The 72,089-nt window shown below is 41.3% G+C and overlaps 1 protein-coding gene across 1 annotated transcript; it reads left to right on the top strand.

Annotated features, from left to right (window-relative positions):
* Nucleotides 1-14,410: 14,410 nt before the first annotated feature.
* Nucleotides 14,411-62,678, top strand: sox13 (SRY-box transcription factor 13). Its single transcript, XM_085353732.1, has 14 exons — nucleotides 14,411-14,680; nucleotides 44,141-44,357; nucleotides 44,493-44,595; nucleotides 46,295-46,381; nucleotides 48,561-48,733; nucleotides 49,127-49,195; nucleotides 49,326-49,440; nucleotides 51,832-51,908; nucleotides 52,473-52,638; nucleotides 53,143-53,261; nucleotides 55,826-55,931; nucleotides 57,550-57,720; nucleotides 59,862-60,078; nucleotides 62,351-62,678. Exons 2-14 carry the CDS (start codon nucleotides 44,142-44,144, stop codon nucleotides 62,634-62,636), a joined length of 1,905 nt encoding a protein of 634 aa, XP_085209858.1. The 5' UTR covers nucleotides 14,411-14,680; nucleotide 44,141; the 3' UTR covers nucleotides 62,637-62,678.
* Nucleotides 62,679-72,089: the final 9,411 nt, after the last annotated feature.

Here is a 72,089-nt window from a genome sequence, read left to right as displayed (position 1 = left end):
TTTTTATTGATTTTTCATCTTTTTGGAGCATCCAAATAGAAAAGCTTTTAACCCTTTGAGATGACAAGATGGGAAAAACTGAACATCACACATACATGAGACAGATGACTATTAAAATCAAACAGAAAGTAACACACAATGAGACCCAGACTACGACACGGGCTGAAGATAGACTGACAGACATGACTGACATGGGAACCAGAACTGGAAATGTATTAACTAGAAAAGACAGGGAACCCTTTCAGAACACAGACCTGGAGACGCAAGTGGGAAGACACTGATGACAGGACATGAAGAGGAGACTGGGAGCGACTGGGCATGAAAGGGAACTAATATAGAAAAACAAAAATGAAATGGTAATGGCCTGTACTTGTATAGCGCTTTACTCAGTCCCTAAGGACCCCAAAACACTTTACACTGCATTCAGTCATTCACCCATTCACACACAGGTGATGGCAGCTACATTGTAGCCACAGCCACCCTGGGGCGCACTGACAGAGGCGAGGCTGCCGGACACTGGCGCTACCGGGCCCTCTGACCACCACCAGTAGGCAACGAGTGAAGTGTCTTGCCCAAGGACAAGACACTTCAACGATTAAGACTGTCGGAGCCGGGGCTCGAACCGGCAACCTTCCGATTACAAGACAAACTGCCAACTCTTGAGCCACGATCGCCCTCAATGAAAGATGAAATGAAGAAAAAGAAATACAAATAACAAAAAAAGGACCAGGAAATACAGAAAACTAATGCATAACTAGAACATAAATTATCTCAAATTTCCAAAGAACAAGTCCAGAACAGAAACTCAAAATACTCGGTACCCAGGACCACGACACTAAAAACAATCGTTTCCATCTCCAGAAGACTGGACCCAGTAACAGAGGTTTTGTCTTCAGTGAGCACACGGGTCTATGTAAACATCAGTGTGCTTGCAAAATTTCTGATGAGTGCACAGAGACATCTGTTGAAACTACAGTACAATGCACCAACTACACATGTGCCCCAGGCAGCAGATATTAAAGAAGTATAAACAGAATGACTGCTCACCAATCCCAGTAGTCCCCTAACTCTAACCCTACTCACTAACATAGTGCACACTTCTTAGACCAGCTGCATCACAAACTAAGCAGTAATGTAATTTTTGTTGGTAATTCCATTAAAATGCTCCAAAAATTAACCAACAGTATACACAGTGAGACTTGCTAGCACAGCCAGGACTGTTAGCTTCTTTGTCAAACAGGCACACTGTATATCTGATTATCATAAAAGCAAACAACTGCTTTTACCAAACATGAGGACTGCACATTTAAATATCTTTAAAAATGTTCTGCCTCAACTAAAAAATCTGAATGTGTCTGTGTTTGGAACGTTTCGTGAGAGATCCGCGCAGACCTGCATGTACTATGTTCCTAATCAGAGTTACAAAGTTCAGTGCGACATTTTAACAAAGCTTACATTCACATCTCTGCATCTCACAGTTTCACTTCATTTGCTTCAGTTTTAGACCATCACTGTGCAACTTTTGCTGTGTGAAATCTACCATGAGTGCTGGCATGTGTGTTAGATATTGTTTTGCATTGACTTCATGATTTACACCTACGTGGCACCAACCATCAGTGCCAGTACAGGATGGACTGGATTGTGTGGAGTCATATAAGGGGATGGAGCCAAATGAGCTGTCAAAAGTGCCTCATCTTGTAATATAATCAAAAGGAGCTTTGATGGCTGTTGACCCTGAAACTGATGACATAACTTGGCACAGATACAGATTAAGTTGTGCGTCTTCTCAGTTGCACTGCAGCATGTTACAGTTAAGTGCTGCACTTTATCTCTCAGCAGCATGGAGGTGTGGTGATTAGCACTGTTGCCTCACAGTAAGAAGGACCTGAGTTTGATTCCACCAGGACTGGCGACCTGCCCAGGGTCTATCCTGCCTCTCACCCTATGGTAGCTGGGATATTCTCCCTGACGAGGGTAAGCAGAGGATGGATGGACTTTATCTGTCAGTAGTGTCTCATATTCAAAATAGCCATTCATTTTACTTGAATCCTTGAATCTCTCCCTTCCTAATTATGTCCCTCCATTTATTTTTTTAACACATCAGTTTCACCTTCCTCTGTCTCTTCCTCACTCTGTTGTTGGGATTGCTGTCCCTCCTTCCTCCCTTCTCCACATCTGGTGCTAGCATTAGCAGCCTCCTGTGACTGTGAGGGTTTGTTACTAGTTGTTGCTGGTACTACAGTTGATGGTGCAGCAGCAGCATCACTGACAGCTAATATGTTGGTTATTTTGACACATTTTATTGCATCTATGTCAAGTTTCTTTTTTTCTGTCTCTTGAGCTCCACCTTTTTGCCACTTCATCCAAACTAAACTCTTTTCAGCAAGCTGCGGGAACGCAGAGCAGAGGTGGGCCTGGTTGTGTTAAGAGATTTAATTGGGAAATACAGTGTCGACAATGAGAATAAATGAAAGGGCTGCTGTCAGGGCTTGTAGGGTTGGTGCACGGCTGCCCTTCAACCCACCTAAAAGTGCGTTGGCCCACCAGGGAAAGAGGTTTGTTTGTTTTTTACAGTGGGTCCACATCTAAAAAGAAAAAAAATCTTCTGAGAATTAACAAAACTTTAAATGTTATATTTATATTACAGGATACTATCGGCAAAGAGCTACTAGAATGTCTTCTGTAATTTTACACATTTATCATGTAGTGACGCTGGTCCAACCCATTTAAGACAAAGTATGTGATCCATAGTATAAACTGTCTTAATGTCTAATTGACGTCCCTAATCTAGATGTTCACAGTGTTCACAATTTGACTACATTAGCCAAAAACCTGGCTTCTCCTGGAAAGCACAACATAAAGTTTATGTTAAAATATGCAAATATGGGATGAGGCCCTAATATCATGTGAAACCATGCAAACTTAGAAGTTACATGGATGGATGACATTCCCAAAAAGATTATGAGACTAAATGAAAATCAAATACAAAAGCTTTATGTGTCGATTGCTCTAGGTGAGACATTTCCTTTAGCACTGGAATAACTGAGCTTTCCTTTCTAACATTTCTTATTAAAAATTAAATAACTTTAAAGTGGGGAAAATAATTACTTGATCCCTTGCTGGATTTGTAAGTTTGCTCACTTTCAAAGAAATGAACAGTCTCTAATTCTTATGGTAGTTTCATTTTAATAGCGAGCGACAGCATCTAAACTCAAAATCCAGAAAGAATGCATTACATGAAAGTTATAAATTAATTTGCATGTCACTGAATCAAATTAATATTTGATCCTGTACAACCAAAGCAGATTTCTCCCACAGATTGGCTGTGTGCCCATGTGACCTACAGATTACAATCAATCGATCGATTACAAACACTCCTGATCTGAACTCTATATAAAGCACAGAATTACTTACTCCCATTCAGCCTCTCCACCACCATGAGTAAGAACACAGAGCTGTCAAAGGACATCAGGGTTTGTAGATTGCAGACCTACACAGTGGGCTACAGCAGAAGGTGACAACTCACCAAGAACGCTATCTATAGCACACTATGCTACGAGGGCAATCCAAAAAATAAGGTCTCCTATGTGTTTAGAAATACAAACACCCATTTATTTTCTATAATATTTTAAAGGTTGAAGAATTATTTCTTTTCTACATAATGCATTTTTGTAGATGCTGTTTTCGAATGCCCATGTCTTACCAGCTTGCCCCCATGTCCTTCAGGAAGCGTTGAGCAATCAACCTGTTGCTGTTTGTTTATCCTGAACTTCAGCACAACCGGCTGTAAACTCTCTACACCACTCGCGAGCGTTTTTGACATCTACGCACGACTGTCCATGCACTGTCAATTGGCGATGAATGAAAACCGGTTTTAAACGTTTTGCGTTCAAAAATCGAATAATTGCGTGAACTTTGCTCTTGTCGATAGTGTTCAACGGGAGCTCCATTTTCATAGGGCTGCCAAGCCAAGATTGAGCATATCAGTGAAGCTGTGCAGGCTTGTTTGGGAGTGGAGGAAACACCAATCACAACAGTGTGGCCAACAGCCGTACAAACAGTTTCTCTACGTCCCCACAGATTTGGAGACCTTACTTTTCGGATTGATCTCGTATAATGAATTGAAATCTTTAATTGCCAATGCTCAAGAAGGAACATGTACACGTCAGTTTTAAGTTAGCCGTCTAAATGTTTTGCAAAAGTCTTGGGAGAAAGTGCAGTGGTCAGATGAACCCCCAAAGTTCATCACTTTGGCATCAACTCAAACCACTGTGTTTTGGAGGAATGGCCCCCCAAAAACATCCCCGTGGAGGTGTAAAAATTATGCTTTGGAGCTGTTTTTCTGGATACAGAATGACTTTACCACATTGAGGGGCCAGTGGACCAGGTCATGTACTGTACTACGTCATGTTTTCCATTGGGATCAAATACTTATTTCTCTCCATGGCATGCAAATCAATGTATAACTTTTAATGTATTTTTAATGTAGTATATTTTTTCTGGATTTTTTTTTGCTAATATTCTGTCTCTTTCTATTAAATTACTACCATAAAACTAGAGACTCTTCATTTCATTGTGAGAGAGCAAACTAACAAATTCAGCAGGGAATCAAATAATTATTTTCCCATCTGTAAATAATTTCTAATTAATTTCTGGTCTGTGTAACCTCATTATCTTATTAGAAACTCAAACTTACTACTCAAAAACTAGTGGTCTGAGAAATGACTGCTTCCAATACTAATACTTCCTACTTTCTTTACGGTGTCACAGAGTGTCTGTATTAGCTACCAAGACTGTCAGTGCACATCTGTTGGAAGAACATCTGAACAGGAGACACTCAGCATGAACAAAACACACTGTCAAGTCATGAACCAAAGTTGACTGCTGCTTTGATATACTTTTACAGCGTGTCGCTCACACACTGCACTGTGTGGACAGAGTTATAATGGAGCACAGTGGGGTGTTTTTGACAGCGCAGCCAGAACTATTAATCAAAATGCCTGAATTAGCCATGATTGCGATCCTATGAATCAGTTTGGAACATCCTTACTTTCCTTTAATGTCAGGGTGCAGATAAGTGTATATCATTACAGGGTGTCTTTGTTAAATCTGCTGACTCACTGAGATTCATTGAGAGTGCACCTGCACATACAAATACAGTATCATTATCCCAGCTATTGGCCTTATCCACAGTATGGATGTATTTTAATAACTGAAGAGAAAATAAGTAACCAGGGTATTAAAACTTAACTCATTAATCACAAGTTCACATAATGAGTGGTAACCAGCAGATTAATGAAATGTTGGTAAGCTTCAACCCCAGGTCCCTATTCAGGGTCTACCTGTAGTCTTCTCTAAGCATTCCCATAAAGCAACTGCCATGGCTTAAAGATAGTTTAAACTTTTAGGTTTTACAATAATTTTTCAATAATTCCCTCAGTTTGCTCAAATTTTAGACCGATCTCAAAACTCCTATTTCTTTCAAAGTTATTGGAGAAAATAGTTTTTACACAATCTATTACATTTTTGGATACTGATGTTATTGTGGTGGTTTTTCATTCAGGTTTTAAACATTTACATTCCACTGAAACTGCACCCCTACAGGTTGTTAATGACATTGTTACAGCTAATGATTCTGGAAGCTCTGCGGATCTTGTGTTTTTAGATCTCACTGCAGTGTTTGATACTGTGGACTACAGTATTCTTATCTCTTGTTTGGAAAACTGGGTTGGCATTAAAGGTGCAGCACTGGATTGGCTTCATTCCTGTTTGAGTGACAGAAAGTTCAGTGTTAATATTGACATTTTTTTGTCCAACTCAGCCCCCTTTCTCATGGGGTTCCTCAGGGCTCAGTCCTTGGTCCTCTTCTTTTTTTCATTGTACTCAATTCTTAGAAAACATGAGATATCCTTCCACTGCTACGCAGACGATTGCCAAATTTACCTGCCTTTAGCACCTAATAATCCAGGCTCCATCCATCCCTTATTATTTATGGTTGACTTGGGTCATACATCAAACAGCATGTCACAAATCTGGGAGTCATTATGGACTCTGATTTTAAATTTAATAAACAAATCAGTTTTGTGTTGCAAAAAAGCTTTTTCCAGTTCCAAATAGCAAAGTTTAAGCCTGTTTTGTCAAGGCATGACTAGGAGAAAATAATACATGCCTTTATCTCAACTCGGCTTGCACTTTATGCTAGAGTCAGCCAAGCATCCCTCTCACGTCTTCAGCTTGTTCAAAATGTTGCTGCCCATCTCTTAACTGGTACACACAGGCACGAACATATCCTGTCCTCTCTTCATTGGCTTCCTATTTATCACAGAATTACTTTCAAAGTCCTAACATTGGCTTATAATGCATTAAATGGTCTTGCTCCTCCATACCTTTCTGATGTACTTCAGCCTTATATTCCCTCGTGGGCCCTTAGATCAGCCGACTGGCTGCTTTTGGTTGTCCCAAAAACTAGGCTGAAACTTTGAGGAGAACAAGCTTTTTCAGTTGTGATATATAAATGTGATTTGGACAATAATAATACAATAATAGATAGTTTGCGATAAAAGTCTGATAATGATATAAAAATAGTACCAGTAGTTTGCACAGAAAACGAGTTGCTGTCCAGTGTGTATATAAAAGGTAGAGCAACTGTCACATCTACTGCTGGCATTTTGACATTTTCAACATTTCACATCAGCATATTGGCTACTGGGATGTTGTATTTTTAGAGCTGAGTGAAACACAGTGACACATATGTGCTCAATCACTAATACTAAGGCTGTGTCTGCATGTAAACAGGTATTTTGGTAGGCTTAGCTTTTTCTATGCTTTTGGGCCTTTTGTCCACATGTAAACAGCATTTTGGATCACTGAAAATGGATGCATTTTGAAAAATTTCTTCCAAGGTCAAGATTTAAAAAAAAATGTTTCTGCACAAATATGTGAATGGAAAAAAAATGAAATTTTTCCAGAAACCTATTAATACAATCTCCATATGAATAAAACCAAAGAAGCAAAAAAGCATGAAAAAACATACTGGAGCGAAAACAGAAACAAAGCTCAGAAACACATCTATATACATCTATAAGAGGCTGATTACACAACGAGACACAGGTGGCAACAGGGTGGAGAGGCGGAGACAGTTAGGCACAGGGGAAAATGATGAAGTTGAGGCAGAAAAATCTCAAGGAGGTTAGAGAAATAATCAAGGAACTGACCTCACAGCCCATTGTTCATTCAGTGGGCTGGTTTCAGTTATTGTGTAAATGTACTGTTTATAAGCTGAGACTGAAGAAGTTCAATTCAATTTTATTTATATAGCGCCAAATCACAACAAAAGTCGCCTCAAGGCGCTTCATAGATACAGAGAAAAACCCAACAATCATATGACCCCTTTGAGCAAGCACTTTGGCGACAGTTGTAACCTTCACTAAAGCGGTTTCTGTGCTGTGATGAGCTCTGAAACCTGACTGAAACTCTTCAAATAAACCATTCCTCTGCAGATGATCTGTTAGCTGTTTGACAACTACTCTTTCAAGGATTTTTGATATGAAAGGAAGGTTGGAGATTGGCCTATAATTAGCTAAGACTGCTGGGTCTAGAGTAAAGGTTTAACTACAGCTAGCTTGAAGGCCTGTGGTACATAGCCGATTATTAGAGATAGGTTGATCATATTTAAGATCGAAGAATTAATTAATGGCAGGACTTCTTTGAGCAGTTTTGTAGGAATGGGGTCTAAAAGACACGTTGATGGTTTGGAGGAAGTAATTATTGAAGTTAACTCAGAAAGATCAATTGGAGAAAAAGAGTCTAACTTAACATCAAGAGTAGCTCTAGATAATATTACATCTGTGGGATGATTATTGGTAATTTTTTCTCTAATGATTAAAATTTTATTTGTGAAGAAGTTCATGAAGTCATTACTAGTTAATGTTAAAGGGATGGTTGGCTCAAAAGAGCTCTGACTGTTTGTCAGCCTGGCTACAGTGCTGAAGAGAAACCTGGGGTTGTTCTTATTTTCTTCAATCAGTGATGAATAGTAAGATGTTCTGGCTTTGCGGAGGCCTTTCTTATAAAGCAACAAACTATTTCTCCAGGCTAAATGAGGATCCTCTAAATTTGTGACACGCCATTTCCTCTCCAGCTTACGAGTCATCTGCTTTAGGGTACGTGTTTGAGAATTATACCACGGAGTCAGGTACTTCTGATTAGAGACCTTAGTTTTCACAGGAGCTACAGTATCCAGAGTCGTACGTAGTGAGGAGGTGAAATTAGGCAGAAGTCACTTGGATGAGTGAGGAAACATTTTTCCCACTGAAAACACTACGTCCAGATGAACAGAATCTAGTGGTTTGCGATACTGCTTATTTTGGTATCGATCCGATACCAAGTAAATACCGGCAAATATCAACGATACCGATACTTTTCAACAAATAAAGTGCATGCCTCATTGATTTGCTAAGTCTCAATTAATTTTCATGACCTTAAGTGTTTTGTATGTTTCCTTTTTTATTATTAAATAGTTAAAACTAGGATATAATTAGGACAAAGTTTATAATTAAATAGAACTTGCTTTATCTTTTTTTTCTTAAATCTTAAATAAAAAGTGCAGCAAACCAATAAGCAAATTAGATCAAGCAAGTACTGTTGAGAAACTAAAATACAAAAATTACAGATAAAAAGTTCTCAACAACAAAAACAACAACTGGAAAAAATATAAATAATATGTAAACAACTTAACAACCCCAAAAGCATCTAAGTCACGTCACGTGACGGCGCAACATCTAAACACAAAAGGAGGGGGAGCAAAGTGTGTCTGCTCTGCGCTGACACCGGAGCGGCGTGTCCGGCGACCTGGATGGGAGAGTAGAAGAAGACAGCAAGTTAAAAGCAAGACAAAAGAAAACAAATCATCAAAGTAAATCAAGGAAGAACCAAAACAATTGTGCTGCCATTCGTTGCTGATGCTGAATGGCAGCACAAACCAGTAGCAGCTTCTTGTGTCAGCATTCCCGTGAGTCAAAGCAGACACATCCCCAACTTTAAACCATTAAAAAACCACTTCAGAGTTTTAATTTTTTTGCTATTTTGCATTTTAACATGTGACTGACCTTTGAGATAACCTCAAGGAACTGCAGCCTTCCTGCTTCATATCCAGTCATCATACCCCTGCCCAAACCAGAGCGTTTACAGTAATGAGAATTCATAAGGTGGACAAACTCCTGCTGTAAGCTACATGAGAGACAAGGCAGACCACACCAGTTGCTCAAAGTACATGTACAAAAATAGTTTAAGAGTTAGATGAGGCAAAATGCAAAAGTTTTATATTTGACAAGCTCCCAGCAGCCATCACAAATACACAATTTTTAAGCATGACTTGCAATATTTGTTTTTAAGTCCAACTAAAGGAAAATGTGGAAATTTGCCCTTGGAACGGCGATGGATCTTCATCCTGGAATACTGATCTAATCACTGTGCACATTTATCTGCTCCAGCCAGTTTGTTTACCCGTGCGAGTCTGATTTTTCGGAAACTCGGCAGATAAATGGTGGCAAAGGTGGATTACCCCACGGGCTGTTATGACGACGGTCACAAATCATTTCAGTTTGATGGTTGGCTGGAACCACATCCCCAAACAAGGAACAAAATCAAATTGATGATGAGACACTTCGGATGGAACCGGAGACAGAGAGGCGTCTCAGGAACGTACCTCAGGAAACTGGTAGTCCGCTACTCACTGCAACCAACTGAAGACGGAAATTTTCCTACACAGTATGGAAGCTGTTGTGTTAGACGTGGACCCACATATGTTCATGGAATAGAGTAGCTGCAGATTTGGATCTAAAACATAGATGCTTGGCTTTAATAAACACTGCTGCCCGAAAAATCACATGGAAGAAGAGACTTAGCTTAGGTTGTCATACACAAATAAAGAGCTGTTAACTCTATAGCCTGAGCAGAAAGCTATCCAGAACATACACGCTTAACAATCCAACTATCCGCTGTATTATCCAGGTATTCTAGAGAGTATACAACAATCAAAATTGGCTTTCATGATTACTTATTTGATAAAGCCCATTTGCCATTTGAAAATCCATAATGACTGCCAACTCTCAAAAAGACTACACTTAAAAGTCATATCATACTTCATTTGCAGTCTTTGCTGTTGCAGAAATCTCCCATAGATTTCCATTCAGGATTCTTTGAGTGTGGTTTCGCCTCAATTCACGATGTCTCTGAAAGCTTTACTACATAAAGTGAGGTGTCGCGACACTGTTGAGGATCGTTGAATGATATTAGCCTACATTGATGCTGACAGGTCAGCTGAACTTTAGGAAAAATGATTAGTAAGTGCTTCAATTTCAAGTAGCCAGATGACACAGATAAAGGATGCACGTGTCCACTTATATAGCAGGACATATAATATCTGTACATAATACACAAAAAACTAAAGAGAAACGCTGGACAATGGTTAAAAAGCGGAAGAATAAAGTGCAGGGAAAGTGAAAAGGCTACAGGAGAGAAGGGGAGATGGAGAGAGAAAAAAGAGAAGTGTAGAAAAGGGTTTTGTAATCTGGGTATAGTGGTGTTGTGCCGTCTCCATGGTGACAGGCACAAAGGCCCGTGGTTGGCCATTGATGGCTAATTGTATTCTTCACAGCTCTTTTGTTAATTGTTGTCTGCCCAGCTCCCACTTCCTGCTGGGCCACGGCACAAAGCCACGAACAGGAGGGATTAGAAATGGCACATCAGCTTCCCCAATGCACAGCCAACCTCTCTCTACCTCATTCTCTCCCTCTCTTTCATTCTCTCGCTTTCTTTCTGTTTCTCTCTCCCTCTTTCTGTCCCCACAGAGCCGCACCTCCTTTTATCTGCTCCTCACTGTGTGCACTCCCATGACCTCAGAGAGTCCTTCTTTCCTTCTTTACCTTTCATTCTTTCTTCATATGAGGTCTTCACTTCTTTACTCGCACTTATGTGATGTTGGCTTGATTCTTGCTTCTTTACCTACAACACTGTCACAGTTAGCCACACAGATACAATAAGATAACATTACTGTAGAGCATAACCACATTCATGTCTTTCAGTCATGGCAGGCTTGGCTGTTCACCATCACATGGGAAATACGGACTGATGACAACTTTTCACAATTAAAGGACAGTACAAAAAAAGCACTGCTCAAACACAAGATTTGCATATGATGGTTGAAAGATAAGTTAATTTATATAATCTTCATCAGAGGCAGAGGAAGAAGAATGTTCTTGGAGCCAGCCACAGTGTGTCCAATATAAACTGTGATCATTTAAAACTCATTGGATTCTTAAATGCATTCTCTGGGAGATGCAAATTGCTACCTGGATTGTTTTCAGCGGCAAAGTGTTTCTCAGTGAAAGGAACCGGAGCGTTTTTGAACTAGCCTGAAGTTACAGTGAAATGGTGCGAGACTAAGATGCTGTTGTGTGTGTTACGTCCAAAAATGTTTGAATTTATGTGAGGCAAAGGCCAGTGCCCCTGCTACACGTTAATAAAGTCTGGTAGACTGGTAGGTGACACAGTAGAGAATCTCCACCTATCCAAAAACGTGTGTTGTAACTAATCATAAATGGTAAATGGCCTGCATTTGTATAGCGCTTTACTCAGTCCCTAAGGACCCCAAAGCGCTTTACACTACATTCAGTCATTCACCCATTCACACACACATTCACACACTGGCAATGGCAAGCTACATTGTAGCCACAGCTGCCCTGGGGCGCACTGACAGAGGCATAACTATAAAAAAAGCATAATGTAATTTTAACTTATATATCAGTAAATACTTAACTACTACACGAGTGCTTCCAGTTCATTGGAGGGAGGCGGTGCTAGCATATATCACAGGACTTTTAGGCTTTTATCTTTTATTTCAATGTGTGTTTTTCTGCCCTGCATTTCGTTGCCCTGTACCTGTGCATGTGCAATGACAATAAAGTTGAATTCTATTCTATTCTATTCTATTCTACAAATACTGATTTGTCCTCACTCCGAAGTCATCACATACTGATGCTTGGACAGTAAGCGTCACACTGTAACCCACTGCGCACCTACTTAATGCCACCTTTCAATGTGCAGACATTGAGGGGTTCGACATGTTTCTGTCTGAAATAAACAGCATCTGCTGGTGCTGGCATGGACATGGACGTGTAACCTTTGTAACATTGTAACACTGTTAGTTTAATCTTATTCTGCTATCTTATTGCTACCTTTATATACTGCTGTTTTAAACTGCTAGTTTACTGGTAGTTTATACTGCTAGCTTACTGTTAGCATTATATACTCCTACCTTAATCTGAAAGAATGTATTTATTAAAACTACTACCAACAAACAAAATAAACACACAAACCTCAGAGCTGAAAACTAAGACTTTCAAGCAAACGTTGAGGAGTAAATACTGTGCCCGCTGATAAAGAATTATCCCTGCTTGATGCAGCTAACACTGCTAGCAAGAGACAAGGTAATTGCTGTTAGCTTGCAGCAATGTTTACAAGAAATCTGCTAAATTTTAAATCCAGCATTTTACCTGGATATTTGTAATGTAGTTGTGCTCCTGCTGTGTAAAACAAACCAGCCGTGTATGGTAACAGCTGAACACAGCTAACACTTCTGTTCTTCACTTTTAAACTTCCATCACTATGATTTATTCTTGTTTTTTCTGCCCTCAGTCATTGGGTTATTCTTTATGTTGTCACTGCCGAGCGTGATTTTGTTGCAAAACCCTTACTTACCCTAAAGTTGTTTTTTTTTTTTTTTTAAAAAGTGATCTGGATAGGAGTCAAACTCCTGTTTTTTTTTCTTCATCACGCATAAAAAGAGACGCTGAAGGTGTACAGTTTCATTCAACACATGGCAAGTAGTGTTCAGTTCAGTTCAGTTCATTTTTATTTCAAACATTTCAAACATGTGCCTTCACAATCATTACAAAGTATTATTCCATTATTTGTTTGAAAAGGAGTAGGCAGAAGTATTTACTTATTTGTCCCTACCCCCTCAAGTTTTACCTCTCATTCATTTAATTGTTTGTTTGTTTTTTAGTCTTAAAAGTGTGACTGACTAAGAGACAGTGTCTAGTGAGCTAAGAGGTAGAAAGTGTTGCAAATAGTGGATACATACAGCACCCACCAAAAGTATTTGCACTTTACTGTTAGCATACTTTTAGAGGATATTCTAAGGAGCTTAGAAAGAAAAGTGTCTGGACTTCTTTAAGTTGCTTGAAGACGTTAAACCTCTCATCCGAGAAGCTTCTTCAGTTCTAAGAGTCAAATGAGTCCCAGATTTACAGGATATTGTACATGGAGTGGGGAAAAGCCCTGAAAAAAAAATATAGGAATAGTTTTACACCACACTTGTTAAGCATGACAGACTTCTTTGATCAAAAGGTGGAAATTTTAAAAATGACAAGCGGTCAAATCGAACTGAATATCGACAGTATTGATACCAATACTAAAATATTGATATAAGTATCAGATCAATGGTGGCAAAGTATCAATACTTTAAATTCAGTAGCAGACCTCTGAATTCTGTTAAATATTTTTTTATTCATGTATTTATTAAAAAAAAAAACACACCTCAAACAAACACTCAGAAACAAACACTTTTGTGTCGTGTTTTTTGTTTTGACTGTCAGATCTATTTTATTCATTGCTTGTCTGACACATTTAAAAAAAATCACAGTGTTTAAAACGTGTGATATCGGCATTTAGTGGCATTTTTGTGGCATTTATTTGGTATTGGCTCAATACCAAATTTTGCAGTATGGCACAGCGCTGAATAAAGAAAGCCTCTGTCAACAAAGATCACTCTTTGAATCAACCCAGGCTCACTCATGATCACCCCTCCCCCTTCTAATAATCTTTACTCAGTCCCGAAGACGTTTGAAAGCGCAACTTTACACGCTCTGTAATCTCATGACATTTTAAAGAGCGACCAACTAATCACTGATAACAGATTAGCTTGTAATGAAAATGACTACTAACTGCATTCTCTCTCTTTATTTATTTATTTATTTTATATGTACTTGTAAAGTTAAACGACCCTGCCGGTATCTTTGCTATTAAGTCTTGCTTATTGGATTGGTTATGGATCTAAGAGGGAGAGAAGAGGCCGTCAGTTGGTGAGGTCTCTCCAATCAATAGTCATTAACAGTGTAGTCAATGTGCGTTTCAATAGACACGGGAGCCAGTAACAGATTATCGACTCTCTCTCCCTTGATACACTCGTGTGTGTGTGTGTGTGTAAGTGTTCTCACAGCCGCCACCTGGAAATTAGTCCCTCTCCCTTTAAGTGGGAGGTGAGCTGCAGGGCGCTGGGGACGGTGAGAGTTGGAAACCCAGACAAGCAAACAGAAAGTCACCGGGAGTGAGTGAGTGAGTGAGTGAGTGTGCGCGCTCCCCGTCTCCAAAAACATTTACGCATCGCAGCAGTGTTCCGCCTGCCTCTCACTCCTCACCGTCATCTTACCACAAACAGCAGCCGGCTCTCTCCACTCCGAAGGACCGGGAGGACAAGTTCGTGCGGAGAAGCGTCTGTCCCAAACCACCGTGCTTTGCATGCGGTGAGCAATTAAAGCGGGGGAGGAAGAGGAGGAGGACGGAAGTTTATCCCCCCCTCCTGTCTCTCTGGTGGAGAGCGCAGGGCGCACCGGGACTGGTGAGTGGAAGCTTGATGGTCACTCTTCGTGGAAATATTAACCACTGTCGTTAATAAGAACTTGGGAAGGAACTTCCCAAACTCAGATCAGTCGGAATTCCACCTCATCCATCAACCTCTAACTTTCCCAACATTCCCATTTAGTCTAACTTGCACCAGCTTCTCCATTTACGCTTTCTTTTGACTTTTGACTTTAATGCATAATTATGTGGAAAAATGAGCGCTGCTCTCGACCTCACTGCTCCGCTACACAATTATCGAGTGGTGTGGGAAATTATTATTATGATGATGGCGGTGGTGATGGGGATGATGTCAGTTCTGTTGGCAGATGCAAATGAGCGGATATCAGCAGGTTCACCGAGAATAGGCACAGGTGTCAACGTTTTAGCAAAGACTTCAACACCCTTCTTTTCTCCATAAAGCCCCATTTTTAGCTGATCCACTGAAGTATGGCAGTGAATAATTAGAACTTCATTAAGTTTCAGAGTGAGGAAAGTTCTCCTTGTTGTACTGTGAAATTTTGCCAGCATAGAAATATCTTTTTATAAAGCTGTGGGGTGGGAAGCAGTGGCACTGTGTTGCAGCGGTCTGGTCTGTAAAGCAGTGGAGCCCTGAGGGTCAGTGATGTCAGAGGTGACACCTTAGGCTCCTTTAAGTATGTTCAGGGGTTCTCAGCATGTTAAAAGGGTCAGGCATTAGCAAGGTGGGAAACGGTTCACAGGTCTGGGAACAGTTCAGAGGTGACATCTCAGTGCCGAGTACAAAGTGTGTGGAAGGAAGGAGTGTGAGTGTGTGTGCTCGTCTTTACAGTGGCTGGTTGCATACAAAGCTGTCCATCAGTGGGGAGTCCCTGACCTTTCTTTCTGTCAATCTCCTTTCTGTCCTCTTTCACTCTTCAGTCCCATCTTCTCACCCCCTGCTGCCCTTCATTTCTTTTTCTTTTCTTTCTTTTTTGGAGGCTAGTTTAATGCTGCATCTTCATATACTTTAGCTTACTGCACACACACACACACACACACACACACACACACACACACACACACACACACACACACACACACACACACACACACACACACACACTATCTTTCAATCTCTGCGGTGGACAACAGAACCAAGCAATGCAGATGTAAAGAGTCTGCTTGTCAGCAGCAATGTACTCCTGCTCTCCTCTCTCTTTCTGACACACACACACACACACACACACACACACACACACACACATAACCTCGAGGACTGGTTTTTCACCCTTCACCTCCACCCCCTCCCTATCCCTCCACCGGCCCCACCTTCTCTTTTGGAGCTTTGTCTTCCCAGGTGAACGGGTTCATGCTGGGGGAAAGGTGACCTGCACCTTCACTCGTGCTTTGTTCGCTGGCCCGAGCACTGTCGTGTCTCATGCCACAGCCTCGTCATATATTGCTTTCTAATTAGCAAACAGGTGTCTGCTAAGTTCATGTGCTAGCACTGCTCAAAGTAGTTACCACTGTTTTATAATAAGAATAAAGTTATAGGGGTGGAGTGAAGTTTATATTTGTTTCCTTTGTTTACTAGAAATTTCCACCTACATGGCAAACCACAAATGAAAGGTAACGTTATAAAGAATCAGGAACAAACTGATGTAATCAGAGTTTGGTTGTTCAAGCTGACTGTGAAAGGGAGAACATTAGCTGCTTCTAATACCTGACAGTTTGTTACTTTGCGCTCTCATGCTTGGCAGTTTTGGATCCTTGTTAGGCCAGAAAAGCGATGTCAACCTTGGACTCCTGGGTTTTTTTAATGGGCGTGTTATCGACCAACTAATGAATCAGTTAATTGTGAAAGCAACTGTAGCCACAGTTTGGGCTCATTTATCAATATTGTACCATAAATGGAGCTAAGCATCAGATGTTCTCTAAAACGTTGTTGTTGTCATTGTTGCACTTGCTGCTGTCCTGTAGGTGTTTGTGAAAGATTGGGCATGTCATGATTGAAAAGAGATGTCAGTAGGTTTTTGTGGGTTTAATTTATACTGGGCACAGTAAAGAAGATTAAAGTTTATGAATTCACATCCACACTTGGTCTTCCTGTGAAGCGTGATAACAAATTGTTGTAAGCAGGCGTGTTTACAATAAATCTACTGTTAGTGGGTCATTGTTTGTACCAATTTTTTAGACTTGAAATTTGTGCGCTCCAGTCCAGTGTGTGTGTGTGTGTGTGTGTGTGTGTGTGTGTGTGCACCACTTCCTATGCATTGGATGTCTCCATCAGGGCAGCAGAGCAGACTAAGTTTTTTCCTCGTCTTTCCTCCTGACCTCTTGTATCCTCTGGACATTGTTCTCTGAATCCTATTGAACCAGGAGTCCACAGATAAACAGCACAATGGAGAATAATGGTGTGTCTGTGTGTGTGTGTGCGTGTGTTCCTCAGCCTGTCCTTTAGCGCAGTGTGAGGCCAAGCCAATCAAAAAACCCCACCATCACTGCATTTTCTCTTTTGGAAGAATCGCAACAAGCATGAGCGCTACATACATCACTACATCACTCTGCCGCTTGAGCGACAGTATAAGCATGTTGTCTGTCCGACTCTTCAGACGGGTCGGCATAAGGACTTCACTTATATTGTGCAGCAACCTAGAAATTAAATATACGGTGACAGAGTCATATCATTGTATCACATCAGCTCACTGTGCTTTAAATTTTTGCTGTTAATCCATCTTCCTGAGGGTTAAACCTCCAAACTGAACAAATTAAATTAGTTTTCATGTGCAAAGAATTTGGACAATGAGATTTAAAAATGAATAACATAGTGTAGTATAGTCGACAGTCGATCAGCTGAATCATTATTTAACCCAGGAGTCTTGAACCTGCAGCTGGTCCTGAATGTGGCTGTTTTGTCCATCTCTAGATAAAAAGTAGAAATGAATATTTAAAAAAAAAAAATTATTCCTTTAACCCTCTCAAGGCAGGCATTGCCGATTTGCAACAGTTAAAAACTAACAACCTGATTACCCCACATACATATTTTATGAGTTTTTTTACTCAGAAGTACCACTGCAGGACTTAGTTGTGCATTAGCAACAAAAAGTTTAATTTGAGCCTGAGGGGGTTAAGTGGTTCTTTACATTCTTCATCACATTAAAAAAATATTGTGTCATAGCACAGAACAACAGTCCCTTGTGGTGTGTGATACTTTAAACTGTGTACAATATATTAAAGCTAATCAGATTCAAAGCGCCCTGCAGAGGATAGTTACAGACAAACATTTTAGAACTGTGGTAGAAGTTTTGCAGTGTTTAGCACTGCTGCCTCACATCAAGAAAGTCTTGGGTTCAACTCCAGCAGGCAGATGGACCCTTCTGTGTAGAGTTTGCATGTTCTCCCTGTACCTGCATGGGTACTCTGCCTTCTCCCCTTTTCTGGAACTTGGTTGTCTGTGTGTTAGCCCTGCGTTAGCCTGGTCACTTGTTCAAGGTGTAACTTGCCTCTTCCTCTAAGACCTCAGTTGGAAGAAAATGGATGGATAGACTCTCGCTTTTACATGTTTCTATTAATTAGTAATGAGCAGTCATACACAATTCCAACACAGACAACTTAGCGATAGCCAGTTTAGTAGTGCCTAAGTCCTTTTCATTCTTTTTATTTTATTTATTCCATATGCTGCTGTGAAAAAGATTGGCGTTGAAAGAGTTTTGTTTTACAAAAATGCAAAATGACAATAAAGAATTTGTTTACTTTGGCAAATAAACCTGAAAAAGTAAACAGTTAAAACATTTTTTTCATAAACCGTATTATTCAAAATATTCCTCCAGCCTGCTGTACTATTGTTATATGTGGTAAAAGATTTAAATTATTCACACCTATTAGTAATGTTGAAAGGGTTTTTTTTATGTGGGCAGCAGGTTCATAATAAGGCCCAATCATGTTTGAGATTTCTTTTGGTCAGAAATTGTTAAAAAACAACAACAAAACAGCTCTTTGATAGTAAAGTTTACCTGACTTAACACTGATTTAACTATATATTCAAAAAAGTTGCATGTTTTCTTATCTCTGATGTGATGATTTACTGCTTTCCCTACTTTTGCATGTTGGCTGGCTAAAATATGACAGCTTTAAATGTAAGAAAACATTTTCAAACAATTTAAATAAAAAAAAAATTCACAGTTAGATATCGAAAAATTTGTATTTGTAGTTATTATCATTTTATTAACATAATATTAATAATTATTATAATATTAATTAATTAATTAATTAATTACTCTTTAATTATAATATCAATTAATTACTGTGGTAATAAGTTCACATGTGATAGAGTTTAGAGACTTGTACTTATATTGATACTTCTGCAAAGCCAACGTTTAACAATCCCTTAAAACATATAAAATCATGTGTTGTGTTTATAGAACATTATTAGAAAAGAAATTCAGCCAGCTGATTGTTATAAAAACAAAATAATATCTACCTTTTAATTTTGACAAAAATCCGTTCAAATCGCAGTATTTTATGGCGTCATCGCTGCCCACTGTTGGACAAACTATGTAATGGCAACACTATACCTAATGTCCCACCTTCATCTACTCTTAAATGTCTTATTTGCCTTTTTTTCTGTCTTATCTTGTAAAGCCCTTTTTTCTTTGTTTTTAAAAGGTGCTACATACATGAAGTTTATTATTATTACTATTAATATTATTATTATTTTCTGAGTCAAGGCTAGCCTCTCAGACCTGCGCTTCAGTTTCTTATTACCCACTTTTACTCTTACTGCACCTGACTTGTGTATAGGTGTATCTCCCGTAAAACGTCTCACTGACTTATCTTTTGGTCTGCAAAAACAAAAAGTTAAATTGAGCAAAAGTAATTTGGCTCCTCGTGCAGAAATAATGTGCAGACCAGTTTAAATGGCTGCGTGTTCAAAAGCTCTCCCGCCTGGTGCCTGCCTAAAGGAAACATCTGTTGAATGCAGTTAGAAGAGACTCATAAAAAAGTAGGTAAACTGTGACATATTAGGTGTCAGTCACCAAGATCAGTAATAACTTTGCTTTGTTGTGTTTTGTGGCAACAAGTTAATCAACTCTTGCAATGCTTTAAATCATGTTCAGTGAATTGTTTTTGAGTGCATTTGGATTATTTGATTAATCGATGGCGCTGTTGATGCTATTTGCTGTTTTTCTTAAATGAAAATATGCTGAATATCTAAAAAAACTGTTTTTTTTTCTGGTAAAAACAGTGCTTAGATATTCAGTTTAATTTGATGAAATATTTCTGTTTAAGATCACACTGTGTAAATTCCTGCCTGTGTTCAGGCTTCTCTGGTGACGAAGGTGCTTGGCTTTTATAAAGTGTGATTATTCTGGTTAATTCTTCACCATGTCCCTGATAGGAACGTGATATCGCAGTCAGCTTCTGTGCCTCACAATGGGCTTTTTTGCATTATCTAACAGCCTCTTTTTCCTCGCGTTAAGCCATCGTGACCCGTGAACATGTAGTCTTTAATGATTCTGTACATCACTATCACAAAGACCAAAGTGTGGTGCGTCGAGCACACGTGCCGAAGAGAGGGAGCTTTTGATAGAGCGGATGAACGGAGAAGTTTCAAGGTGCTCCTTGTATTCATTTCTGTTATCTCTGAAGCAAACGGGGTGAGAGAGTGCAGTAATTAAAAGTGGAGATGGAAGGATCTCAGGTGGAGATGTTAGAAGTCATGTCTTTGTGAAGGAAACACAAAGGTGGAGAGGTTGGTTGAATGCCTTTGCTTCATCTTAACATCGCTCATCACTCTTCAGAGGACTTTTTAAAGACACTTTCCACCTGTTGCCTTGGTACAGGAAAGAAAAGAAAGATAACTGTACACACTTGAGAGGAAACACACACACACACACACACACACACACACAGGAAGACTCATCCTGGGCGGGTGATAAAACACAAGTCTTACACTGGTGATGGGCCACTTTCAGAGATACTGCAGCCGCGCACACACACACCCTGCTGTGTACATCTGCACACACCTTCAAGGTAAGATACCTGCTTCAACCTCGGCAAAGCCTTCTTTTACCAAACTCACTGTGTCCTCGCGGTTGACTGTCTTGCAGGCTTATATCTGATTGCACGGTTGAAGCATCTAATCACTAAAAGCTTCACATTACACTTGTTTTGTTTATCTTTTTAAAATATATCGACGGGATTGCTGTACCCCTGGCATGCCATTCATTTACATTCTGCCAGCTGTGCTTTGAATGTGCGCTCACCCATCCGTGAATGCTGTCATAAGCCCATAAAAACGCGCCGTAAAGCCAGAGGAGGGGGGCGAAACCACAGCAGGCTATTTATCAACAGCTGTAAATCATCTCCGAAGAAGAAAGAACGGAACCCTTCTCGAACGCTGGCCCCTGCGCCGTGTTTCTCATGCTACTTTTGATCACTTTCTAATCCCTTAAGAAAAACACACAACAAGGAGAGAGGAGAAAAAAAGTTTTCTGAACTTTTCCTCTCCACGCCTGCATTGCATGCACGTGTGTTCATTCAGCACGCAATGTCAGAATACAAGCTCCTACAGGACTTAGGTGTGTTTGGCTGAATGTTGCGCTGGAGAGGGAGGCTTTTGTTGGAAAGTATGCAGCGAGTTTTTCTTTTGTCTCTCTTGTTCCCATAATGCTCGTCGCATAACGGCTCTCTATTGTTTGGCATGCGGGACGTGAATGAGCAGGTTTATGTAGACTTTTTCGTGCCCCTTAATTTGAAGAACGTACAAAGAACAAAAAAGGAATAAACATGATGATGAGTGGATTTTGTGCCACTCTCATCAAGATAAAAGTGCGTTAAAGAGGTTATTATTGGCTTAATAGATAGCATTAATGCCTGCACTGATCAGGTTCGCTGACAGTTTATTCATTTTTTTTGCTGCTGAGTGACATAAAGGCCTTATTAAATTACGTTTCAGCGCCTTTTACTGCTTTCTCAGAATTAACCAACAGATTTGCATGGCTATCAGAGAAGTGCACATGGACATACGTCTGTTTTTGTTTGCCACGGTTAAAGATAAAGGTATAATCGGCTTGTTCCCACCCTTTTTCCAGCCGATTTGTTTATTTCTGAGAGAATTCACAAACACTCTATTGATAGACGAGCCCTGCACACACAAATAAAAACACACCGGTTTCCTGGTTCATTTACATGACTTTCTCCTGCACAACGCTGCTCTGTTGTTATGTGAAACCTAAATTTTCAAAAAAAAAATTCAGGACACAAAACTGTATACCTGTTTGTTGTGTGTGTGTGTGTGTGGGTCTATAGTGCCATTTGCAAATGACCAGAGACCGTTTGTTTGCTCCGCAACAGCTCCACCAGCATGATTTGCATTTCCTTTTTAAAAATCAATGAAATCTAAAGCGACAGTAGGCCATTATGTGCCGGTTTGCTAGAAGTTAGTTGCGTATTTGAGTTTGTGGTGTATGTGTAGCATGGAAAACAGGCCAGCGCTCCTCCGCTGCATTGAACTTCTTTGATGACTTATCATTTGTGGGGTAACATTAGATTGTATTAATGTTAAATGAAAGAGGGGGCATAGGGGCGCAGACACACATCGTCGGTAATGCAGGAGACACTCTTCTGGCTTTTATCTCCCACTCTCCACAGCTGAGCGCGATAACTTGTCTAAAATCATGCGCTCACATGCATCCAAGCTGTTGTATCTCTGCAAAATAAAGAGAGAAGCGAAGCCGAGTTACAGCAGTGGACACCGTCATCCTCCGAACACCAAACCTTTGCTGTTCTTACTGCTGTTCCTTTGAGATGAGATAAGGATTTAGTTTTCCATGTTTTAATTCTTGTTCACTTTCTTTCAGTTTTATCGCAGCCTGAAGTTTAACACAATTGAAGGCAAAACCACCCAGATAAATTTCTGTATGTGGCATTGAAGCACCTTATCAGCCCGTCACCTCCAAAAACAAAAGATGCCTGCTAACTGGAAAGAATGGTCAGCTTTCTTTTCAAATCCTAGAGCTATATTTAGTTTACTCTTTAAGCTACTTCATTAGTCAGCAATAGTATTTAACTAGAAGTAGTCAAAATTGGGGGAAAAAAGCATTTAAAGTTGTTTTTTTTCTTTTTTTTAAAAAAAGGCTCTGTAATTAAAACAGCTGGGCACAAACAGCAGGAAATAGTGCACTTGTCTTGGGACTATTTTCAGCTGTGGATTCGTATGCATTTAGTGCTCTAGTGAGTATTTACAGCAGCAGCACAGGTGTGTGCCACAGTAAAGTACAGTGTGTGTGTTTGTGGCGTTGAAAGAGCATGTCAGCCGGTGCAAAAGCGGGCCTGAGTCAGAGCAGTTGTGAAAACAGCAGAGCTCCGTGAAACAAAGGAATTAAAAACGATAACACAGTAGTTGCTGGCAGATTCCATCAACTGCTGATTTTTGGCTTTCTTCACCTTATTCATTCACAAAACGAAAAGCGTGGAAAAACACAAGCTTACCCTCTCAAAAATAATCTGCTTGGCAAAAAGTGTTCAGTCCTGTTTGTCAGCCTAAAGTTAACCTTTAGCTGTTTCTGCACATCTAATAGGAAAGGCAGCAAATCCATTTTTCTACCTGGGCTCTTCTTTCTTCTCTGTCATCTGGCAGCCCAGGAGATAAGCACGCTGTTACTGAATCTAAGAAAAAGGAATGAAAAGAACCTTTTCATTTTCTCCCCAAAAGTCGAATGACCACATTTTTTGTGGTTAATGCAGATAAGAAGAAGGGTCTGCACGGGGTGGAGGTCAGAGTGGATGGATGGGTTAACAAAACATCAGACAGTTGGGTTTTAAAAAACAAACAAACATTGACTATTGATTTGTGGCTGTGACTACATGTTTGTTATTACATTATATTGTGATAATGAAGACCTGCTAACCTTACCTTAGTAACTATTTTACTCCATATCACCAAGCCGTTTTGTATGTAAATCCAACCAAACTTTTACCGTAATGTTAACACACCATAACGGTTTTATTAATGTCTTTGTATCGCTGCCATCTATGATGCCGCATCAGATCAAAAACTCTTTCAGTGTATTTGAGCAAGTGAAAACTTTTGCTATATAAAACATGGTGTTGTAGGCAGCTAGTTACTGAGTGCAGGCAGCTGGTAGTACTCAGTCAAGCTCAGCCCCAAGATTGCTTTTACACTTATTATTAAACTATAAGTCGTAGTTGCTTTACACACGGTATATGCTCACTGGTCACTTTATTAGGTATACTTTGCTTGTGTCAGGTTGGACCCCTTTTGTCAAACGTGGTGCATTGCATTGAGATCTGGTGACTATGGAGGCCAGTGAAAATGTTGTAGCACATTATACTGGTGGAAGCAGCCATCGTAAGATAGGTAGTGGACATAAATGGACATCCTAAGCAACACTGCTCAGGTAGGCATTTAAACAACCCTGAACTCGTACAAAGGGGCCCCCAAAGTGTGCCAAGAAAATATCACTACTCCACCAGCACCAGTCTGAACCTTTGATACAGGGCAGGATGGATCCATTTTCTTGTTCTTGTTGACAAATTCCAAATCTGTTATGTTGCAGCAGAAATCAAGGCTGTGTGTTTCCAGTCTCCTGTTGTGCAATTTTGATGAGTCCGTACGAATCGTAGCCTCAGTTTTTCTGTTTGTAGCAGGCGGAAGTGGCATCCGACGAGGTCTTCTGCTGCTGTTGCCCATCTGCTTCAAGGTTTGACCTGTTGTGCGCTCAGAGATGCTTTTTGGTTGTAACAAGTGGTAATTTGAGGTCAGCTCGAAGCAGTCTGGCCATTCTGCTCTGACATCAACAAGGCATGCTCTCCCACTTTCTGTTTTTCAGATCATTCTGTGGGGCAAAATCCCAGTAGAACTCCAGTTTTTACGACATCCTGATGTACAGCCTGAACTTCAACAGGGCGTCTTGATTGTGTCTACATTTGTGAGTTGCTACCGTGCAATTAGCTGATTAGACATGTAGCCTAGCAAGCAGTTGAACAGGTGTACCTAACAAAATGGCCAGTAAGTGCATATCCTGACTGTAGAATATCTAGAGCTCCCCTACTGCTTTCTGTTCTCCTGCTTTCATCTCTCTTTCTCCTTCTTGAACAGGCCTCTCTATGTGAATGGATTTCTCTGTAAGCCCTAACATAAGAGGCAGTGGGGCATATTGTGATTTTTATGCAGAGCTTCTGTTGTGTATTCCTATTTTCAGGCACTATCTTGATGTATGTGCTGTGTAGTCAGGGCCATGGGCTGGGTCTGTGTGCGTAGCGAGGCGGACTGTGTCATTACGGCGGTCAGCCAGCTACTTCAGACATGATCTCCAGCTTATTGGAGCTGGTTAAGATCTATGGCACTAAGTTGTTGCATACGCAGCTGTACTTGTGAAGCTGAAGCACACATATGCACTCGCGTGTGCGCGCGCACACACACGCAGCAAAGACCTCCTGCAGTTTGCCAGTGCCGAAACAAACAGTCCCTCAGCAGAATCACCTGTTGTGCTCCTACTGCTCAAAGGCGTTGCCATAGTAACGTCTCAGAGTCCTGGCCTCTTGGTCTATGAGACCCTCTGCAAATATAGACCCCCCCTCTCCCCCCCACTACTGCTACCACCATGACCATTAGAAACTCCTGAAAACATGCACACACACACACACACACACACACACACACACACACACACACACACACACACACGTTATGTACATGTGGGTGCTCTCAAGAAGCAGTAAATGGAGTGAGGATATAAAGTGTGCCAGGCTAAAGGAGAGAGAGCACATTGTGAGAGTCGGGCCTCCTTTGTCTGAGCTAGCCTGAAGGAGCAGGGGGTGGAAAAGGGAATGGGGGTGGAGGGGCTTTGTGAAGGAAGAGGAGAAAAAAAGTGGCCTTCATACACATCCTTTCTTCTCCTTCTCTTGTTCTATCTCTTTATTGGGAGTGTGTTTTGTCTTCTCTCTCCCCACTCACCACACCACCACCTCCTCCTCCTCCTCTGATAAATGCCACAGTAGCCTTTCGCTAGCCGCCACAATAGACGACCTGTTTCGGTGAACGCAACGGGAAGAGAGAAAAGGGAGCGAGAGAGAGGGAGAAAGAGGGACGAGAGTGAGACATGAAAAGAAAGATGGCTGCTTTTTAACCTGTGCTTCTGAAAAGCAGGAGAATAAAAGGGGCTGTGACTAAAGCCAGAGTCCTGTTCTCCTCTCTTTTCTCTCTCCTCGGTGTCTTTGTGAAGGGCACGGTTGTGTCATCAGCCTATTTATACATCTTATTTAGAAAGCTTTTGAGAAAGAGAGAGGCAGTGGTCATAGAGAGAGCACATTATGAAGCGTATTAAGCAGGATTTAAACACAGAGGACGGGTTAGATGTGTTTGACGTTGATGTTAGTGTACTGGAGACATACAGTCACATAAAGTTAACAACTGAGTTAACTCTAAATGTTACTCAGACTTACTTTTTTATCACTCTGGAGTATTTTCATATGGATGGCTGTAGTGGAAAACGAATGCATAGACTTTGCATCAATGTGTAAAAAGTACCATATTATAGAAAACCTAGTAAATCATGCATTTAAATGTTGTAGAAAATGAAAAAAAGTACATGTATCATCTGCAAATTTTGAAAAAACAAACAAACAATAGAAGCGTGCATTATACTGTCACTGAATGGAGTACACTGTGTAGCGAGATCAGTTTCAAATTTGTATACTTGGAGTATTTTAGTCGGTGACAACGAATTCTATTTTAATCCATTTTTTTGTTGGCCATATGATTTGAATAAAACCTCATTTGCAAGAGAGCTCTGGCTGTATTAAAAAAGACAGGGTATTGTGGTAGGAGCATCACAGTATACCTGTACTGATGACAGTGACATTTCAAAGTGAAATGCTTTATAATACAATTACATAAAGTGTATAACATGGATTTGTTAATACTGTAACTAGTAGTACAGTTTCCTGTGTTTGCACAGTTCTTGCTGCAGACTGCGTCCACCTCTCTACACTTGAGTGATTTAAGTCATCCCATTGCCAAAAAAGACTACGACACAACGCTATTTTTTAGTGTAGTTTTCAATCACAACTTTTAATTATTTTAATTACTATTTTCTCATTTTTTTCTTTCTTTTCTTCCATAATTTTCCATTGAAGCACATATAGGCAAAGGTCAGCTCTACTCTAGTCAATATTCTACAAATGTTAACTTTCAGCCAAATACACTATGGAGGTGCATGCTGTAAGAACATATAGGCATCACTGTCACGGCTGATATATTTCAGTACAGTGGTGTTACCATGATTAGTAGTACTGTGGAATATTTTTATATTCCATATAAAAACAGACAAACACAGACACATAAGTCTTATGTTTATTTTATCTATTTCTTTTACATATATGGACAACTACTAATGGATTTGTCCTTTTTTAGTGTTTTGGACACTGAAACACTTAATTCTGCTGAGAATCACAAACAATCCGTGCTTGAAAGCAGCGCATTGAAGCAGCACAGCAGCTGCTGTCTGGAGAGCCTGTGAACTTTAAACTGTGCTCTTACCTCGCCTCACGTACCTGTTGACTGGGAAGATTGTTGAGCTGAATCTTTTCAATATTGCCTTAAAAGTCTTTTTTTTCCCTCTTCACCTCCCCGCGCTGTTTTTCTGTGCTTGTAAAACCCTCACAGTTGTGCTGCTTCTGTTGGAAAAGAGAAATTAAATTGATGGCATGCATTTGTCTGTATTCGCGCATGCTGCTCTATCTGACAAAGATGAGAAAGTAATTCCATTCTGCATCAGTCTGCTTTAGTTTAGCAGTCAAATACACGGACTGTATGTTGTAAATTGTAACAAAGTGCAGTAAATTGGGACTTTGTGTGGCAACAAATACCCAAACTTTTATTTTGGAGTACACCAGTGTTGGCTGTGGTTGCTTCTACCTTGTTAAAAGAGAAACACAAAAAGCTTGTGCTTATCAGTTCTGCTGAAAGTCAGCCACACCGCAACAAGATGAATAAGAGAAACCACAACCCCTTACACCGTCACTCAATAGAACAGATGAAAACGAACAGAAGACAGTAGTATGCAAACCAAGGTAGGATGCAAAGTCAAAACGATTCCTTTAATGAGCGATGTCAGGGGTTAGTAATATTCATCTTTAAATGTAAATTCTTGATTGTTCTTATCAGAGATAGACTGAAGCTGTTTGACAAATACCACACAGAGCTTAAGACAAAGCCTGACTCATTCCTGTATTAATAAGAAGGACTGAAATGGGACTGCTTTTGAAATCAAGCAGTTGTCCCTGATCTCTTGACGACAGACAAAAGTCTTAGTGGTTTTGCTGAAGAAACTAAGCACATCTTTGTGGTCTGTGTTGACTCATACGCAGTGCGTGTTCAGTCTAAGTCCTTGTTAAACCTTCAGCAGATACAGATAATTTTTTTTAGGGAGGAAGGAAACAAAAGCAGAAGCAGCGTTGCTGAAGATCTGCAGATGACTCAGTTTGGGTGAACTCATTTATAGGTGCTAATCAGTTATTCAAACTCTATGTAAATGTATTATTATAAGTTACAAATAAAAACACCTATGTGACAGATGGACAAATGCTGACATGCAAAATTTCAGCATTATGCAGGTCCTGATACCAGGGCAGCAGTTTGATAAGATATCACAACTTTTTACTGATAAAACCAGAAAAGATGGAGAGAATACATCATGGCTTTTGAGATGAATGCATTTTTAAGAGATGTGAATTTACTTTAATCACCTAGTAAGTAAGGCATTTATTTTTCTACTATTCTGAGCTCATCGGTGCAGGAAAACAAAGGGGCACGCCTTATCTAAGCTAGCCGATCATACATCGGGACTGAAAGATGATCTTAACTTGTCTCTTAGTATTCTGGTAACGTCTATGTTAAACCCATCTAATTAAAATGCATACTTCATTGTGTGGAGTATTAGAGTAACTAACTGATGTTGAGTTAGCTTGTTTTTCTGCAGCATGCAAACCAGGCCTTGATATTTAGAACCGCCCATCTCTTGTTAAAGAAATGTCCATAAAATCAATGTGATGGTTATTAGCAAAGACGATATCTCCGTCCTCTATTGTCGGGCTGATGAGGAGACAGACTCTTTTACTTGCTGATCTAATAGAAATAAACTAAATGTAGGTTTTGAAGCCTTAAGTCTCAGATCAAGCCAAACTAAGGTTTACTCCTGCTTCAGGCTTTTGCAACCAGAGTTTGCTCAGTTATTATGGTTTTCCAACTGTCCGTGATTTCATTTACCTGTGAAAAGCACAATCCTCTTCCTGTTTTGGTTGCACACTTGAGCCTCCATTTTCCCAGGGAATTTCATGTGCAGTTGGTACTGCTTGAATATAGCTGCCGCATTGGGCAACCAACATTTATTTTACAGTATAGTCAGCTAAAATTGTGATGTCACTATGAATCAAAGCACTTTCGACTCCAAGTCACATTTTAACCCTACTTTGGTAGATGTTATGCTGTCCCCTTCTACACACTTTATCTACGGTTAACCTCACGTGCACGTCTTTGTCCTCTTGCTTTGAGGTGATGGTGCCCATTTACTAAGAAAGCAGCTGTCCCACTAATGTTTCCATCTTACTGATGTTAGGATTTGTATGGGGAGCTTGTGATGGGAACTGCAAAAACTAGTTATTCAGCTCTATATTTGGTTAAGATGGCATGGGTTACAGTTGACCATAACAACAACAATAGAAGGAGGTAATATGTGTTAACCCTCTGATCGCTAAGTCATGTAAACACTTAGAACAGGTCGATATGACCAAAAATATTTATCACGATATACATTTGAAAATTTGCGATAATGATATAACTGATGATATAATTGACACTAGACAAAATACTTTACAACTCCACAACTTTATTAGTGCAAAAAAAAACCCCATCAATTTATTTTCACTTAAACAAGCAGCTGTTTTTTATGTGCATTAAAGTTATATAAAAACGTAACAGTGCAAATTCCTTGCTGACAGTTTAACCAAAAAGCATTTCCAGTGGAAACTGGCCGACATATCCTCAGCATAACCATGTATAATATCCACAAAACTTAAAAAGAGGTTATACACACACAATACGGTAATATTATGTTGAAGCACAGTACGTATCACTCCGCGAGGCTGCTGCCTACAATAGCCGTAATGCTCCGACAATCCATCAAGCGGTGTGGGTTCGTAGCTTAGCAAAGTTGTACTGAAACATTTGACAGATTTTCGAGTGCCGTGTACCACATAAAATCATTTCGAGGTCAGTAAACACAACCAGAATTCATACATAAGGTGCACGGGATTATAAGGGGCACTGTTGATTTTCATAAGTGTGCCGTATTTTCCAAAAAACACGGTAATAACGACAGCCCGCTAGCATGCTCTACCAAAAATAGTGCTTTGTTGTGTATCTGATGGACGAAAGCCGCTTTCGCCCTTCTCATTCTCCGTCGCCACCATGCTTTTTCCACCATGTGCGTATGAAAACAAAGGCACTGCGCATGCGCATTTTATCCATATTCTATCGCGATATTTCATTTTCTTATCGTTGCCCAACATTATACCGGTATTACCGTGAAAGGTATGATATGGCCCAGCCCTATAAAAACTAAACTGTATTGTGGAGAAAGGCATCATGTACTATTCTGGGGAAAATACATAGTTTTTAATATGTCTCATTTAGAATGAGTGTTGACTTGTTGACTTAGAGGAACAATACAATAAAAACAAAGATGACATATTCTCATTGACTGGAGATTATTTGTACTTTTGTATTTTTCGGACAATAAAGCACACTTAAAATCCTTTAATTTTCTCAAAAATCGACAGTGTACCTTATAATCTGGTGTGCCTTATGTATGAATTCTGGTTGGGCTCTCAAAAATCTGTCAAAAAATGTTTTAGTATGACTTTGGTAAGCTACAAAGCCACACCTCTTGATGGATTGTCGGAACATTATGGCTACTGTAGTCAAGAGGAATCTGGGTCCAAAACTCCGTCTGCTTCAGATCCCGAAGTCAAACAAACACTGAGAGTAAAAAGCTGTCTAAATTCTTTCATCTGTAATAAAATGATCAGCGTTGCTGCTTCACCAGGTGTAACAATTAAGTCTAACATCCAGGCATCCATGAAAACAGAAGTTATTCAATTTAACTGAGTTAGAAGTTAGCAGGAAGTTAGCTACATGTGCTACATGGTGGCTAGCTACACAGCTATGTTAGCATAGCATAAACACAGTGAAGCTTGAGGATGAAAGCCAACTTTTTTCCACTCGATAAAAATTAATGTGAGGGTTCCCGATGGTTAGGGACAAATGCAATCGCATGGCAGGATGCTGTAAACGGACCAAACTTCATTTAGGAGAACGACTGAGATAATCCATCCACAATACCAGGTTAGTCATTAATAAACTGCAACAACACGTGAACAGACAAGCTGCGAGAGACTTCAACATTAATGAATCAATGGTACACAAGTGGAGGAAGCAGGAAGAATTAGTTGAGTAAAGTTTGACTTATCTGACTGTTTTGTTTCGCTTAATGCGTCTTATAATTCGAAAAATACAGTATGTATTTGCTGCAGCATTTAGTATCATATTTAAACTATTTGGCACTCTTGTAAGTGAAACTCTTTAGATATGCTATCTTAAATTTCTGATAGCAGAATTTTTCATTTAATGGTAAATTAGGAAAATGTTTGATGTCTACTTTGTACGAATAAATATAGGTATACTTGTGTGTCATTTCGTTTGATTAGCTCACAGCCAGAATATATTTCCCCATGAGTTTCTTCTACTGCAGGTTACTTCATGTATGCCACAAACACCATGAGCAGTGCATAGAATGATTCTAGTACCTCAGATTGTCAGGAAGTCTATTCAGGGGCCAGCAAGCAGAATTATTTTGTTTTTCTTGCCACGCTCATGGTGTGTGTATGAGATTTTCAATCCTCTTGCTTTCTTATCTGACATGCAAAACATTTTTTTCTTCGCTCGTTCGTGCCGCTGCTGATTCTCAAATGTATTGTGATGTAGGGCTGTTCGATATAACGATATATATCGGATGACGATATAAAAACGTCTATCGTTTCATTTTACGCTATCGTTTGTTTCGTGGTGTCGCAAAATAAACTGTTTACAGCAATATTTTTTTCATCGTTTTGATGGTTACTGTAGTGGCTATATTAATTTCTTAAAGTTCTCTCTTTCTCTTATATTTTATATAACCACACTACAGATGGACAAGTGCCTGTTTTTATGCGTTGTCGTTAGCAACAACGACGGTAAAACCATCGCGTGTCCGCTTGTTTATGTTCCACATAAGCCTTTCACAATAAAGCTCAATATCCTGTTGAGACTTTTCAAAATACACTGAATCACGTGAAAGAGCAGATTATTTACGGATGAGAAGCAAAAAAGAGCCGTCAGGTGCTAAAAAATAAACCATAGACTCAAACCTTAGAACAGGCTTTTTCCCCGCAGCACGCCGTGTAATAAATACTCACAATGAAAACGGCGGCCGTTACAACTTATGTCTGAAAATGTATCGTTTCATGCATCGGTTAAAACACTCGACTCCAGCTACACGATGCAAAGCTGGAAACACTTCACGCAAGTCGAGCTGCCCGAGATTCACAGAATTTACAGAAAATGTTACATTTTTGTGATTTATATCGTTATCGGGACGATAGAATTCTTATATCGGGATATGAGATTTTGGTCATATCGCACAGCCCTATTGTGATGTGTTCCCTTCTTGTAACTATTTTCTTCCCTTTATTAAATATGGATTTTAAACTTCCAACCCAAACAGAGCTCAGTCTTCATACAATAAAGTTGCTCCACAGTGTACGAATTAATATGCATCTCTGCTAAATGTCTTCATTCATGTTGTGTCTCTTTACGTAACCTCCACTAAATCTATATTTGTTGCATTTGCAAGTACGAGGTGATGTAGAGATGTAATGGAATGGCGTGTGTGTGTGTGTGTGTGTGTGTGTGTGTGTGTGTGTGTGTGTGTGTGTGTGTGTGTGTGTGTGTGTGTGTGTGTGCTCAGTGCAGTGGGTGGACCCCTGAGGGGCAGCCCCTGAGCTGCAAGAGGAAAAGGGGAGTAAAATGTAGTCTTTGTGATGTCTCTATCACTCTATCACAGTGCGGGAGCTCCCAACACTGCTCTTTGTGTGTGATGAACTGACCAACGACCACAGAACAACAGCAACTTATCAGGCCTTATAGTATGTACACACACACACACACACACACACACACACACACACACACACACACACACACACACACACACACACGCATTCATTGCACACTAAAAGGAAAAAAGAGAAACTTGAAAAAATTGGAAAACTGTGTGTGTATGCTTGATGAGGTTATTCTTTGGACTATGCACCATGGTTCAGTACTCTTGACATCAAAAGGCCAAGAGAACAGAAGAAGAGAGGGGAAGGAAAGAGGAAGAGAGCAAGGCTTTTGTGTCTCCAGTCCTAAGAGCTCATTCTCTAATGAGGCCCAGTCAGCAACACAAGGAAGCTGCTGTGTGTGTGTGTGTGTGTGTGTGTGTGTGTGTGTGTGTGTGTGTGTGTGTGTGTGTACCCACATGTTACCAAACCTCTCCAATATTTAAAAAAAATAAATAAATAAAAAAATCCAAGACCAAAACATACTCTCACAAATCTTTGAGACCTCATCTCTCAGCGCGATCTTACAAGTGTTCAGTACAAGTGTTGTGTTGGACGGCCTTGAAATGTGATTGAAAAGCAGCTTTTGAATGTGAAAGCAGCCAGGTAGTGTTAAATAAAAGTGACTTAAACTGTTGGAGATCCAGAGAAGTAGAGCTTGAAAAGGTGTGTAAGTCAAGTAAAACTGTGTGCATGTTTGAAATTCAGGAGTTTAAAGTGTGATTTGCAATTGTGAGACAAATTGCAAAGGAATGCTCACAATAAGCTGCAGTACATGTCTTCGTTTTTTTCTTGCTCACCTGACATCATCCACTGGTTTCTAGAGTTTGAATTTTTCATCCTTAGGCCATTGAGATGTTTATTTTCTTTTTCTCAAGTCAGGGATGATTATATTTAGATGAGCGGACTGAGTGATAAAATTTCTGAAAACACTGCCATGCATCCATAAGCTGCATGAGTGCAAACTTTCTAGATACTCTGTACCTCACATCAAGTCATAATACACTATATGGACAAAGGTACTGGCCACTCACAGGTCATGAAACACGGCGTGTTTACGATGCACCTCAGCATAATGGCTTAATGGCTCACTTTGGCTGTAGTCAGCGCCTAATGTAAAGAATAAAGTAACATGCCTGACGGGACAAGTAGAACAAGAACTATTCTGTGCTGGGAAATAACTGAGTATCCAGTTCCTTTGAGGTTGAATCCCCACCAGCACCTTTAACTGTTTACGCTGACAGACACATGGCATTGCAGAGGTTCTTATTAACGACACATTTTCTCTTCACAATGACAAACATCATCACGTTGCTATATGGACCACATGGAACGGCTTCTTGTTATCTTTCAGGAGATAATTAGTGCTCGGAACAAAAGAGGGCAAGTAAAATCATGTGTGTCTCCCATGTAACCTTTGTGGAACATCATAAAGGTGCGTTTGCTTACTTGTATCTATTTACAACATAGTTGACTAAACATTGTTACCTCACTGAAGCTTTACTTATTTTCTTCAAAAAACTACTCTCGCAGCGCTGCCAAACTGGCTGATATTGTATCTCGCATCACACCAGAATTCCCTACATTTTCAGCTTGAGTGTGTCCGATCAGATTACCTCTGCACTATACACCACTGTGCACTTACGGCAACTAATTGTGGAGCTCCTTTCCCCACTTGCACGCAGGAGTCAGAGACCAAACTACATCCAACAATGTAAAATGAGAGGTAACAGTGAGGGAGGGGGCTTTATAATACTGCATTGTACATCAAAATGTTGAAATTTGTGCTTTATCAAATGATCTGATCACGATAAAGCAATCGGAGCTTTGATTAAAAAGTTTTTGGTAAATAGTAGGGTAAAGATTTTTTAAAGAAATTTTTTTTTTTTTGCTTCGTTTTAAAATCGTTTGCTTGTCTCTTTGATTCGTTGTGACCGGTTGCCTTATTCCCTTACCTTTACAACCACCCACCCGGCATTTTTCTGTCCCCCCACCCCTCCACCCCGCCACACATCCTGGAAATCATAAAAAGCCTAGAATAAAGCCGACTGTGTTCGAAAGTGTCTAAAGCCCGTGAATGTGCTTATCACACCGCAATCAAACCTGTTGGCTGGTTGAGGTCCGATCAGTGTCATGCACGTCTGTAAGCAGCAAAGGTTACCTGCAAACAGCATGCTAATTATGCAAACACGGCGGCTATACGATGGGATTTGAACAGGCTCTTTGTACTTCCCCTCTTGGGGGGGGGGCTGGTCAGAGGTAACAGAAGAGTAGAAAAGACAGGCGTTACCGGTGAGGGAGAAACACTCACTATGACCTGTGTCAGCAGATCTCTTCCAGTTCTTCCAGTCAGGGAGCGCTGTTGGATCTCCTCACTTCCACTCTGCACTACCAGGTCAGTACAGACAGCTACAGAGGGTAGATGGATAGGTGAGAGTCCAAGGTGTGCTTGTGTAAGTGTTTGTGAACATCTTTTAATTCAGTCTTGCTTTTCCTTTAAATAGACACTGATCAAAGTAGGAGATGCATGTTTCTTTAAAAAAATGAATATGTGTGTTTTTAATGCTCCGTGTTACTAATGAAGCACAACCACTGACTGAACTGGTGATGTGGTTTGCTTGAGTAATGTTTTGCTTGACGCTCTTGCCGTGATAAGGCCGAGCCAGGCCCTGTGGGCACACTGGCTCGATAGCTGGTGCGGAACGCTAAATTGTTTTATCATCCCTAATCAAATAGTGCTAGCTGCAAAACATATCCACAAACACTTGTTTATACATTGGTTCGCACTTGTCTTAACATGACTGCACAGCAGGTTGGAAACTTATAGTGTGAGTTCGGTCATGGGACACCGCTGACAATTGAACAACAAGTGAGAAAATTTCCTGAATGCGATTGTGTTTCAGAGATGAAACTGGCTACGGAAACTCGTGCAGATCAGGGTCTGAGTTATTTTACCTTTTTCTTTGTTTGTTGCATTTTTTTTTTTTTGACCTGATAGATTCTTGTGCCTGAGCCAAGTATAAGTAAGTGATTTTGTGTTTTTGTTTTTTGCATTTGGCAGAAGGAACCTTCTGCCATTACAGCTGTCAGTCTCACTACCGACAAAGAGAATGTCTTTATTTGTTTATCACCAAGTAGGCTGCTTTAGATGTCTAACATTTTATCCTGCTGCTCGCTACTGCTGAGAATGGCTCCTGGCACTCTCTCTTACGTCTATTGTGCATTCTGTGCTATTCTGCCTCAGGCAGCAGTTAGAAAGCGACAAGGACGATATAAACCCAGCAGCCTGCTCTTGTTGGGAGGGGTAAGGTGAAAAGAAAAACAAGCGGTGAGAAAAGAATAAAGAAACAAAGGAAGAAAAGAAAAGAAAGGGAGAACAACAGAAGGGATTTGCATTGCCAAGCCTCCTGGGGGGAAATGTTGGGTTTTACATGTTACAACTTGTTGGGTAACTGAAGGTTTTGTGTGAAGTGATTCTTGTGTCATGGGAAGTATAACGTTTCAGTGTTTTGAGTGCTCAAAGGAAAGGAGGCCATTTTTGTCAGAGGACAGAGGTATGCTCTCTCCCTGTCATTCTCCAGCCCCTCCCTGTCTGTTGTGGCGGGAGCGCTCAGCTCGCAGCGGGTAGTCCTGCAACAGCGCAGCCATGACTGTGGTTGGATAGCGAGGCCACTGTGGTCTGCTTTCAGAGGATCAACTCCCCGAATCCTTCCTGTCAGAGACTAATTACGTGTTTTGTCGAATGTGATCGTATTTTAATGACGCTAGAGCTAGGAATTATTAATTAATAACAAAGCTAGCCAGAGCTAGTGGTAGTTATCAGCTAACGCTAGGTCTGGCTAGCTTTATTCTAGTTTGTTTAGCTAGGTGGAATCATACGTCTCTTTAATTTTGGCTAGCAAAAACTGCAGTTGCTTGTTTTCTAAGCAGTTAGGTTAAGTTAATAACTTGCAGATATAGAAATAGAATACTTTCTTTAATATAATTATTTAATATTTTTGTCCACAAAGAAGAGCATGTTACCAAGAGATGCAACTTGCCACAAGGCAAAGTATGCAACTTCTCGGGTCTCCAGTCAATTTATGGTTCAGCAAGAGGAGCTTGCTCATAGTGTGTAGATAGTTAGGGATGGTCGGTCTGGCCGTCAGTGAACAAAGTATGTCGTTCAGCCAGTCCATGGGCTATTCTTGCTTGTGTCACTGTTGGTCTGTCAAACTGCTGAAGCGAAAAGTGACGTTCTAACATACAAAGAGCTGAAGTGGAACAAAGAATTAAACTATGCAAAGTGTCCACTGCAGCCACTGTCTGTGCTTTTCATGCTGTACTTTTGATCTTTAACGTCTTTTCACGCTTCTTCCTTGTCAACCAATCAGCATTTGGCAGACGCTTAAATCACGTTCGGAGCACTGCATGGGGGGACCCTGAGGGCCAAGAACCCTAGAACTCTAGAAGTACAGCAGTGGCATTGTGCAGTGTTCCTCTTTTTTAATGATCTGCCAGGCCTTTACTGCAGCAGCTTTCAGTTGCTGTTTGTTTGTGGGCCTAACCCTAAAGTTTAGTCATCAACAAGTGCATGCTCATTTGGGTTAAGATCAGGTGACTGATTTGGCCATTCAAGAATATTTGACTTCTTTGGTTTAATAAACTCCTGGGTTTCTTTGGCTGTATGTTCTGGGTCATTGTCCATTTTTATTATGAAACACTGCCCAATCAGTCAGACACAGTATGTCTCTGAACTCCTCAGAATCTGTTCGGCTGCTTCTGTCCTGTGCTACATCATCAATAAACACTAGTGTCCTGGTGCTACTGGCAGCCATGCACACCCAAGCCATTGGGCTTTGGACCATGAGCTGTTCCACGCCTTCTCCATATTTTTTTCTTGGCATCATTCTGGTAGAGGTTAACCTTGGTTCCATCTATCCAAAGGATATTTTTCCAGAATTGTGTGTTGTGGTGCTGACTTCATCGGTGCTTTCTGTCTTTCTCAGAATGTAACAAACGCTGTATCAATGCTGTATCAATTTCTCAGAAGGGTTTTTTTCTGTTTTCTCACCTTAAGGGTCGATCGTGGCTCAAGAGTTGGGAGTTGGGAGTTCGCCTTGTAATCGGAAGGTTGCCGGTTCGAGCCCCAGCTTGGACAGTCTCGGTCGTTGTGTCCTTGGGCAAGACACTTCACCCGTTGCCTACTGGTGGTGGTCAGAGGGCCCGGTGGTGCCAGTGTCCGGCAGCCTCGCCTCTGTCAGTGCGCCCCAGGGTGGCTGTGGCTACAATGTAGCTTGCCATCACCAGTGTGTGAATGGGTGGATGACTGGATATGTAAAGCGCTTTGGGGTCCTTAGGGACTAGTAAAGCGCTATATAAATACAGGCCATTTACCATTTTACCATAAGGGTGGCTTGTTTCACCTGCATGCAGAGGTCCTTTGACCGCATGTTGTCTGTTCACAGCAAAATCTTCTAACTCAAGCACCACACCTCAAATCAACTCCAGGCCTTTTACTGCTTAATTGATAATGACATAACAAAGGAATTGCCCATACCTGCCTATGAAATAGCCCTAATTGTGCATTTACTTTTGGTCCCTTTAAAAAAAGGGTGGCACATGTTAAGGAGCTGAAACTCCTAAAACCTTCTTCCCATTTGAATGTGGGTACCCTCAAATGAAAGCTGAAAGTCTACACATCATCATGTCCATGTCTATTATATAACTATAATTGGAATATTTTTCAGTAAACGTGAAAAAAACAACTCTTGGCTGCTCTGAGGTCTGTTTCATTGTGATTTCTTAGCAGCATGTGGTGAGCGCCTATAAAAGCTGAATAACACCGTAGGTGGTTGAAAAACAGGCCTCAATCAGATAACCTTAGAAGAAGCCAGTGCTATTTAAGTCATGCAACACACCGCATATATACATGTATGCACAAGGTCAGGTTCCACGTAGGTGCAGTCAGTACAGATAGGCTAAGTGTGTGTTTAACTAGAGAGAGATGTGAAGGCAAGCGATAACCTGATAACCTTGACTGGTTTGCATTGTTCACCCTAAGGCACAAATTGTATTGTTTTTGAAGTACCTTTGTGCTTGTAAAAATGCTTGCACCTGGACGCACATTCCTCGCTGACAACAACAGTGCGGCCTTCTGAGATTCTGTGCATACCTCTGCACTTGCTGACACACACACACACAGAGTATGTGCAGAGGCGTGTGAAAGCCACCTGTGGCAGCTCTGCGGTCCAGCCCCTGTGGAACGTGAAGGGAAGACCCAGGAATAACTTGCTGTGTGGGACTCAGCTCGGTATGTTGCCACTGCCGCCTGCGCACAACCCTCCAACCCCCTCTCTTCCGGCAATCAGCCCCTCGCCACCACATGGACGGTGACTGCTGCGGTTTTCGCTTATAACAGTTTCCCACCTCCATCCCTCCACAATCGTTCCTTCCCAACACCCTACAAAACTACACACCACAGCTGAAAGCAGACGTCAGACAGGATTAGGCTGATGAACAGTGTTGTGGGTTTGAAGCTGATGGTAACTTTTCCCAAATATGACAGATAACAAATGCAATCAGGCAGTAAAATTTGAAGCAAAATCACAGTTGTTGTTTTTTTAATATGAAAGATATACAAATGAGTGTGATATCATCTTTAAACCAAGAGTAATCAAACAGGTGGCAACAAATGAGTTCAATTGCTGGTGATCCCCCTGCTTGCAGGTGTGTTTATTGTGCTTTTTAGTTACCGTCAGCTGTGTAAATTAGATTTTCTTTTATCGCTTTGTGATTTGAAAACACAACGAGTCATAAATGCAAACACATTCACACAGGTTTAGAGCCTAGCCAGGCAGGTGGGTTTGTGTTAAAATGCACCAACAACATTACTGTGTGTTTCCTAGAGTGCTGGAAATGTGTTTTTCATGTTGCTTGGCGTTGGCAGAGGGGCCGGTCAGGAGCTTCGGGAGTGTTCCCAGAGGGCCGCGTAACTGTTGAGCTGGTGTTCTCATAAACAAAATATGTTCATTAAACTCATCAGGTAAGTAAGGGACGTGTCTCACTTTACAGGGTTGACACTGCAGCCTTTGTAGAATTGCAAAGGGAAATCGCCCTCTTCAAGTTGGTCCAAGTTGTCATTATCCTTTCTCAAGAGGTCATAGGAATCCACGTCATCTGCTGAGAAAATTAAGTGTGGCATTTATTATCGACGAACTGAATTTATAGTTCAAGACAAATATCAATCTTTAAAGATTTTTTAATCTAGTTGTCAGGATTTCCTAAAAAAACAAGCTCATAGTAGTGAGTGAAATTCAAGTGTTTAGCTGTTTATTCTGCCAATTTCCTTGAAGATTAAATTAAACATTATTCCAGTAGACAAAGTATCTCAATAGTTTTCTGTGGTTATTCTTGCACCACATAATAACCTTAGATTTGCTTGATGTTGCTTGCTGGACTAGTACCAACTGCAGAGCAACTGCACCCATTGAGTTTTTCACCTGAATTATGCTCCGTTGCAGACATGTACAGCTGACGGCCAATTATTCATTCCTGTTATAGTTCTTTGAAATCTGCCACCTGGAGCGTAGTGTAGTTGGTGCATTGCGATGTAAATTATCTGCAGACAAGTCCTTGTGGTCTCAGGAAACAAACAGACTTCACGGACGTTCCTGCAAATGCTTGCACTCTCTATCCATTACTTGGAGCTAAAATCAGACTGTAAACAACTCTTCTGTGACCACATGGCAGCTGAGTTCGGTGCACAACGTTTCTACCTGTGTTTTGTAGCTTTTAACACACACACAGACACACAAACGCATGCATATACATCACTGAGGTTTGGAGTCTTGGACCCTGGCAGACAGGTGGCTTTGTTTGGAAACACAGTGTGCAAGCTAAGGGGGGGGGGGGGCACTAATCATTATTATGCTTTCCGCAGAACGGTGGCGCTTTTTTTTTTTTTTTTTTTTTTTTGCCATGTTCCTGAGTTGGTCGGCACATTCCGCTGGCATTGTTATCCGGCCTGTTTCCTGCGGCCGGCGGCTTTTGTCAGCCTCTCCCCCATTGTCTCGGCTTCCTTTGTTCCCCGGCTCAAACAATGGCTTTTTTTCTGCCTCTTTATATATATGTGCACTTTTTGCCCTTGTGTGTTCTGTTTGTTTTGTTCTGCTGTCTGCTGTGTTTTTCTTTCCTCCTGCTGTAGAGCTGGGAAATAACACACGTATGCACACAACCCTGAGTTGATTTGTTCAAGTTCACTCTGGTTCAAACCTCTCTCACTCAACCTGTCCCCTCTTCAGTTTTCTGCTTTTCTTCCTCACTGAGGCGTTGTCTGTCTCCCTCCCCTATAACCTCTCATTATTCACTGTCACAAACTGAGGGAGACACACACACACACACACTTTAACACAACCACCACCTAACTCTCAAAACTGAATTCAGGAGTCACCTTTTTTTCTTAAATTTACCACCTCAAAATTAGGGTTTCCTTTAAGAGGCAGAAATGTCACAAATTGATTTAGCTATTTGTAGCAATTATTAAGTTATAAGCAGGATATAAGAAAATTGTATCTAATTATGGAAAACCAATAAGAATCTTTTTTTTTTTTTTTTTTTTTTTTTTTACAAAAGTCCTTTTTAAAATTTTAGATATGCTAAAACTTGCAAGAGTAATAAAAAAGTACATATTTCGATTGCTTAGAGTCAGGGTTTAGGGTTAGGGATATCACTAATGATGACTTAAACCTTGGAGGGATAATGTGAGGTACTACTGATGTGTAAGGCTGTCCTGATACTGTTTTTTGGGCTTGGAAGATGTGCCTGATGAGCATTGGGAGAGACTGGGTGCTGACGGAGGTCAGGCAGAATAGCTGATGACCGGTGACCGCGATGCTGGTCACCGGTCTCTCAGTGACGTCATCAGCGAGAGACCGGTGACCAGCATCGCGGAGCATGACGTCCGAGCGGCACTGAGGAGAGTGAACACAAGGAAAGCGGCGGGGCCAGACGGCATCACCGGCCGTCTGCTGCGCTGCTGTGCTGACCAGCTAGCAGGTGTGTTCACTTACATCTTCAACGAGTCCCTGGCGAAGTCTGTGGTCCCCACATGCTTCAAAAGATCCACCATCATCCCTGTGCCCAAGAACAGCAAACCCTCATCCCTGAACGATTACCGGCCAGTTGCACTGACCTCGGTAGTAATGAAGGTGTTTGAGAGGCTGCTGAAGAACATCATCTCCTCCTCCATCCCAGACACCACAGATCCGCTGCAGTTCGCCTACAGATCCAACAGATCCACAGAGGATGCCATCGCCCACGTCCTACACACCACTCTCAGCCATGTGGACAAGAAACAGGGTAACTATGTGCGAATGCTGTTTGTTGATTACAGTTCAGCGTTTAACACAATAGTGCCCTGCAGACTGTTCACAAAGCTGAGGGATCTGGGACTCAACAGCCGTCTGTGTGCATGGGTGTTGGACTTCCTCACTGGCAGAACTCAGGTGGTGAGGGTGGGCAGGTGCTTCTCCAACAGCATCACCATCAACACAGGAGCCCCTCAGGGATGTGTCCTCTCGCCACTGCTCTACTCCCTCTACACTTCAGACTGTGTGGCCACCCATGGCTCCAACACCATTGTGAAGTTTGCTGACGACACAGTGGTGTTGGGTGCCATCTCCAACAACGATGAGGCGGCCTACATGGATGAAGTGAAGAATCTGGCATCGTGGTGCCAGGACAACCACCTCCAGCTGAACGTCAGCAAGACCAAGGAGCTGGTGGTGGACTTCAGAAGGGGTCAGCACAGAGACTACAAGCCCATCATCATCAATGGAGCTCCAGTGGAGAGGGTGCAGTCCTTCAAGTATCTTGGTGTCCACATCTCCTCAGACCTGACATGGGCTGCCCACATTCAGGTCCAGACCAAAAAGGCTAGGCAGCGCCTGTATCACCTACGACAACTGAGGAAGTTCAGGGTCTCTCCAAAGATCCTCAGGATTTTCTATACAGGCGCTGTGGAGAGCATCCTCACACAGAACATGACATCGTGGTTTGGGAACAGCTGTGTGAAGGACCAAAAAGCTCTCCAGAGAGTGATCCGTACAGCAGAACGCTGCTGCAGGATTGCTCTCCCCCCGCTTCAGGACACCTACACCAGGAGATGCCGGACTAGAGCAGCGCAGATACTGAAGGACCCGTCCCATCCTGACAACAAACTGTTCCAACTTCTGCAATCTGGTAGAAGGTTCCGCATCTTCCGGGCAAGGACAGAGAGACTCAAGAGGAGCTTCTATCCCCAAGCCATCCGTGCCCTAAACACACACACCCGCCCTCTCACATCATCTATAATTGACTGAGACAGGACTCTCTTCCAGACACTCTAAACCAAGGCACAATGTACACTTCAATTCCTTTAATTTTAAATATATTTATATTGTCTATCCTGTAAAATAGTCAGATGTCTATTCATATTAATGTACAGAATTCACCTGCTTGCTGCTACTACTGCACATTCACCCAGTGTATATACTATATGTCTGTATATATATATATAATGTTCTTCCTCTACACCCCCCCCCCCCCCCCCCCCCCCCCCCCCCCCAATTTTTGCACATGTCGAGGAGCGTGTCAGGCTACATTTCACTGTGTGTTATACTTGTATAACTATGCATGTGACAAATAAAGAACCTTGAACCTTGAACCTTGTAAATGTCACAAAACAAACAAACGAACAAAAATGAATATCCAAAACCCTAAATGGCAACCAAATGGTTTGGCTATCTGAGAGGTAGAATATTTGTGTGCATGCCTGTAAAAGTAACAGCAATCAAAATAATGGGGAAACAGCTAAACCGAATTATTTTTGGAGTAAAAGATCGCATAAGTGTTGGTATCCAGTATAAATGCTCATAGTACTCATTATTTATTATTCACAGCTTACACCTCTTTGCTTTAATCATGCTCTATAGCAGTATTTGATTACAAACTTCTGTTTAAGACCATATTGTTTATTTTCCCTATGACCGTTCATAAAGCTTCATAGTTGTAAGAGTCTCTAGCCCAGTTGCCGACACACCTCTAAGGATTCCTTTTTCGTCCTTAGCTTTAGTCTAAATAAAATATCTGAACAGCAAGGGATGAAATTTTCCACCAACAAATTTTCTATTATTTTTTCTTCTTTGCTGTCAATATGTTTACTCCCAAATCTAGAACTGGGAGATGATTACCCAGTGCCCAAACCTCACCACACCCAAATGACAGCTAGTATTGTGTATTTTTTTTTGTCTTTCAACAGAATGGTTGAGCCCAGCCCTCCAGCACTTCACATTCACTCCAGTGGGGATGTCAACATGGCAGGCGTTGGTGTCAAAGTAGAACGTGAAGACTCTGGGGGAGGGGCTGCAATGGATACCAGCGGCGAACTTCGTAAAACGTCTCCTTCGCGTGATTGGTCAGGAACTCAGCCCCTCGAGGCTCGCCAGTTGACCCCACCACTGTCTCGCTCCCCTTCAGTAAGGATTACGAAAGGCATGACAGGGAATTTTAGGAAGTCAACAATGTGTCATAGATTGGTATATCAAAATATAAAGTATATTTGCATGTTCTTGGTGAGATTTTAATTGAGGTTCTCTTTTCTGTCCTGACAGGAGGGATCTCCAGGGAAGGACCTGCCTCACAGACAGAGCCCCATGGGACTGAAGGAACCTAGGATGCATGATCGATCAGAGGGACAATCCAACTTGAAAGAAGGTCTGTCAAAAGCAAACGCCATTTCAAAACTTTATTTACAACCACAGAGGTGCAAACCGAGAGTCAGTTCTGTCTGCCATGGTGTTGATGTTCATTAGCCTATTGAATTAATACATATTAATAATATGTAATTATAGGATTCATTGCTAGTTTTATTATTTCTTGATTGTTTGATTGCGTGCTGTTTTTAACTCAAGAGAAAGTTTTATTTGTATCATACTCTTATTTATAATTTACTTGGTGACTGACTGTACCATTATGGGTTGATGTCTTGTGCTGGTTTTATCTGTTTACCCCCAGTAGAGTTGTTGTTGCTGTAGCAACAGCTCACAGGGATCGGAATAAAGAACAAAGTCAACCTCCCAAGAAGGAAAGAAACTGTCCTGCTATTAGGAGCAATTTGGGGTTGAATGTCGAGTATTTACCAGGAGCATTTCATTTAACAGGGTGGCCCTAATGTTAGTCATTGAAACTTGCTAAGTCAATTTAGCAAAGTACTTTATACATACATTAATTTTACTTACAAATGTTCTGCAAAGAATATTTTCCCAGTTTTATAAGAGACAGCACAAATACTCGCAGACAGCCAGATACCGACAATTAGATGATATCATTGTCACGCCTGCCTACAAGCATGAGGCCTGAAGGTATAAGCTTAGCAAAACAAGCTTTAGTCACTGACATGTAAAGTATGTCATTTTTGACTCGTGTTTTATGCAAATATTGAATGTGTGTTTTGCTTGTATAATGCCAGTTTACAGCAACGGTCGTATGGTTAGTAGCCAAACCAGGATTAGACAACTGTGGGAAGGAAGAACTCAATTTTAACAGGAAGAAACTTATAATATATTATTATTAATTATTATTATTAATATAAAACCAGGCTCAGGAAGGCATAAATACTTAAGTTCATTAAAATTGTCAGTTGTGTATCTTGAGAGTAACGTTTTAGATCCAAGCTGTTTGGATGTTAGCATGTAGTCGGATTGGCACTTAACAGTTTTGCCTCAGTATTTACTGGATTTCAGACAGTATCAATTCAGCCCTCAGCCTTTCTCTTTTCTGCACCTCAGTGTTATTACCTTCTGTGGGAGTCTTTCTCTCTTACTCGCACACACGTCCATATAATTTTCCCATCTCAGACTTTGATGACTCCATATCTGACGTGTTTGAGAGCGCTACATTCTGCTGCTATTCAGCATTAAACAATGCAGTCTGCTTAAAATCGATGTGTGGAAGTGATGGTTTGTCTCACAAAGCGGGGGTGTTGTTTGGATTCCTGAACGAGTTCAGGGGCTTTTTTTTTTTTTGTATGTGTGATTGTGTTCAATTTCTTTGGTAGGGAGTGAAGGGCTTCTCTCTGAGCCGCGTGCAAGACTCTCGTTGCCCTCTAGTCTTTAACCAGCCTGCACTCCTTGCCTTAAATCTTTCTCAAATTTGCTCCAGTCACTGACCTTGAATTGTTCTCTGTCCAAATATTGATCCACTCAAACACTCAGAACTTCTCCCTGATGCACAAACAACCTCTGCCCTTCGACACCTCAAACGTCTTCTTCAATCAATGCCATTAGAAAAGCAGAAGAGAGGCTCAGAAAGTAGTTTAGTGTTAGATGTATTTTATTTGACAGAATATATTTTTCACGCCATCTACTGCTGCCCACTGCGGTCCCGCTGAGTACCATTAGTGTTCTCTTAACAGTGATGCCTACCATTGAGAAGCTGCTGAATGCTGACTGGAAGGACAAACTCCTGGATAAAAGCACAGTGGGGTCAGGACAGCTGAAAGGTTAGTTTCAAACACTACAAATGTTGTACATATACAATTAGACCGTATGAATTACAGCTTTTCTATTCTATTTCTCATTTGTTTTATCAATTTAAAAGCATCATATATAACAGCTTGGTGCATACAGCAGCATGTGGCAAACCATTGGTTTGACATTTAGATGGAAGATATGTAGATATTTCTTCTTCTACCTCTTTTTAAAGGTAAAACATAACCAGTGTGTGTGTGAAGGCTTAATTAACCCTAAATTTTCACCCATGCGAAAGTGAATAGAATAGAATACAATAGAATAATCCTTTAATTGTCCCACAAGGGGAAATTTTTCTTACATATTTACATTAAGGACAAAGTGTAGTGATGGCGTTACAAAACTCGTGTGTGTGTTCTGGGGTTAACAATGTAATATTTATCATATGTACAGTGATAACACACACACACACCAGTGAAATCCAGTGCTGGCTGTCACTGTGCCCGTCTCACTGATATAACCACACTCACAGCACATGTGTGCTGCTGTTATCTCAATCATTTCACTGAATTATTTGATCCCTTTTTTTAGTATTTGTTTGCACATGAATGTAATGATTATCATAAACCCACATTTGCCACACCATGTTTACCACTTGGTAGAACTGAGCAGAGAGATAGCAGACTCTAGCTGCTCGGCAGTCCTGGGTCTTCTTTTCAGCGTTTTTTGTTTCACCTTGAGGCATTAGTTGTGCCTCTCCAGATGTGCAAACTGATAAATTCACCTCTGTGCCATCAGGGATGCAAACTTTTCAACTGCTTGCTCATAACAAGCTGGATGGTCCTTCTCATTTTTAGACCAGAGGAAGTGGCATTTGTGATTTTCAGAATTTCGATTTGTCTGATCTAACAACAGTTTCAGTCCAGCTTCAGAAGGCCCGAAGATAGACGAGCATTCAGAGGTGGCCTCCTGCCTTGTCTCTTGTACACAGAGAATCCTCCAGAATCGCTGAATCGTTTAATGATATTATGTATATTTATAATCTTTCTGACTTTGCATTCAGAAACATTATTCTGAAATCTGTAGCTGCAGTTTTTTTACAGATTTGTTATCCTCTGATGTACTTCTTGGAATCTCTGAGATGCTCCTTGTATAACCAGTCATGTTACTGACCTCCTGCCAGTTAACCTAACTGGAAAGTGCTTCCCCAGCTTTGGTGCTCCCATCCCAACTTTTTTTTGAGATGTGAGATATTTTGAAGTTTTACAGTTTCTCAGCTCAGACATTTAATGTGTCTCTACAGTGAATAAAAGACAAGTTTATGAGATTTACATTTGACACATTTTTGGAATTGGCTTTGTAGTTTTGGCAGCGATGAAAGATTCATTTTCATAGTGAGGACGCGTCTGTCCTGCAAACATTATCTACAGTTTCTGATCTAAGCAGTTTGGTATAACAGCTTGTTTCTGCAAAATGGGGAAAAAAGATGCTTATCAGTTTCAACCCTTTCAACATCCTTTTCTAGCAGTTATGAGATTACAAGATAGCAATTGATTTTGAAATATAGGAAACATAAAGCAACATGTTACGAAGAAGCTTCAGGTTTTTTTCTTTGAGATTTTGGTTTTTCTGAATGTGTGAAACTTGACCCACGGAGGGTGTGAGGAGATAAAAGACAAGATATTACATTTGAAAATGATCCTGTGAAAGTTAGAAAGGTTTTTGTGAGATTGAGAAGTTTGTTATTATAACAAGATGTTTTTAAAAGAGGGAAAGTTTAACATTAAAAACTTTGCTGAAAATATTGTTTTGTGGAGGAAAAAATTACCTTTTTAGGTAATTACAAGAAATTTTTCTCAGTCTCATAAAAATGACAAAAGTTTTGTATTTTGTGAAATTTAATTTAATAAAAGCAAAAATATCTTTTTGTAAAACTGAAAAATATTATTCACCATAAAAATATGATTTTTCTTTTATAAAGAGAAGAAAAGCTTCATGTTTTGAGAAATTTTGTGGGAAAAATGGGAAAACATGAGAGGTTATATAACAAAACTGTAAGAACAAGAAGAGAATAGTATTTTTTTTATCCCTCCGGTATAATAATGGTGATAGTTGGAGACATTACTAAAGCAAAAACGGAATAAGAAGGAATAAAAAAAAAAACGGCCTTATCCTGCATAAAAACACAAAGCCTCCCACTCCTCCCACCAGGTACCCCCGAATCTCTGGCAGAGAAGGAGCTCCAGCTGTTGATGATGATCAACCAGCTGAGTGGTCTGAGGGAGCAGCTCCTGGGAGCCCACTCTGAGCAGAGAAACATGGCCGCCCTGTTGCTGGAGAAACAGCAGCAGCAGATGGAGCTGGCTCGGCAACAGCAAGAACAGGTATCTCTACCAGATCTTTGCATCACTCACCCAGTTCAACAGAACATGCAAACATGTGGACATCTCAAAACAAATTTCTGTCTCTCTGCTGTGTATTATCTTGATAAAGAATATAAAGGGCCTTTCTGACCAAACAGACGAAAAGCCCCTGTGTGCACTGGTGCTTGTGTTCTTGCTCCATACAAACACTAGGCAAATTAGATGGCCGAAATTGAAAAAAGATCTTTGTCTAATGTGCCTTTTTTCACACAAGTCCACAGAAGGAGAACACCGCACGCACTCGCCAGCTTTTTTCTGGGAATAAATGAACCGCCGCATGCGTGCGTCATGGCTGATCGTTAGAATTTATACAGGCTAGCGCTCACTTGTGTGTCTCGTTTTTCTGTGTCTCAGATCGCCAAGCAGCAGCAGCAGCTCATCCAGCAGCAGCACAAGATCAACCTGCTTCAGCAGCAGATCCAGGTCAGCTCCTCTCACGACCTTTCGCACATCTTCCTGAATCACTTCAAGGAGCAGAGTGGGAGATTAATAAATGAATGTGTGAGACGGATGGGGCTTGTCTGTAACGTGCACGTGTCCTGCTCTGTCCCAGCAGGTGAACATGCCCTACGTGATGATTCCAGCTTTCCACCCCACCACCCAACCCCTCCAGGTCAACTCTGACCCCCAGATGACCTTGCCACTGCAACCGATCCCCTGCAAGCCGAGTGAGTAATCAAGTGGAAAGGTTTCAGTTTTATTATTATTTATTTTTTCATATGCAGGCTGACAGCAGTGCAGCATTAAAAGAAAGCTCGGAGCTGCTTTGTTGGGGCAGAGTTGTTGACTCAGGCTGTGGGATCTAGGAACACCGCTCTGTATCCGTAATTTTAAGGAATATCAGGCAAACACTGCAGACATTTCTAGCAATGGCAGGCAGGCTTTTGAAACACTGGAAAGTTATGACGGCAACAACAAGGTAATATTCTTTCTAACATTATGTAATCTTTAATCCATCACTCATATTTAAACATGTTTGCAACCGTATAAAGTAACTTTCAGAGAAGTGTCCTTTAACAACCTCTGGGCTGACCTGTGTGAAGGGCATTCTGCCTCCACAGAGTAATGCATTACTTTATTCCTTGGGTTAAAAAAAGTAATGAATCATGTGTAATACGTTACTTTTACTGAGTAATAAACACAACACTGACACTGATGGTCCATTTTAGTCAGAGAAACTCCCAGCAAATCAAAGTATTTCTGGAGGGCTCAATAAGGTCATGCTGTATACTACATTCTTCTTCAAATACTGCTGTGACCTGCTAATAATCCTCCAAGGATTCCCTTGATTTAGTGAACACTGTGTTTTGTCAATTCATTCAAAGCCTTTTCTTATGCACCCTGTTGTGTGGGAAGAATGAACACTCTACTTACCAATGACTGCAAGCTTTGAAGGCCAGAAACTTTGTGCTGAAAAGATATCTCCATCAGTACAGCTCCATAAGTTGCCATCCCTGAGTGTTTATGTACTTGAACTCAGGGGCTATTTTATAGGAACTAGAAAGGCATCCGTGAGACTCCAGTGCAACAGTGCTTGAATGTACCTTTCAAACACGTATGCTTGTACAGTTAGCAGGCTATTGAGGCCACGGCTTCGAACGCCACAGCTTTGTAGAAGCTTGCTTTCACCAGCCTTAAAAGCTGTGCTTGTGGATCTTTTCAAACTTAAAGACACAAGGCCAGTCTTTAAAACAGTGTAGGTGGAATTTAAGGATAGCCATTATATCGAGAAGCGCACGTGTGCGTGAGCGGCTCTGAATGTTTTGACACATGAATGTAAAATGTGTCGGAGTGCTGGGCTGTGTAGAAGAGGTCAGCAGTAACCAGAGCGTTTTTAAAAACAATATGCATGGAGTGAAACTTTGAGCCCTTTGCTTTCATTTTGCTCAGATCTTTTATTTGTTTGGACATTTGCATGTAACCTCACGTATCAACTGGACATTGTATTTTGGGGAGATTCCCTGCAACTCCCACTTGGCCATGCGCAAATTATGTTAATTCTCAAACTGTAACAAAACATCTACTGTCTCAGAATGACTGTATCACTTACTCACGTTATTATTCAACCTTAGCTGAATAAATGCTATATCACAAATTTATCTTGGCAATAGTTTGAGATTTGCCATTGGAGAGGTGATATTGCCTTATCCTCTGCACTCGATATTCTGTATAAACAAACTGCCTTCGTATTATGGTGGATTCATGGCTAATGATGCTGGAAGTGAACATTTAAATGCTAAAATGAATGTAAGGCTGTAGGACAGGGATGTCCAACAAAGACAAAGAAACCACTTTAATTACTTTGGTGTGGCGTGTATGGCAGTGTTGGGATGGGGTGGGTTTTTTTCAATAGGAAAAGCTGTAAAACTTATGAAAATACCGTTAAAAGCCCAGAGTCTATGTCTTCCTTCACACTTTCAAAAGCCGTCCACTGGGCCAGATTAGAGTCTTTGCATTTCATCCTAGATAGTCCTCAGTGAGTGCAAGTTAATGGAGGTGAAGAGCTGAAATAAACACCTGCGCTACATAAAAAGGCCACATAACATTTTAGTTTTTACAAGTATGCTATTGATCATGTGTCTGAGCTTAACAAAATTAGGCTAATGTCCTTTTTTCTTAAGCTCTGAGTATACTCTCCACGTCTGCTGTGGTCCGCTTGGGTCTGATGGGTCCACGTGACATAAATTTGGTCATCAAGGGCGAGGGTCCGTGCATATGTTTTGATGACTGCGTGGATTTTACCACTAAGCCTTTACAGTGCACTACACCAGCTGAGCATGAGTCCCAGCCATGGAAGGCTGCTTGGCTGTTGTGGCTCCAGCTGTCAGTGTCTGCAACAGGCTTTACAGTGAAGCTAATTTTACCCATAAAATGCTAGCATGTTGCTTGGTCCGTTAGGATGGTAACTAAACAATTTTTTTAACAGGCTAATGATAATAGTAATGCTAATAGTTTTACTTTTAAACTTGGTTCTGTCTAAAACTGCTGTTCGTTCTTAACCCTTAAATCGATGCATTAAGAATGGTCATTTATTTATTTTTAATTTTAACCTTTCACAGCTATGGACTACTCCATGCAGCTACTGTCAAACACTCACCCCACCCCCGTGAAGAGAAGCAGTGGTTCCCTCCGACAGGTACAGTATCACTTTATTGTGCATACCTTGTCCAACTCACTTCTTTATATGAGCACATTACTGAGAAGTCAGGGAATTATGGCTGTGTTTGCTTGCTGTATGGTGTGCGTACCTTCTGCATGTGTGTGGTTTTAGGAAGCTTAAAGAAAGTGAAGTCTTCTGGAGCGAACAAATAATATCCTTTTCTGGTATTTGGGAGGCTGAAAAGCTTTAGGAATACACCACACCCTCTGTTGAAGGTTTAATGTGTGTGGCCATAGGTGTGTGTTTTCTCGACGTGCGTGTGTGCTTGTGTGTGTGTGTAAATGTAGTGCGACTCGTGTTCTCGGGTTCTCAAGCAGGGATAGATCAACATAGCTTAAATAAACAAAAGGGAAGAGAGGAGGAGGATAACTTGAAGACAAAAGACTAAAAAAAATACTACAAAGGTGTGACAGATCTGCTCCGACATGCCAAATGTGCCGTGCATAGCTGGAATACACGCACACCCTTGGCCTTTGCGGTTTCACCTGAATATGTCGAAGTAGCCCCACCCCTGCTCATCTGCTCTTGCTGTGTGTTTAGGAAGCAAGTCAGCCCTTGAACCTGACCTCCAAGCCCAAGGGTCTGGAGCTGGGGAAGACACCCAGTCCACAGAGCCTGGAGCTGGGATCACTGGCGCTGCAGGGGGCATACAGACCCAGAGATCTCCAGAGAGAGATCTCCCACAGTCCACCACGATCTGCGCTCAGTGAGTTGCACACAGTCACACTGCTTTGCATGGTAAAGCATTAAAGCATTTGACGTTAACCTGCAGCACATCATATTTCCTGTAGATCTATTCACTGTTGATTTAAGGAGACTGAGCACAACGAACATAACTTTTTTGACTTTAGTGCGACAAACTAAGCATTAATAAAGGACGCTCAGATACTCATAAACAGTTATTCTCTATTTTGTATAAAATACAGTAAATACTGAGCAAGTGGCTGAAATGAATTAAAACTTTGTGCAGTCGTCTTTTTCCACAAGAGGATGATTGCATTCTTCAACTGTCATTTCCAGCAGCAGGATATGAAACTAATCATCATCTGTAGGTGACTGTTCATAAGATCCGTGATGTGTTTCTAGAGGAGGTCTTCTGATGAGAACTGACACTTTACCTTCCTCTGTCTCATTTTCTTTTCCTTCATCATCATAATTATCTTGGTCCTCATTTTGTGCTCTCCTCTTCGTGCTTTGTTTTTGTCTGCAGGTTTCCTGGGAGACGGCGACGTGGTCACCCAGGCTATCCACGATGCCCAGCAGCTCCTGAGGAGCCACGGCAGTGCGGGGCGGGAGAGGGACCGGGAGAGAGAAGTTGGTGGAAAGCCGGTGAGCTAATGTTTAAACTCCAGTTAGAGCGGTGTGTTCGAGCCACTTTAAGACACGGACTTCGTTCTGGAAATTGCCATTGTACATACTGTGCCATTTTTAGGTTAGGTTTCACTGTAGGCTATCTCTAGTAACACTGTGGCATATAGCCTACAAATGCACAAAACACACACAAAGAAACTTAATACGTGTTTTGTGTCGTAGCATTATCTCAGTCTCTTACCTGAGAATTCTTCACATCACTTTACAGTGTTTCCCACACATAGACTTTACTTAGGGCCCACCCAGGTATCCTGAAGGCCACCCAAGTATATTTTGCAATTTGTTTTCATTTTTTCGTCTGTCCGAGACCACATGAATTTGTACTGGGCAGTCAACTCAATATTATTTTTTAAATTTGTCTCTGCTAGCTAGCTACAAAAGTGCTTCCATCCCAGTGTTTTCCTATGGATGGGTTGCCTTTGTGAAGTCTAGATCAGCGGTCTCCAACCCCCGGGCCACGGACCGGTCCGTGAGTCGTTTGGTACCGGGCCGCGAGAGTTGAGGCTCGGGTGTGAAATTTATGGTTTTCAGGGTTTTTATCGTTTTTAAAAAAAAAAAAAGTTTATATCGTTAACTCCCTGGGTTTTTCCCCGTGTGTTATGAATAAATCTTTTTTTTGGTACTGGTACTGGTTTTATTTTGTTGTATTTATCCGCAATACCTTAAAGGCCGGTGCGTGAAAATATTGTAGGACATAAACCGGTCCGTGGCGCAAAAAAGGTTGGGAACCGCTGGTCTAGATCATAGACCTGCCCCCGTTCTGGCCACACGGGGGCAGTAAAAACATGTCGCAGATTAATGTTGCTTTGGTGATATCCTTCCACATATTCCTTTGTCATAGTGTGTTGTTTTTTTCCAGTGTTGCCACAGAACCATAGTCATAGTCATAGAAATCTAAATATTAGCTATCTTTTAGTTCTGCATGTCTCCACCAACTTCTGTCAATAATAAATAATTAATGAACTTGTAATTTACAAAATAAACATCTAATAAATAAAACTAGGGACTGAAATCACAAATTCTGTAGGATAATTTTTCCCAACGCTTCTGACTGGCTTATAAGTGTGGATTAAAAATACATATATATATATATATATATATATATATATATATATATATATATATATATATATATATATATATATATATATATATATATATATATATATATATATATATATATATATATATATATATATACACACACGCTAACCTTTCAGCAACATTCGCATTCAGAAGTTTTTTAAGAACGCAGACCACCTGCCTAAGGCCTGAGTCGAGGCAGGCTGGCGATCACCTCATAACCACTGGTTGCTGGAAGTTGCCAGGAGGTTGCCAATCGGTCTTTAGACCTGTGTGTCCCTCTCTTTGTTTGTTACAAGTAGCTGATATATTTATCCAGTTCCACAACCCGACGTCCATCTTTTATTTAAAATCTATGAAATTAAACCAGCACAGCTTCACATAATGTTGTACAGAACTGACTGTGTTTGTGTGCTTAATCACACCACTCAGTTTACGTTAGCTGTATTAAAATAAATATATGGACTCCTGATGTAAACGGTGTATTGCTCTTTCTCTGGTCGACATTTAGAGGTTGGTTTAGGGTTACATGGTGCTGCGCTCCTCCTGAGTATCCAATAGATCCGCACCCACATGCAGAAGCACATTATTACAGCTTAAGTCAGCTGAGTAAACTGTAAACTGCTGTTTGTAAGTGCTACTAGACTATCTCAAAATTGCATATTTTGTTCGAGAACCTGCTGTTTATTTTGTTTTGCTTCTTGTGAAAATGGTCTTCTATTGGGTTCTTACGTTTTTGTTCTTTAAGGTGGCTAAAGCTTTGGTCTCTGCTCCGTCCTAAGCAACAGCTGTTGCAGCCTTACAATACCACAAAGGCCTCAGTGTGGCATTGACTGAGCCACCTGCCCTGTCTCTTTGTCCACAGTAATACTGTAATCTGTGGCTCTCCTCCTTCTCCTCCTCCTCCTCTCCTCCATTATCCTGCTCCATCTCGCCTTGGCGGCTGTGTTAACACCAATACTGTTGACTGACCTATTTTGGTATTGCGCTTCACACCGCTGCATGTGGATGAATAGCGTTTTACAGCGCGGGGAATGGTCGACAGATAATACGCTGATGGTGTGGTAGTTTTGCAAATTCAGAGTTGCCACATTCCCGTCCCTGCCTTGTCTTCTTTACCTTTCCTCCCTCCAACAATAAATACCATTCTTCCTCCTCCATAGTGTTGTCATTTCCTGTCTTTGCATTTACAGCTCTGCATTTAAGCAGCGGCTGATATGGTGAGCGTGCCATGTCTTTACCTTAAATAGCACTCCAGTGTAACACGTGTGCCATGAACACTCCTCTTCGACATTAGGTCACCTTTTTTTTTTTTTTTTTTACTGCAGTGCAAATTTAAATCGTCTCTTTGTGCTGGTGTGTGAATATTTGTCTGACTTTAGACCATTTCTGAGTTCATATGTCTTTGTTTTTTCTTTTTGTTCTTTTAATGTCTGCAGGATTTTAAGGTTTCTCCTCGCAATGAGAGGATGTCTCATAGTGAGAGAGGTGAGAACAGACATGGCCTGCCGTCCACTGAGGACCACCTCAGCAGTGATTCTGAGGGTAGGCATCCCTGAAAAAGTCTGTTTAATGCCTATCTGTGTTTTGCCAAGTTGTTGTTGTAATGAGACCAACATTTGTTACGCTGCCCTGATAGCTTATTATATCATTATGGTACCCATCCATTTATCTTTGTCATTATATTCAAATATTTTATTTTATTTGATTGAGTCATATAATTTTATTAAAATTAGCATTTTTTTCTCCATGGAAGTAGCATGCAGTATAACCTGTTTAGATTGACCTAGATTAGATTGGGTGGCTTTAGCTCGGACGGTAAAATAGGTCATTTGCTAATCAGAAAGTTGGAGTTTTGCTCCAGTCTGCAAGACACTGGACCCTAAGTTGCTTTTTGATGCGTTCATCAGAGTGTGAAAGTGTGTGAATGCTACATAGAAAGTGTTTAAGTTAAAAAAGTGCTTGTATAAATGTGTATGAATGTGTGAATGAGGTATGTTGTGTAAAGTGGTTTGAGTGCTTAAGTAGAGTAGAAAGGTGTTATAGAAGAAGTCAAGTCAAGTCAACTTTATTTGTCAATTCTGCCACATGTACAGGACATACAGAGAATAGAAATTTCGTTACTCTCAAACCCTAGATGAACCAGTCCATTTACCATTTAACAGATTGCTAGCAGGCATGAGAACGCTAGAGAAGCCACAAAGTGAACACTGAAGAAGTTTCTTTGAAGTCAATTCAGGTTTTTTACATAGCACCAAAACACCTCAAGGCACTTTGTGCTTATTTGCAAGGAGTCACCACAAGAGATACTAGATTTGGCAGATTTTTTGCACCAATGTAACCTCTGATGCAAACTCTAAAAGATTAATGTCTCCTTCTGAACTCTAATCAGGAACCTTCCACATGTTAGGCATATGCCTATATCATTACACTATAGAGCTAATCGACACAGCAAGTGCTAACTTTAATTTTAGCACTAAAAGGTGCTAATTACCTAGTGTGACTTTAACTTGAATTCTGGCTCCCTTTTGTCCAAGCTAATAGTCTGCAATACTGCCCATTAAATTACCTGTTTTATCGCTCCCCTAAGCGCCACTGTCAAAATCTAGCTAGCTAAATGCTCATCTGCATTGCCTAGAAGCAACCAGGCAAGCTCATGTATGCAAGCTAATATTAGCTTACTTCCATATTGGAAAAATACTAATCAAAGGCATTACTGTCACTCAGATGTTGATCTCGGTAAAGCAACCACTTGGCTAAATCAGGAGAGCCTGTTTAATGTTGTTTGTTTCTGGGAAATAGCACGATTAGCAGAAATGTTTTCTTCCAAACATGCTTTATTAATGTGCCATCAGAATATGGCACATACATTTAAAGATGAAAATACAATATCCAAGACCTTCAGATTTAGCTTCATCAAAGTAATAACCTTATCGTTGTAAAGCTTAGTAACTCCTGTCTTTGGTTTAAACGTCAGGATGGAGAATGTGAATCATATGAAATTGGATGTTTGTGGGTGAAGAGAAACTTTCACCAATTTTAGTGTTGCAAGAAAAAAAGGTTAATATTCAGACATGCACCACTTACAGCAAGAAACAAATAGCTATTCCTCTATATATTTGTAACATATTTACAAGCCAGCCTGTACCCTTGTTTACTGTAGGTACCCTGAACGTTTCGGTCCCAGGCGGCTACGCTGAGGCACGGCCGCCTCCCTCCTCAGGCCACATAAAGAGACCCATGAATGCCTTTATGGTGTGGGCCAAGGACGAGCGCAGGAGGATCCTGCAAACTTACCCTGACATGCACAACTCCTCCATCAGCAAGATCCTGGGTGAGAGCAGCACTGGTTAGGGGTGGGTTTATGTCTCTATTCTGAGACCCTGCCTGGCACATGTGAGGCAGTAAAGACCCACCTGCTTCTTCACACACACACACACACACACACACACACACACACACACACACACACACACACACACACACACACACACACACACACACACACACACACACACACACACACAGGGATGAATCCCTTTCCCTCAAACAAACATTTACATTCCTTTGTATTGTAGAGAGTTTGTGTGTCTATCTTTCACACAGACACACATAAAAACCACTAATTTGCTTAAATACATAGTACTGATTACTTGCCTAATACTTATCTTTCAATGCAAAAAACACAGTTTTGACCACAACCCTAAACATGCTGCTTTTTGACCTTGAATTATTTCAAAGTGTTTGCTTTTGAATAACCTTTATGGAAGCATCAGGTAGTTTGTGGCACAGAAACTAATAGGTAATTCTGCCTATCACCATATACTATGAGTTAGCTTTAACCAGTCAGATTCAATTCAATTTTATTTATATAGCGCCAAATCACAACAAAAGTCGTCTCAAGGCGCTTTATATCAGTGAATGTGAGAGAGCGTGATCGAGATAGTTAGTTAAAAAACGAAACGGGAAAGAAAACACGAAGAAACGGGGCTTTGCATATCATGAGATTTAGATGTGTGGATCTTTTTGAGGGCAGCATCAGTGCAGTCTCCATTCACTACAATTTGATTTATGTTCTCTGTAAAGAGAGACTCAGAGTATTTTAACAGGAATTTTCAGTGTTAAAAATTAGGGGCATGACTAAGTCAAGTCTGAACACAAACGCATATTTTTAGAAATGAAGTGAAAGAATGGTTAGAAAGGAAAGATGAGATTCTTTGGAACTTGCTGGGGAATCAGCAGCTTTTTAGGTTTTCTTCAGTCTTGAGGTAATCCTTTGAGAGTTACCAGTAAATGCAGTGATAAATAAACTTTCCAAAATGTAAAGGAACACGTGTATGACGTCTGAGTCTAGGTCATCAGCATAGACTAACCCTTTATTTTGGGTGATGGCCCAAAAATGTGAACGTGTCAGTTAGAGTAAATTTCTTTTTCACTTTATTGCCAATAATTGGGAGAATAAAGTAATAAAGGCAAAAATGACACATTCTGGTAGTCTGATGTTAGTGTTGGGCTCATCACCAGTGATGAATTAGACTGCAGAGGTACCAGAATTAACGGCCTGAATCTTTCGCCAATTTTACTTTCTCTTCTTAAGAAAGACTTAAAAATAGTGGCACTAATGTCCCCCACTGTGACGAACCAAAAAAGAAAATTGCTGTATTTAGGTAGGACTGTAAAACCCCGATAACTAAACCTCATAATTAAGAGATATTTTTTCTAATATCCAGAAGGAGGGCTACTGCAGCCTCTTTTTGGTTATATTTTGATGTTAACACTGTAGCAGCGTCCTTGGGAAGACTCAAATAGGAAAAGAGCTATCATCTAAGATAAGTGAATGTTGATGGGAGTTTAAAGGTGCATAAAAAATGAATAAAATCTGCTTGAAACTTTTTGTCGAAATCTGAATGAATGAGAACAAAAATGAAACCACGTGGGCCCGACAAGCATTTTAAGCTTCCTCTCTTGCATAACCATTCTGTTAATGGATTAACAAAAGGAGGATCCGAATGAAGGACAATGCAAACCGGATACCAAACAAAAGGGCAAGCTTTCAGCAGCTTACTTAAACTTACAGCAGAGAACAATGAGGGGGAAGAAAACTCCAAGGTTGGGTTAATCGAGAAACGGGAATCCAGGAGAGTAAACAGATGGAAAAACTGAAAGAGTGACAAAAAGACTGAAGGTGAGACGGGATAAATAAACAGGGATCTAATTGGGAACAGGTGGGACAATGAGGGCAGGGCTGATGATTACAAAGGAGGGGAGACAAAAAGGAAGTAAAATAACAAAAGGTGTGCAAGGAAAGATAATTACCAAAGTAAGACAACATGTAGATGCAGGCAGAGTAGCACATAAAACACGGGACAAATGCTTCAAAAACCCCACAAGAAATGAAACATGGCGAGCCATGACAGCTTCTGCTGCTGGAGAACATGAACTCACTCCTTTGTGTTGATGCGTCTTTGTCTGTAGGCTCGCGGTGGAAAGCCATGTCTAACCAGGAGAAGCAGCCTTACTACGAAGAGCAGGCGAGGCTGAGCAGGCAGCATCTGGAGCGCTACCCCGATTACAAATACAAACCCCGACCCAAACGGACCTGCATAGTGGAGGGACGGCGGCTGCGGGTGGGCGAGTACAAGGCCATGATGAAGAGCCGCCGGCAGGAACAGAGAGGGACCTACGGGCACAGGTAGAGTCTGAGCAGCTTTGAGAAACAACTTGCGAAAGAATTTGTCCCTGGCAGAAAAACACTGACAATTCAATCCCCTGACAAGAGTTTGTGCTGCACCTCCACACACTGGAGACAATGCTTGCAGCTCTCAAAGCCCCCCCTTTTTATCCTCCTTTATTCTTGAAGACACAAACAAAAGTGGAGTACTGCAACTGCAGCTGGGCTGTTCACTGTGTCCTCGACAATGAATAGAATCCCTCTCTATTGGTCCCTCTAACTCCTTCTAGTTAAGCTGGAGGAGTTGGAGGCTGGAAATGTTAACAGTGATTGTTTTGGAGTGCTTTTCTGTTTCACTCTTGTTTGTCTTTGCTTTAGCACATGTAGCCTCTATTAGGCTCTTTATAGAAACAAAACATCAATATCAGGGTGTCACACTGGCCTAAAGCTTCAATCCTGTTTCTTTCATATTGAAGACACTGGTAGACTGACTGGCTCGTATACTTATGAAGGAGAACAATACCGGCCTAATGTGCCATTGGGTTTTACCATTTTAGCGTTAAAACAGCTCTAACCTGTTGAGGCCTGGGCTCCAACAGGACCTTTAAAGGTGCTCTGTGGTGTCACGCACCAAGATACCAGCAACAGAACCCTTAACTCCTGTAAACGGAGAGGTGGAGTCGCTGCGGATCAGACTTGTTCGAGCACTTACCCTTAGACTCGGTTGCTGGTTTAGGATCTGTTGACAAGTATTCGGCATGGCCGAACGGGAGCGCTCCGGGAGCCTTGCCCGCTCGGAGATGATCCAAAACAACGATCTGATATTTGTCAACATTTTTTAAACCATTAAAGGTGGCTTATTAAAACATAGATTACAAAAAACAACTTACTGCCATGAAGCGTGACTACAGACGCTTCACCCAATCAGCGCTTGTGATGTTGAAACAGATCGGCTGCCATGGCAGCAAAACATACACACACGCATACAAACAACACAGACGTGAAAATGTAACGTCCAGTTTTAAAATATATGCATTTTACACTCTGGTGTTACAGCTCTCATGATATTGTAATCTGTGTTTATATATACTGCCTGCTTAGCACTACCTAAAAAACCAAAGCTAAGCTAACTCTTAGCTAAACAACACTAAACATATTTGGTTTGGAGGGGGATTAGCACAAATATCTAGCTTTAGCTAATAAATTAAACACTCTACTTTTTGATGTTTAGCTGGTTGGTGAATGGTTGCTGCCAATCACTATCTAACTGATTGCCAAGCCCCATTCACACTAGAGACCTGCCACTAACACCAGTAACCACCGTTTCCTAAGGGATACTGTGTCAATCCGGTTGTTCAGTGATGACGCGACGAATCCTACTTCCGGGTCTAAAGTAGTCTGCGTTTAATATGGCTTTTGTGTTGTTAACATGTTTAATGTTATGTATTTTCTTCTATTTGATCTCAAAAAGCTCCTAAAACAGTCAGTGATCCCTGTTGACCTCCCTTGGCTTTTATTACCACTAATCATTTATTTAAGCTCAGTTTTTAAAACCTTAGGATGTAACTACAGCCCAGCCCATGCAGCAGTATATGAATGACTAACCTCGTATTGTGGATGGATTATCTAAGTTGTTCTCCTGGCTGAAGTTTGGTCCTTTTACAGCATCCTGCCATGCAATTACATTTGTTCCTGATCACCGAGAACACTCACGTTAACTTTTATCGAGTGGAAAAAAAGTTAGCTTGTTTATATTATGCTAACATAGCTGTGTCGCTAGCGGTCACGTAGCACATCATTATATACCAGCTAGCCCAACTTCAGTAACCCTACAAACGTCACTGCTGTTTAGTTTTCTGTCTTCATTTATGCTGAAAGTGATAGCAGAGCTGTACGTTTTAATTTGTTTCCAAAACCCCGCAGTCAGGACATGCTATATTGTATTTAGATAGAAGCTAGCGAGCTAACTCCCTGCTAACTTCTAACTCCGTTAAATGTCATAAATTCCGTTTTCATGGATGCCTGGATGTTAAACTCAATTGTTACACCTGGTAGAGCAGAACGCTGATCATTTTATTAAAGATGAAAGACTTTAGACAGTTTTTTCAACTCTCAGTAATGCCACAGTGATCGTTTGATATATGGACCTGCAGCGGAGTTTAGGTCCAGACACGGCTAGTGACGTCAGACTGAACAACCGGATATCAGCATTTTAAAGCCCTTGATTAACTTTTTCATTGACAATAAATGCCTCAGAATATCTGAATATACGTGTCACTTCCTGTCTTTGCAGTCAAACGGAGCCACAGCAGATCCATTACCCCCACAGTGATGGCCAGTACCCGGGGGGTAGCAGCTCGGTCTCTGTCGCTACCATGCCTTTTCACCCCGCGCTACTGGAGCATTACCTGCCGCAAGTCCCGCCCATCCCTCGCAGAGCTGAGGGACAGACCACACCCACCTCTCTGCCTAGGGAGAGAGAGCGGGAACGCAAGAGGGAGCGACCGCCATACAGCGAAGGAGAGGAAAGTGATGGGGGAGAGAGGAGTGAGGGGGAACTGGTGCTCCTAACGGACTAAAGAAAGGCAACTGGTAGAGGAGCCAGGAAAAGGAAAATTAAAGATGAGGGATAGGATGAGAGGGGAGGGTAGCTGAGGTGGGCGGGTTGCTCTTTGATGAATGACAGTCAGAGAGGAGGAATGGAGGATGAACTAAAGAAATGGTGAGGGAGTGTGTGAATGGGGGAATAAAAAAGTAAATGTCATACTCACCCCGTTGTAAATTAGCCTATTCTCCAGTAAAACCTCGCCTACACAAACGCATAAAGGCAAGCTTTTATCATTTCCCGTTACACGTATCATGTCATCACATGCTTTGTGTCAAAACTTTGGAGTTATATTTATGAAGGTTTAACATTTAATCCCTTCTGCTTCTTGTTTTCTCCCCATGTTGACTTATGGCAAACAAAATGCCCCCACAGGGACTGGAATTAAAGCAGATTGATTAAAAGTTCAGCAGAGTACCTGTTTCCTCCTGTCAGACAGCTGAGGATCAGCCACTCTGGGGTTCAGTATGTCAGCTTTGCCACCTGCTGGAGAAGAGTGGTTATTACTACTGTTGCCACACATCCTATTTAAGTTACACCACAAATCAAACTGGAGGGATAAAATAATTTGGTGATTAAAGGTGCATTTCAGCAGTTTTAGTACTGTGTGCTTAACGAGATTAAAAAAATAATGGTCATATTCAGTAACAGTTGCCTCGGGCCATAGGATGGTTCAAGACGGAAAAAAATATATCCTATATGCACACTGCCACTTAAATGTGTGTGCGTTTGTAACTCAGGCTTTATGTTAGAAATGTTCAGTCTTTAAGCTCATCACTGCACACAAATGTGAGGCACTAAAAGTAAAGGGTAAACAGCCTGCAGGGGGCTGAAACAGCAGGTAGGGCAGCAGCAGTATTAACATGTCAGGGGGAGAGATTCAGTCATCTGGCCAGCAGACGCTGCTGCTACCTTCCCTGAGTCTGTGCAGTGAGCGTTGAGAGTGCTAACTCTCTCTCTGACTTAGTCTAGCTAACGACAAAAAGCACAGATTGTGTTTGGCACACTCTTATTCTGCATTTGCACCAGTTGGAGAGTTAGCATTAAAGGTTTATCTCAACAATCCTTCTCCCCAAATTTGCATGATCCATGTTCGATCTGAGCTATCAGCCTTTCTACACATCCAATTGGCAGTTGTTGCCGATCTACAAGTCACTTTGCAACTCACCTTTCCACAGGATTCTCCTTATATACTGAATCTGAACTAATCCATTGTCATGTCTGCCGCTCTGTTGTGCACAGGGCCCTCCCATCTCTGGCTTTCTATGTATGGAGTGGAAGGGCATCCCAGAATAGTGACATGCCATATATAAATATATATACGACAATCTTTTCTGTGTATAGATTTATATAGCACCAGCCAAAAGCAAAGCTAGCTTTGAGCTGATAAAGCAGGACTTCATTCAGGGTAGTTCAGGACGTGCTTTTTTCAAAAGTCTTTTTCTGGTCGGACAGGCCTTGTTGCCCAAAAGTAACGTACAATTAATCAACACTGCAACCTCACCATCATCCTCCCACATCTCACTGTTAGTTTGAGCCATGCTGCTGTCATCGTGTGTCCATCAGTGCCCTCTCCACAGCATGGTGGGTTAACTTCAGCCTATCCTATTTTTTTATACCTCTGTTTGCTTCTTTGCATGTTTACTGGATGTCGTGTTGAACACCTCGTATCTGTGTATCCAAATGTCTGCTGTGTTTTTCTTCTGAGATGCAGCCTCTCGCAGCATTATTATTATTATTATCATTATTATCACTATGCTTTTTTTTAATCTTTAAAAATGTTTGTCAATTTCATCTAAAAAGGCTAAAGTATTCCTTTCATCATCTTTTACGTTCCTGTTCCTGTAACAGAGAGGCAGATCATCCCCAAAACTGTGAGGCTGTGTCCCTAATCACTGCTTCTCTCCTGCCTTAGATCTGTTATACACAGCAGTCAGCAGCAGGTTTTTGGACAACTGACCTTCATTTTGCATTGTTGAGTAGTGCAATGCCATTTAACACACACTCATACACATATGTGTGTGTGTGTGTGTGTGATGTAAACTGAGAGTGCAGTATAGAGTAATTAGGGAGTGGTTTTGGACACAGCCTGTGCCTCAGATTGGAGAGAGAGCTGTTGTTTATTGGTACAAAACCCCCATTTCCTTATGATGGGAACAAATGTTTATCTATAAAAATTTATATATAATATTACCCAAAGCAAAAGGAAGGTAGATTTAGCAATGAGAACTCCAGACACCATAATCATCCCTGCGTCCTTAGTAACATTTACTCCTCGTAAGCACTTACTAGTGTGTATTCTTTAGCAAGTTTAACATGCTGAAAAAGCAAAACTAGGTTTTTTGCAGTTAGTCTGCATGTAAAAGATGGACTGGGACTTTACCCATTTGTTTTGCACTTGTGACTGATGCCATGTTATTTCTTTTAAATTAGTAATTAGCTAATGCTGGCAAGCTTGGCTAGCAAGTTACAAATATGGACAGGTGTAACTGACTGCTTAACACTGCCAATTAGGTTTTTTTAGGCAACCCCCCCCCCAAAAAAAACAAACAAACAAAAAAACAAAAAACAATGCCAATTCGTGCAGAAGACAAAAAAATACTAGGAACACTCACCAAAATGGAAGGACAGACTTCCACATGTCAGGCTGTACCATAGATCACATCTATGGTATACCATTTGTTATATACTTAAGTTAAAAGGATAAAAGAAACAAACATGGTTTAGTGAGGGAGTGTGTGAATGGGGGAATAAAAAAGTAAATGTCATACTCACCCCGTTGTAAATTAGCCTATTCTCCAGTAAAACCTCGCCTACACAAACGCATAAAGGCAAGCTTTTATCATTTCCCGTTACGCGTATCATGTCATCACATGCTTTGTGTCAAAACTTTGAATTAAGTGGCTTCATGTCAATCAGTGTGGCCATACCCCAAACTTATTTCCTTTGTAATGCTAGTAATTTGGGTCTTTTAATGTGAAAGCATGTGGACTGACTTGCTTTTGGAGAAATGCTAACAGTAGCAGCTTTGCATACTCCCTCTATTCCTAAATCAACAGACTGAAGACAAATCTGTCTTTTTTTTTTTTAATACCTTAAACCAGCGGTCTCCAACCTTTTTTGCGCCACGGACCGGTTTATGCCCGACAATATTTTCACGGACCGGCCTTTAAGGTGTCGCGGATAAATACAACAAAATAAAACTAGTACCATTACCGAAAAAAAGAAGATTTATTCATAACACACGTGAAAAGACCCAGGAAAACTGAGCTAACGATAAAAACGATGACAAAATAACGCTGAAAACCGATTAAAAACCCTGAAAACCATACATTTCACACCTGAGCCTCAACTCTCGCGGCCCGGTACCAAACGACTCACGGACCGGTACCGGTCCGAGGCCCGGGGGTTGGGGACCGCTGCCTTAAACCCTTAACTTTTTAAGTAGCAGTAGTAAAGGTTAGTAAAGATTTTTTAACAGATGAGTAGAATAGAATGCGTTATAAATGTAGCAGCTCTATTCTTTGATCCACTGAATAAACTAAAGCTCGAAATAGACTTGCTACTTCCTGGAAACATGCCAGGAAGTAGCAAGACCCAAGGATAATTTAACTTTTAGACCCAAGGATAATTTTGGTGCCTTTGTTCTCATCATTCAGTGACCTTGTTGACTGAACATAAAGTTTGTGCGACTGGCTCAATCCTTCATTGGCTGACTGCAAAGTTGACAAATCAAAGTGGCAGACCTCCTTGGGGTTGGGGCTCGTTGTAAGGATGCTGGCTTTTGTGTACAGAGATGGATATCAATGACATGTTTAAAATGTTTATCCTATTTTAGTGAGACGTGATGAGGAGTCACCTGTCGTTAACCCCTGCTGATGTAAATATAGAAAGAGACTTTATTTTGTTTATAAGAGCTTGTGTAATTTAAAGGTGTACATTTCTCTGTTTTCACAGTTTTGTGCTTTTTTGTTGTTGTTTTTTCAAAAGATATTAAAATTGCTTGTGTTAATTGTGTCTGGTGTGACTTTTTTTAAACATTTGTATATATATATATATATATATATATATATATATATATATATATATATATATATATATATATAAATATAAAACCGAAGGTCGGACAGTCCTGATCCCCAAGGACCCCAAGAAGGGACCGGTCCCCTCCAACTACCGACCAATAACCTGCCTCAGTACTACATGGAAGCTCCTGTCAGGCATCATATCGGCTAAGATGAACAGGCACATGCATGGGTCAATACATGAGCAGGACACAGAAAGGAATTGGCAAGAATACCAGAGGCGCAAAACACCAGCTACTGGTAGACAGAACAATCAGCCGAGACTGCAAGACCAGACTGACCAACCTGTGCACTGCCTGGATTGATTACAAGAAGGCCTATGACTCAATGCCCCACAGCTGGATACTGGAATGCCTAGAATTGTACAAGATCAATGGGACCCTAAGAGCCTTCATCAGGAACTCAATGGGGATGTGGCGTACAACACTAGAGGCCAACTCCAAGCCCATAGCACAAGTCACCATCAAGTGCGGGATCTACCAAGGAGATGCTCTGTCCCCACTGCTGTTCTGCATAGGCCTGAACCCCCTCAGTGAGATCATTAACAAGACTGGCTACGGATACCGACTACGGAACGGAGCAGTTGTCAGCCACCTCCTGTACATGGATGACATCAAGCTGTATGTCAAGAGTGAATGAGACATCGATTCATTGATCCACACTACCAGACTATACAGCAATGACATTGGAATGTCGTTCGGACTGGAGAAGTGTAGTCGGATGGTAACAAAGAGAGGGAAGGTAGTCAGAACTGAGGGGATTGAACTACCAGAAGGCAACATTGCAGACATAGAGGACAGTTACAAGTACCTGGGGATCCCACAGGTGAATGGGAACCATGAAGAGGCCGCTAGAAAAGCTGCAACCACCAAGTACCTGCAGAGGGTCAGGCAAGTCCTGAGGAGTCAGCTGAATGGTAAGAACAAGATCCGGGCCATCAACACTTATGCCCTGCCCGTGATCAGGTACCCTGCTGGGGTAATAGGCTGGCCAAAGGAGGAGATAGAAGCCACTGACATAAAGACAAGAAAGCTCCTTACCATGCATGGAGGGTTTCACCCCAAGTCCAGCACCCTGAGGCTGTACGCTAAGCGGAAGGAAGGGGGCCGGGGACTGGTGAGTGTCAGCACCACAGTCCAGGATGAGACAAGGAACATCCAAGAATACATTGGGAAGATGGCCCCAACTGACCGAGTGCTCAGTGAATACCTCAGGCAGCAGAAACCCAAGAAAGAGGAGGGAGACGAGGAACCATCATGGAAGGACAGGCCCCTGCACGGTATGTACCACCGGCAGATAGAGGAGGTGGCTGATATCCAGAAATCCTACCAGTGGCTGGACAAAGCTGGACTGAAAGACAGCACAGAGGCACTAATCATGGCAGCACAAGAACAAGCTCTGAGCACAAGATCCATAGAGGCTGGGGTCTATCACACCAGGCAAGACCCCAGGTGCAGGCTGTGTAAAGATGCCCCAGAGACAATCCAGCACATAACAGCAGGGTGCAAGATGCTAGCAGGCAAGGCATACATGGAACGCCATAACCAAGTGGCCGGCATAGTGTACAGGAACATCTGTGCCGAGTATAACCTGGAAGTCCCGAGGTCAAAATGGGAGATGCCCCCAAGGGTGGTGGAGAATGACCGAGCTAAGATCCTGTGGGACTTCCAGATACAGACGGACAAAATGGTGGTGGCTAACCAACCGGACATAGTGGTGGTAGACAAACAGAAGAAGACGGCCGTAGTGATCGATGTAGCGGTTCCGAATGACAGCAATATCAGGAAGAAGGAACACGAGAAGCTGGAGAAATACCAAGGGCTCAGAGAAGAGCTCGAGAGGATGTGGAGGGTGAAGGTAACGGTGGTCCCCGTGGTAATCGGAGCACTAGGTGCGGTGACTCCCAAGCTAGGCGAGTGGCTCCAGCAGATCCCGGGAATAACATCGGAGATCTCTGTCCAGAAGAGCGCAGTCCTGGGAACAGCTAAGATACTACGCAGGACCCTCAAGCTCCCAGGCCTCTGGTAGAGGACCCGAGCTTGAAGGATAAACCGCCCGCAGGGGCGTGCTGGGTGTTGTTATATATATATATTATATTATATTATATTATATTATATTATATTATATTATATTATATTATATATTATATTATATATTGAAGAGAAAATCTCCGTCCCGGTTTCCCTCCAAGGCGTGAGCACCGATAAGCAGAGTTTTGTCCTTTCCTTATAAGATTCCTAATTATTCAAAGTAACACTCAGGTATGCCGCTCAGCTGGGTTAGTTACGACGTCGGGAGCAGCTTGGGAGAACAAGGAAACACAGACTGCTTCAGGTTGCCTTCCCAAATCGACTCAAAGGTTTATTTATCATACAACAGCTTATATAGAGGAAAAAGGTTCGTGTGTCAGCAGATTCTCAGTTCAAACCGGTACAGACCAAATAAGGAAACGTCTTCCTTCCTTGTGAGCAAAGAAGTATCCTTTGTGTAGTTTATCAGTTCAGCTACAATTTATGATCATCCCAGCAAAATACACTCCTAGACATAGAATACAGAGTTCTTTCATTAGTGAATTCTGAAATGAACCACCTGGCTTTTTAACAAGCTCTTTTATAAAAGATAAGGAAGGGAGGATGGGAGTAAGGAAGTGGTCTCGTCTCTGTGGTATTTTCGACCTTGGGGTACCAGCCTGTGAGTCTTACACATCAATACATGGGTCAGAGAGAAAGAGAAAAACAACTAGTAAATGGGCCTTATTGAGTAACAGTTTTCCTGTATAATATCACTATAAAACAATATCCTGTAAATGCTACCATGGTATCAAAATATCACAACATATATTATATTATATATTATATATATGTACCGGTCCGAGGCCCGGGGGGTTGGGGACCGCTGGTCTAAATGACTCGGGTAAAGTTTGTAGCATGCGTGCTTGTTGTTTTTGTCTGCTTCCACTTGTCTTTGCACTAGGATGATGTCGGCATAAATGTTAAGTCATATTTGTTGTGTTCCCACTAGTGCTGTCAGCGTTAATCTGAAATGACGTTAACGCCACAACACGGCAAATCTCCGTTAACGAGCTACCGCGGATCGCCCCGTGCGTGGGGCTGGACGACGTCAACACGTTAACAAGCTAACTGCGCTAACGCACTAGTTCCCACCCATGTAATTGAGCATTGCGTGGCACATCCGACATACTGTTTTACTTTTGTCCATGACGCGCTTACCTTCAGGGTCATACTTCACATGAAGACCAAAATACAGTGGGGCAAAAAAGTATTTAGTCAGCCACCGATTGTGCAAGTTCCCCCACTTAAAATGATGACAGAGGTCAGTAATGTGCACCAGAGGTACACTTCAACTGTGAGAGACAGAATGTGAAAAAAAATCCATGAATTCACATGGTAGGATTTGTAAAGAATTTATTCGTAAATCAGGAGAGAGAGCGACAGATTTTCTGTTATAACCTTCATTTTATGGAGGCACATTTGAGCACTCGGGTCGCATCAGAGCATCGGGTGGTATAGTGTGAGACCCTGCATCGTGACCTATGAACTTCTAACCCCTGCGAGTCAATCGTACAGTTTGAGCAGGAGCTGAATCGCGCGACTGAAAAAATCGCACAGTGTTTGCCCAGCTTTAGGTGTACTGTCGTCCGAGACTTGCACCGCAGTGTCGGTGTTTGTTTCCCTGTTGGCCATGCTTCTTGTTGTGGTCATCTGTTGTCTTCCGGTATTTTCTCCGTAAGCGACCTTTCCTCGACCAATGAGATGAGCGGTAATCTGAATTGTCATACTCGAATTGTCATAAGTGTGCTGTCAGCACATTGGTCACAAAGCAGGAGAGGGGCTGGGAATTATGTTTTCAAACAAAGCGTTAATTCCATTAAAAGTTATAGACTACTTTTGATTCTCACTGTATTACGGGACAAAGTGCGTCCCTTATTAGCTCAATGCGGGACGTGTACTTTTGTTTCTAAATACGGGACGATTCCGTTTTTTAAGGGACGGTTGGCAACCCTAGCCAGATCTGAATGAGGGTGGGGGAGGTTCAATTTGCCATGTTGCAACGAGCTTAGCTTCTGTCTTGCTAGCTTGCGCTGCGCTCAGTGGATCTGCGCTCGACAGTGCATCCTAGGCGGAGTAGTCGAGCGCAGATCCACTGAGCTCTCAACACAGACAGCATCGTCAGAAGAAAAGTTGATAAAATAAATTAAAAATTTGTATTGTTCGATACATATGCGTACCGAACCGAAAGCACTGTATCGAATGGTTCAATATCGATACGAGTATCGTTGCACCCCTAATATATATATATATATGTATATATGTATAGATAGAAAGATAGATAGATAGGTCGTCTGGTTGGTTGTTCTGGATTTACATTGCTTCTCATCATCATCACATCTGTTAGTGAATTCCCGGCCTGCAGTGGTCCGTATCTATCAAAAGTACTCCAAAGAAGGAACAGTGGTCAACCAGTGACAGGGTCATGGCTATATCACACTTCTTCAGAAACATTTTGCTCTTAGTCTGTCTGAAAGAAATTTCAACCAATCAAAAGTTATCACATGTATTTCTGGGGTTCTGAGTAAGCGAAGGTCAGGATGAGTGGCTGTCATATTTTAGTGGACTCCTGCTTGCTCCAGTCTGTGTGTAGGTGGACATAAACACACACACAAACATGGCATGTTTTTTTTGTTTGTTTGTTTTTATTATCTTTGAGAGGACATTTATTGAATTAATACAAATTCCTTTAACCAGCTCCACCATATTCTGATAGATAGATGCCAATTTATAGAAAATTATAACAGTTGAAGCCATTATATATCATTCAAACTGCATCAGCCTACAATTGAGTCTGCAGTGTGTTCGGTAGTGACTGCTCCTTTAGTGTGCCAGTGTCGCCATCTGCTGGACAGGACCAGTGTGGCTGCCAGCTACATACAGTTGCAGCTTGTTACCAACTGCAGTTGCTGAGAACACAAGAAAGCCCCTTCTGGGCTCTCACATTGTTTCCTCTGATTTTCTTGTTGCTGTGTCTGTCTCTTTCTTGCCAGTGTCAATGCTCACTCATGAGTTCCAGCCTCCCAGCCTCAGTGTTCAGTCAGCCTGCATGCCTGACATTCATCCAGACACCAACAGCTATGAAATCACTGTCTACTGTTCAGTATGTTGGAAAACGGCATCAGTGTTCCTGCAAGATCCTTCAGACATCTCAAGTCTTCAATTCAATTCAGTTTTATTTATACAGCACCAAATCCCAACATCAGTTGCCTCAAGGCGCTTTATATTTTCAAAAAAGATTTTCCTTTCACAATGTCACAAATGGAAATCAGA

This window comes from Diplotaxodon limnothrissa, linkage group LG5 (assembly GCF_057381915.1).
Source record: "Diplotaxodon limnothrissa isolate DT_005_m linkage group LG5, D_limnothrissa_male_GT1.1, whole genome shotgun sequence".
Lineage (NCBI taxonomy): Eukaryota > Metazoa > Chordata > Actinopteri > Cichliformes > Cichlidae > Diplotaxodon > Diplotaxodon limnothrissa.
This window is presented reverse-complemented; position numbering and strand designations above follow the sequence as displayed.

What these genes read in the sequence shown, in the direction of transcription:
- sox13 (XM_085353732.1), top strand. Translation starts at nt 44,142, where the DNA reads ATGGTTGAGCCCAGCCCTCCAGCACTTCACATTCACTCCAGTGGGGAT. An exon ending in CTCGGCAACAGCAAGAACAG is followed by an intron (nt 48,734 to 49,126) that starts GTATCTCTACCA and finishes TCTGTGTCTCAG; the next exon opens with ATCGCCAAGCAGCAGCAGCA. An exon ending in GAGAAGTTGGTGGAAAGCCG is followed by an intron (nt 53,262 to 55,825) that starts GTGAGCTAATGT and finishes TAATGTCTGCAG; the next exon opens with GATTTTAAGGTTTCTCCTCG.